The 68,770-nt window shown below is 52.5% G+C and overlaps 16 protein-coding genes across 16 annotated transcripts; 9 read left to right on the plus strand and 7 right to left on the minus strand.

Annotated features, from left to right (window-relative positions):
• Positions 1-1,229: 1,229 nt before the first annotated feature.
• On the plus strand, positions 1,230-2,074 carry INS49_011334 (uncharacterized protein; the record flags this gene model as incomplete). The annotated part of the gene is made up of 3 exons (XM_043172052.1): positions 1,230-1,267; positions 1,385-1,748; positions 1,862-2,074. The coding sequence occupies 3 exons, from the start codon at positions 1,230-1,232 to the stop codon at positions 2,072-2,074; spliced, it is 615 nt and encodes a 204-aa protein (XP_043023797.1).
• A 340-nt stretch (positions 2,075-2,414) lies between these two features.
• On the minus strand, positions 2,415-4,479 carry INS49_011335 (uncharacterized protein; the record flags this gene model as incomplete). The annotated part of the gene is made up of 3 exons (XM_043172053.1): positions 2,415-3,862; positions 3,975-4,203; positions 4,258-4,479. The coding sequence occupies 3 exons, from the start codon at positions 4,477-4,479 to the stop codon at positions 2,415-2,417; spliced, it is 1,899 nt and encodes a 632-aa protein (XP_043023798.1).
• A 1,319-nt stretch (positions 4,480-5,798) lies between these two features.
• Positions 5,799-7,891, plus strand: INS49_011336 (uncharacterized protein; the record flags this gene model as incomplete). The annotated part of the gene is made up of 6 exons (XM_043172054.1): positions 5,799-6,014; positions 6,070-6,189; positions 6,259-6,523; positions 6,753-7,143; positions 7,527-7,611; positions 7,841-7,891. 6 exons carry the CDS (start codon positions 5,799-5,801, stop codon positions 7,889-7,891), a joined length of 1,128 nt encoding a protein of 375 aa, XP_043023799.1.
• Positions 7,892-11,022: 3,131 nt separating this feature from the next.
• INS49_011337 (uncharacterized protein) lies at positions 11,023-13,177 on the plus strand (the record flags this gene model as incomplete). Its single annotated transcript, XM_043172055.1, has 3 exons — positions 11,023-11,057; positions 11,115-12,851; positions 12,913-13,177. 3 exons carry the CDS (start codon positions 11,023-11,025, stop codon positions 13,175-13,177), a joined length of 2,037 nt encoding a protein of 678 aa, XP_043023800.1.
• Positions 13,178-17,944: 4,767 nt separating this feature from the next.
• INS49_011338 (uncharacterized protein) lies at positions 17,945-19,225 on the plus strand (the record flags this gene model as incomplete). Its single annotated transcript, XM_043172056.1, has 1 exon — positions 17,945-19,225. The coding sequence occupies one exon, from the start codon at positions 17,945-17,947 to the stop codon at positions 19,223-19,225; it is 1,281 nt and encodes a 426-aa protein (XP_043023801.1).
• A 1,319-nt stretch (positions 19,226-20,544) lies between these two features.
• INS49_011339 (uncharacterized protein) lies at positions 20,545-23,227 on the minus strand (the record flags this gene model as incomplete). Its single annotated transcript, XM_043172057.1, has 3 exons — positions 20,545-21,072; positions 21,254-21,979; positions 22,145-23,227. 3 exons carry the CDS (start codon positions 23,225-23,227, stop codon positions 20,545-20,547), a joined length of 2,337 nt encoding a protein of 778 aa, XP_043023802.1.
• A 771-nt stretch (positions 23,228-23,998) lies between these two features.
• On the minus strand, positions 23,999-26,363 carry INS49_011340 (uncharacterized protein; the record flags this gene model as incomplete). Its single annotated transcript, XM_043172058.1, has 2 exons — positions 23,999-25,905; positions 25,970-26,363. The coding sequence occupies 2 exons, from the start codon at positions 26,361-26,363 to the stop codon at positions 23,999-24,001; spliced, it is 2,301 nt and encodes a 766-aa protein (XP_043023803.1).
• A 1,258-nt stretch (positions 26,364-27,621) lies between these two features.
• Positions 27,622-28,179, minus strand: INS49_011341 (uncharacterized protein; the record flags this gene model as incomplete). Its single annotated transcript, XM_043172059.1, has 3 exons — positions 27,622-27,752; positions 27,823-27,882; positions 27,960-28,179. The coding sequence occupies 3 exons, from the start codon at positions 28,177-28,179 to the stop codon at positions 27,622-27,624; spliced, it is 411 nt and encodes a 136-aa protein (XP_043023804.1).
• A 433-nt stretch (positions 28,180-28,612) lies between these two features.
• On the plus strand, positions 28,613-30,829 carry INS49_011342 (uncharacterized protein; the record flags this gene model as incomplete). Its single annotated transcript, XM_043172060.1, has 3 exons — positions 28,613-28,637; positions 28,709-29,165; positions 29,224-30,829. 3 exons carry the CDS (start codon positions 28,613-28,615, stop codon positions 30,827-30,829), a joined length of 2,088 nt encoding a protein of 695 aa, XP_043023805.1.
• Positions 30,830-31,203: 374 nt separating this feature from the next.
• On the minus strand, positions 31,204-32,053 carry INS49_011343 (uncharacterized protein; the record flags this gene model as incomplete). The annotated part of the gene is made up of 4 exons (XM_043172061.1): positions 31,204-31,326; positions 31,376-31,384; positions 31,442-31,861; positions 31,985-32,053. The coding sequence occupies 4 exons, from the start codon at positions 32,051-32,053 to the stop codon at positions 31,204-31,206; spliced, it is 621 nt and encodes a 206-aa protein (XP_043023806.1).
• A 1,045-nt stretch (positions 32,054-33,098) lies between these two features.
• INS49_011344 (uncharacterized protein) lies at positions 33,099-34,582 on the plus strand (the record flags this gene model as incomplete). Its single annotated transcript, XM_043172062.1, has 4 exons — positions 33,099-33,187; positions 33,310-33,390; positions 33,451-34,076; positions 34,137-34,582. 4 exons carry the CDS (start codon positions 33,099-33,101, stop codon positions 34,580-34,582), a joined length of 1,242 nt encoding a protein of 413 aa, XP_043023807.1.
• Positions 34,583-35,423: 841 nt separating this feature from the next.
• INS49_011345 (uncharacterized protein) lies at positions 35,424-39,005 on the plus strand (the record flags this gene model as incomplete). The annotated part of the gene is made up of 7 exons (XM_043172063.1): positions 35,424-35,489; positions 35,563-35,592; positions 35,654-35,726; positions 35,783-35,854; positions 35,911-37,389; positions 37,440-38,709; positions 38,762-39,005. 7 exons carry the CDS (start codon positions 35,424-35,426, stop codon positions 39,003-39,005), a joined length of 3,234 nt encoding a protein of 1,077 aa, XP_043023808.1.
• Positions 39,006-40,579: 1,574 nt separating this feature from the next.
• Positions 40,580-43,238, plus strand: INS49_011346 (uncharacterized protein; the record flags this gene model as incomplete). The annotated part of the gene is made up of 7 exons (XM_043172064.1): positions 40,580-40,814; positions 40,897-40,981; positions 41,429-41,448; positions 41,567-42,085; positions 42,167-42,243; positions 42,396-42,854; positions 43,038-43,238. 7 exons carry the CDS (start codon positions 40,580-40,582, stop codon positions 43,236-43,238), a joined length of 1,596 nt encoding a protein of 531 aa, XP_043023809.1.
• A 4,071-nt stretch (positions 43,239-47,309) lies between these two features.
• Positions 47,310-47,606, minus strand: INS49_011347 (uncharacterized protein; the record flags this gene model as incomplete). The annotated part of the gene is made up of 2 exons (XM_043172065.1): positions 47,310-47,430; positions 47,518-47,606. 2 exons carry the CDS (start codon positions 47,604-47,606, stop codon positions 47,310-47,312), a joined length of 210 nt encoding a protein of 69 aa, XP_043023810.1.
• Positions 47,607-53,947: 6,341 nt separating this feature from the next.
• Positions 53,948-54,391, plus strand: INS49_011348 (uncharacterized protein; the record flags this gene model as incomplete). The annotated part of the gene is made up of 1 exon (XM_043172066.1): positions 53,948-54,391. The coding sequence occupies one exon, from the start codon at positions 53,948-53,950 to the stop codon at positions 54,389-54,391; it is 444 nt and encodes a 147-aa protein (XP_043023811.1).
• Positions 54,392-61,439: 7,048 nt separating this feature from the next.
• INS49_011349 (uncharacterized protein) lies at positions 61,440-62,528 on the minus strand (the record flags this gene model as incomplete). Its single annotated transcript, XM_043172067.1, has 1 exon — positions 61,440-62,528. The coding sequence occupies one exon, from the start codon at positions 62,526-62,528 to the stop codon at positions 61,440-61,442; it is 1,089 nt and encodes a 362-aa protein (XP_043023812.1).
• Between the last annotated feature and the right edge of the window lie 6,242 nt (positions 62,529-68,770).

The raw sequence follows: 68,770 nt of genomic DNA on the forward strand, positions 1-68,770 counted from the left end.
ATCTTATAAAGTATATATATATTAAGAAAAGCTAATGCTAAGCGGGCTATGGAAGGTATGGTATATTAAAAGAGAGGGGAGTGCTTAGTCATCCCCCAACAAATCTTAGATGAGTCCAAATAGGTGGGATTGTTGTGAGATGAAGCATTTTCAAGGCCGTGTATCGGAATCTGTGAGGACCTCGTACCAGAAAAAGCAGAGAACACCACGGCTGGTTGAAGTGGCTTCTCTCCATATAAAGTTGGCTTAGGAGACGGAGCTGGCCAGAGCGTAATACGGTGGATCTTCCTGTTTCACGCAATTTGGAAATCGAGCTTTTCGCAGATTGGTTGTCCGTGTTCTCGTATCCGCTTCATTGCATCACAGACAAGATCAATAAGTCGTGGTTGATTCACCTCACGCGCAACTGTGTCTGTCCCATGCCGACATGGGCGGTGAAGCTGTTATAATTGGGCATTCCCTTGTGATGAAGCTTTCGTCTCCGTTCAGCTCTCGCAAAAGGCCGCGCGGACTAAGAGGGATTTACGTAAGCCGTTGCCGTTGTGAAGGATAACATGACTCTCGCCATTTGAAAAGGAAAGTGACACAGTTACGAGAGCGAGATGACGATGTGAGCCATGGGCCCATGTATAAGTAGGTCGCCGACGCTGTAACGGATTGCGCTGAATCAATTTGCGCCGGTGAGAAGCGCTCAGCTCCAGTCTAAGAAGGAATGGTGTAAAGAAGAACGTAGTGACAGTAGCCCACTTGGCCAGGTGGTATTAGCAGCAGAGAGCCGCACACTCGGCCCACGATCGCGGGGTTGGCAGCAAATAACTTCTTGTGCGTAAGCCTTCTATCCACCAAAGGACGTTGAATTCATTTTCTCTATCCTACTGCACGCAGGTGCATTGGTCTTGAGGCGGTTCCTTGCATGTGACGCTTTCAGAGGTACCCAGGTACTCTTGCTGCAGGTGGTGCTCAGTACGGTACTACCTGTCAGACCTGTTCCGGGTTGTTAAGCGACAGGCAGCCAGATCGCTTGGCTGCAACAACCCTGGGCACGCCTGTGACCTGCCATATGATATCAGCCTGGGAACGTCTGGAACGTTATCGGCCTTGAAACCCTGACGACCTTTTGGTCCGTCCCAAGTGCTCTTCACCATGACTTGACACGGCAGATCGATGAGAACATAGCGGAAAGCCATCAATACTGCTGGTTCACACCTCTACATGTTGCAAGCAAGATCATGGGCAACAACTCCAGTCGGGTCACGGCCCAGGACAAGTGAGGCAGCCAGAACAACCCAAACATCCATAGATCCCAAAAGACTCTCCCACCCCAGATGCATGCGCCCCAGTCGCACAAGTACATAGCTAATCGACATGCTCTCCTCTCCCAAAGGGCCGTCCTCGACCTCAAAACCCAGCGCGACAAGCTGCACCAGTACCAGCGGCGCATAACCGTCCTCACCGACCGCGAGACCGAGATCGCAAAGCAGATGCTGGCCAAGGGCGACAAGAAGCGCGCCCTGCTCGCCCTGCGCCGCAAGAAGTACCAGGAGTCGCTCCTCGCGCAGACCGACGGCCAGCTGGAGCAGCTCGAGAAGCTGACGGCCAACGTCGAGTTCGCCCAGATACAGAAGGATGTCGTCTTCGGCCTGCAGCAGGGCACAAAGGTCCTCAAGGAGATACACGCCGAGATGGGCGGCATAGAGCACGTCGAGAAGCTTATGGGGGAGACTGCCGACGCGATCGCGTATCAGAATGTGAGTGTGACTGCGGATGTCTGACTGAATTCCTTTCGGGGGCCCCCAACCCTCCCCCTTGCCCCCTCTAATGTGACTGTTCCGGGCGCTAATTTGTGGGTCCAAAACTATAGGAGGTCAGCGAGATGCTCGGGGGCAAGATATCGAACCAGGACGAGGACGAGGTCGAGGAAGAGCTGGCGGCCATGGAAGCCGAACTGGGAGAGAGGGCGCCGCTGCCCAACGTCCCAGATACCGCACTCCCCGCCCACGAGATGATACCAGAACCACAGCCTGCAAGGGTGAAACAGAAACAACCGGAACAACAAGCTATGCTTGCATCATGAGACCTGGGGTAGCGCGGTAACAGGTGTTGGCTGCGCTATCTGAGGCGCGCTTGCGAGGAAAGCACAGTGGTCCTTATGTGCACCGTCGCGAGATTTGGCATCGAGTGTATGAATGCCCTTGAGCTCGGGGAGCAGCTTGCATGACAGCTGGGTGGGTGTATTGTTGCTTCATCGAAAGTATCAGGTCTATGTTGAACCTGTTCACTACGGACCACGTTTGGTTTCCTTCTACATGCTTTGAAGTGCTCCAAACAAGTCTTTAGGATCCCTGCAGAATTACTGACTGGAGACCATTGCAATTGGCAGGCCGGACCGATTCATTCGTGGGTGATATGCTGGATTACTTCTTGAGCTGGTAGAAATTGGGTGCATACTCAAGCAGCCAGCCCTTCTCAATCCTGCAGATATCTCGGATGAACGTTTTGTTGGCGGTTTCCATGACTTCCGTGAAAATGACCCAATCAGCCTTCCTATTAAACATGATGCTGCTCGGATGGGCATGGAGGACCGTTCCACCGTCGATGGTGCGGAACGTGCCATCGGGTACCATTCTCGCCGCCTGTGAAAAATATCCTGTGGTAAGGCAGCGTCTTATTTGCTCAGCCTTTCTCGCTGGATCGTTGTCTGTGGTGTGCTTGACTGCGAGCGACTCTTCCATATTGATGCCGAATCGCTCAAGACGCCGTTTCAACTGTGCTCTTATACTGACTGCACGGGTCATAGCCTTGAAGTTGAGGTTGTTGTCATGGCAGAAACGGCCCTCCTTCCGCCCCGTGCTCACAAAAGCCTGATATGCATTGAGAAGAGTGAGGTGGTCGCCTTCCTCCGCTGCGAACTTCCGCCTCGAGCTTTCTAGCTCCTTCTGCCGGTCAGCATCATTCTGAACCCACACGCTGCCTCCAATGCTCGTCATGGCTGCTATGGTTATTATCTCGCTGACGCATCCAAACAGAGTGGCAGAGAGCAAGGTTTTGGCCATCATCGGCTCCACCGCCAGTTCTGCCATCCGCATTCCCAGCGGTCTCGTCAACTTGCAATAGTCGTCCAAGGCACCAAGCGAATAAAGTAGCTCGAGGGCCCTGGACATCAACTCAGCCGGAGGTGGTGTCAGAAAGTCGAACCGCAGGAAGTTGGTGATTCCAAGAGCCCCGAGCTGCAGTATAAACGGCGCTAGGTTTGATCTCTGGATTTCTGGTACGTTGGCATCGGGCAAACCCATGTATGTCTCCTCCTTGTAGAGTCTATAGCACTTTCCCGGTCTTGTCCTGCCTGCTCGGCCCGCTCTCTGAGAAGCTGCTGCTTTGGAGGTGGGAACCGCTGTCAGTGTTTCAATGCCGGATATTGGGTTGTAAGCACGCTCTTTGACAAAACCAGAATCCACCACGTAGGTAATACCGTCGATTGTGACCGAAGCTTCGGCGATGTTCGTCGAAAAGATGACCTTTCTCGTGTTGTCTGGTGCCTGCGCAAAGACATACATCTGTTGTTCTGTCGAGAGCCCAGCATACAGTGGTAACGGCAGGACTTGCGATGCCGGATCTGACTGCGTAGAGCGCTGCGCGACTGCATTGATTGCAAACTCGATCTCGTCTCTTCCTGTTAGGAAGACAAGGATATCGCCTTTTGGCTCTTTGGCGTGGATTTCGAGCACGGTACTGACGGCCTTTTCAACATAGTTTTCAGCAGGTGATTCCAGGTAGAGTATATCAAATGGGATATGTCCGGCCCTCAATACTGATGATGGCACCTGTGACCTGGGGCTGATCGTGCCCTTGCGTCTCACCACGCCTAGTGAAGAATTCGAGGAATTCTTCAGCTTGAAGAGTGGCGCTGCTTATAATTATTCTCAATTCTGGGCGCCGTTTGAGGATCTTGCTAAGTAACCCTAGAAGGAAGTCACTTGAAATTGACCGTTCATGCGCCTCGTCGACCATGATGACGGAGTAACGAGACAATAGCGGATCAACAAGGGCCTCGCGGATGAGCAATCCATCCGTCAGAAACTTGATGCGGGTCGCTGCCGATGAGACATCGTCGAAGCGGATGGAGTATCCCACCTCTTTGCCCAGCTCACTGCCCGTCTCCTCGGCTACCCTGACGGCTACAGTTGTTGCAGCTACGCGACGTGGCTAAAGAGTCTGGTCAGCGAGCGCTATCTGGCATGGAGAAAGGCATGGACTCACTTGTGTGACGGCGATGACTTTGCCATTAGCGCACCAGCCAGCCTTCTCGAGAAATTGAGGTATTTGCGTTGTCTTTCCACTTCCGGTCTGCCCAACAACGATAGTGACCTGGCGAGTCTCGACCAGGTAGAGCAGGCTCTGCCGATGCTTCGCTATGGGCAAGAGAGCAGACGGCTTGTGAAGGGCTGGGATAAAGGATGAACCAAGCTCGGACTCTGCCATGTTTGACTCGGCCACGTGCTGCGTGTTCTTATATTCGCAGTCATCAGCATGCCCATCTAAAGTGTAGAGAGGTTATGAGGCCGTCTGTGTAGTCAAGACATGCAGCAGAGCTTCTAGGGTTGAGCCCTGGGACGGCATGTGGTGTACGTTAGACGTGTGAGGGCGGGCTGCACATCCGCCAGGCCGGCAGAGGCAGGAGGGCCCTTACCGATCAAGCTTCAGCTGGCTCCACGCTACATATAGGAGAATAGGGGATTCACACCTGCAAAAACGGAAGGTACACCGGTACATCACTCGCGCCATAGCTACACCAGACCTAAATCACACTCACACTCAACACCTACACACCCAACACCCAACACCTATACACCCAACGCCCACACGCCCAGCACCCACACATCCAGCACCCAAACACCTACACACCCAAACCAAATGCCCAATTCACACACCCAATTTATATATCTAAGTAGCATACCTGGTTAGCCCTAGGCATTTAAATCAGCCCTAAACATAGAAATTAAGTATGTGAATTAGGTATAGGTGTTGAGTATGTAGATTAGGTGTGTTAATTGGGCGTGGGTGTTGGTTTAGTGCTGGTGATGTGCCGATGTATCTACTATCCGTTTTGCCAGGTGCAAATATCCATTCTCCTAGGGGTGAACCCTGGGATGGCCTCCGGGGAAGGGGGGGTTGGTGGCCCCTGGCCGTCGCGCCTTGTACTGAATACCTAGGTACCTAGGTGAAATGGAAGTCGCTTACTAAGCTGGGCGCAAGCAGAGATAGCGTTGAAGCCTGACCCGCCTGGACCGCCACCAAAAGCGGCGCATGGATTGTCACCGTCTGCCAGGCTTCTTTCTCCCACCTTAGAAAACGGCTCCTTTCTCTTCCCACGCTTCACCAGGCTCCGCCCACGACCGCCGTTATTGTTGTTGCCCGGCTTCAGTGACTCGTGCACTGCTGTGTTTCTGCGTGTACTTCTCTGCTTGCCTCGTCTTCCACTTCTCGCACCTCCTTCGAGTTGTGGTCCACGAGGCTTTCCCGCCCGCAGACTGGGCAGCCCATCTTCCTTGGCTTTCCTTTCTCTGACTTCCGTCCTGCTCTTGGGCTTCTCTGGTTCAGCAAGCCGCGCTTGTTGAACCTGTGCGCGCCGGGAGAGCAACGAAGTGACAAGTTGACGCTCCGAGTGTCGCCTAGAACACGGTTTACACTCGTCGTTCTCTTGGTCGCTCCGAGTTGATTTTCCTCCTTCTGTTTCCGTTATTGATACCCTCTGTCTACATTGTGTACCATCATGGTAAGCTCATGAGGATCCGTTCGCCATGGGGAGGGAGAAGAAAACAAGCCTGGCGGCTGCAACCGCCGGCAAGACCGCGAAAGAGAGACATCAGAGAACAGGGAGGGACAACAGCGCATGGACGGCACCCGTCCGAACAGACCTGATTGCCCTCCCGGAAAAGAACATCACATCGAAGCACAAGTCTTACTTCCAGGTTTTCGAGAACCATGACAAAAAGGAGAAAAAGCTCGAGTTCGAGGTACACGGCACCATCGCCATCTCCTCATCGTGTGTACGCAGCTGATTCGACGCAGGTGTCAACTGACAAAGTCCCTCCTCCCGGATTCGAATTCGTCCCTATTGGGAACCCCGAGCTTACCAAAGCATGCAAGGACCTTTCACGAGAGCGGGACGCGATGATCTTCATCGTTAGTGTACGTCAAACCCAGCACTTTTACTTACCAGTTGTAGGACATGTCTTTAACGACCGAACGCATTCTCAGACGGCAAAGGATGCCAACGCAAACAAGCTCGCACTTCAGATGAGCCGAAGCGGCCACCATATCAGACGTACCATTGTCGAAGAGGCGCGTGCTCAGATTGGCGAGGAAGATGCCTCGACTGCCTCGAACTCAGGGGAGCCAGAACCGATTCCTGACAGTCAGGAGGAATACAATGCGCAAGCCGACGCTGCGCTTAGAGATCTTTTCCCACGAATACCGAATACCGACAGGCAGATGATCATCGAGCATGCTTTCAAGAAGGTCAGTACATGATACACCGATAAGCAAGAGTTGATTGTAAACATGTCATGGTTTATAGGGCGGAACCTTCCAAGGACAGCCAGTTGTGGGCATGGTGGGGACACTGCCCCTTTCTCGGCGTGTGCAACTCGCCGTCCTAGCCCACATTCGTCACAATCATACCCGATACGACCAGCTTCTGAGGGAGGCTGGCTACCCGACCGCCAGAAAAGTTGTCGAACAGCATTGTCTAGATTTCCTCGTCAAGTGGCGAGGAGACGAAGAGACTGGGCGGGACCAGTTCGACGAGATCTTGCGCGAGGTCATTGTTCTGTCCGACGACTCAGACGAAGACTCGGATGACGAGGAGTCCAGCGATGAGGACTTTGTGCGCATCACCACAGCTCCGGACTCTCAGATCAATCTCACAAATTCTTCGAGAGCTGGTAACTCTCAACACAGGCTCAGATATGCGACGCTATCGAGGCCGAGCAAGGCGCTCTCACATAGACATCCGATGTCACCTGCTGCTGAAGGCCGCTCTTCCCAGCGAACCAAGCCACAAAGATCTAAGAAGACTAACCGTGGCTTCAAGCGTTACGAGGCTGTGGCCAAGCGCTGGGAAGAAGCCGTAAATCGCAACCGGTATGCCCAAAATACTGGTACAGTCGGCCAAGCTGCACCTATGGACAGGATACCCAGCCAGGGCTCCCGGCGGCTTCCCTCACTTGAGATCATCTCACCTGTGCCCAGAGCTGACTCTCCTCGGAACTCATATATGACTTTGACCCCTTCATATTTCTACCGTGGTGGACACAATCAGGGCCAATCACCCCGCGCCCAAATGACCGCTTCCCGGTTGCTAATCTTGAACCTCAACGGCACGTGCCTATGGCCAGCTATCCCGGTCGTCCGTCTGCTCCCCAGTCAGGTTCTCAGTCTGTCCCTCCGGAAGCAATGATCGTTGGCAGGCGTATCACTCGTGTTCCGGTTGGTTCTGATCTGCAATCTGGCCCAGCTCCACAAAGATCCTATCACGAAGAGCTGAAGGACTATCTCGTCCCGTCTATCGAGCCTGCATCTCCCCACTCAGGACCAGACGTGCCTCAATTTGTGCGTCAGGTAATTCGTGGGGAACCCAGAGGTCCAGAGCAAGTGCCTGCTGGACGGACCGTTCCTTTCCCACACCCGCCACCTTTGCAAAACCACACAGGAGACTTCCAGTATGAGCAGTCGGATCCTGGCAGCAATGGCCGACTGAGACCAGCAATGCCCTCGCGAATTGGTGAGCAGGTCGTGACGCAACGCGACTATTACCATGGATCACAAACCAACTTGGCAGTCTCAACACCTGAGCACGCAAGAAGGGTCTATCGAGTACGAGAACCCCTAGAGGACAATCGTCGCCCGCGCGAGGCTCCTATTGTAACCTCAAAACGGGTCATTCGCGTACACAGAGAGGCCTCTCCTCCGCCATCCTGGGAAACAGATCCGTCTCGGGTGCGGGACTTCAGCCCACCTAGGATGGATCAGCACACTGGGCGTACCTTGCCCTCGGTGACATATAGGAATACTGAACCTCGTCGCATTGCGTATGGAGAAGCCAGCGCTTCCCGGTTCAGAGACTACAACCAAGGCCTCGCCTCAAGCTCGGCGCAGCTACATCACCGCGAAACCCACCGTGCGCCATCTCCAGGCTTCCGGAAAGGAAGCACATTCATACGGCCAAATGCTTTTGTTCCCGTTCATCCAACAGCAGCAGCGGTACATCAGGATCCTGCGCCTCGTCCGTCTTTCCACGAAATGAACCCCACTCATCAAGACGTAACGGGGTATCATAACAGAGGGCGAGTCAATATTTCGTATTAACGGTATCGTCGTCACTAACAATGTTTTGCAGCCATGCTTATCGCGAGACACCACCACAGATTCAACATACTCGGACTGTCTCAGCTGATGTTAAGTACTTGTATGAGCAGCCAGTCCCGAATCGAGATGTTGGCGTTCTTCGCCAATGACATAGACTCGACAGCATTGGGGTGACGAACAATTACATTGTGACAAATTTTCAAACAGGGCAGGGAGAGTAACTCCTGCGGCTGTAGGTGGCAGCCGTCTCTGGGAAAGGGGTCAAAAGTGAAGTAAAGTGTCAATGGTGAGGTATGTGGCCAAGTCGAATGAATCGGCCATCTGTTTTATCTGCATAGCATGGCGTTCTGTTTCAGCATTGGCACCAGCCATCCAGGAGGCATACATGGTCCGGAAGGGGTTTCGTCGAATACCATGCATCAAGGAGTAGCAGCAAATAGAATTCGAAGTCAAGGTGACTTGAAAAGGCAAGTCGGCCACGGCTTTGCATAGTATGGTCAATTGTGCAAGACTTTGTTAGATCCTCATGTAACTATGCTGGACCACACCGAGATACCATCTCGGAGCTTCTCTTACAAGATAAGACTTCCAACTTTTAGGGCTTCGTCCAGAAGGTGATCGCACAGGAGACACTGCAATGGTCAGGCCACACGCGAACGCTTGGGATCCCTGAGAGCCTGGAAGCAGGCTCTCAGACAAACGGCGGACTCTTAATCTACCAAGGCGATAAGCAGGCTATATCCTTGCGCCATGAGAGTACACCCACGTAGTTCAAGTCCTCTGCTGGCGAAATCGTGTTGCGTCTGCAGCAACATATCTATATGAAGGAAGCATAGGTATAATAACACCGAGGACCCAATGACGCGCAGGCTTGTATTGGGAGCAAATATGAGGCTAATTCGTGTAGCCGGTACGGCACCTGGATCTTCCTTCTACGAGGTTACACGAGCCAGCTGGGAATACGGGTCTCAATCCGACGTGCTTTTGGTTCGACTAGCCTGTTCTCCACCGGCCCCCCCGTTGTGCAGAAATCACCGCAAGCTTGGTTCTCGAACGCTGCCCCTGACGATAGCCCTGCCGTGCCCTGCTTACACTGCCGGGGCGTGTAGTTGCACTGGGCCCGGGCCCAGGTCTGGTTCCATGGGTTCCTCATCACCAGCCCGCCGCGCCGTAAACAGCAGTGCGCCGAAGTGTAACCAGCTGCAGTGCTGGGCAAAACAGGCTGGCCAGGAACTTCTGACTCGGCCGATAAAGCTTTGCGCTCGAGAGATCGGCGGGACTGGCCCCTTAATCGAGAAGAAGCAAATGCTTCGCAGTGGCTTGATTACCTGTCGCCAAGCAGCAGGCCTATAGTGTCCCAATGGTCGGGCTCGACAAAGACAGTGGACGACAAAGGCCACCCTCTGGTTCCAACGGCTCAATCTGCTGGGATGGCCGAGCTGCAAGCTTCTCTCGCAGTTGCTTGCTGCTGTTGCTGGTGCTGCTTCAGCTGCTGCGATGATTAACAAAGAGCGTCGGTCACCTCCCAGGTCAACCCCCTGAGAGGTGCCGATCCACATAATCTCGGCAGCCCACTTGGATTTTATTTGGAAGTGGATGGGTTCGGTGATGTCCCCTGCGGCAAGGAAAGCACCGACGCTAATCTACAGGCGAGATTAGACGCTCGCAATTGTGCGTTTCATTGACTTGTGCAGCACTTGTGCAGTTGTTTGGCTCAGCTCCGCACGCCCCTGTCCCTGAGATGCAAGGTACATCAGCCCTCTGATTTGCCCGTCCCGCAAACGCTCAGGGGCCCCTGGCACAGATTGGATGAACATTTGACGATACCTCAGTGCCCCCGTCCCCCGGTCTCCTTCTCATTTCCCCGACCCGCTCTATCTTGGGTGTCGCCGGTGGGTGCTTGTATTGGTGCTGGGCCTGGGCCGCTCTTCTTTGAGCCGCTTCCTCTTCTGCCGCCCGGTCGATCACTGTTTTGTCTCTCCTTCCTGTTCCTCATCAGGATCCCACTCCTCTTCTCACCACCGACCCTGCCTTGGCGTGAAGCTTCACCGAGAGGACTTCGATGCTTGTAATACCCTCCTAGTCGTCGTCCTCGCCTTCGCAAGCCTGCCAGCAGGTCGCACATTCGTTACAACCGGTCCTCAATCCTCAAGTCACTCATTTTTATATAGTCGTTCTATCTTTTTGAACAGCCGCTCTTTCTCGAAGCTAAGGCATCTGGAGTTTGTCAATTGCCTCATTCCTTAGCCTGCAAGCCAGCCAGTCTCTCCTTCCACGCACCCCAGCCGCCCTACCCCATTCACGACCTCGACGACAAAGCCTTAATTCCTGTAGGACTGATTGTCTTGTGCTTGGACTGTGAACCTCTTCTCTTTGTGTGTGGACTCGGCAATCAACCCGACAGCAACGTGCCCGGCCTTTCGAAACCGCTTCATCATAGAGCTGGTTGCTTGAACCGCAGGTATGGATGGAATGAACTACGCACACCATCTAGGACCAAGGGTACCATTGCGGAGGAGTCTCGCCGCGCAGTCTGAGCAGGAGAGCGTGGAAAGAGCTTGGAACGTCGTCCCTAGTCGTGTGGTTGGCCGGTCGTCAGGTTCCTCGGACTGCAGTTCCAGCACATCGTCAAACACTTGCGAGAAGCCCACCAACATGAACGTGTCGACGCAAATCACCGTCGGTGTCTTGTGAGTCAATTTAATCCGCGGTGACTTGACAGGTATGGCATGCTGATAGTGACACAGGGTTCCGGTGGTGGTAGCGTTTGCGTGTGTTCTCTTCTACTTCCACCGCAGGAATGTTAGACGCCAAGCGTTGGAGGATGCCAATGAGGCTCACAAATCATTGGATTTCGGTGTGGGAGATGCGGGCAGTTCCAAGTCGAAGCGCAAGAGTGCTCTGGGTCTCGGTGGGGAGAAGTCAAAGAAGACCCGTGGTCTGTCACTCGACATGAACCTGTCGAGCCCTTACCTGCTGCCTGAGCACGTCCAAGGCTCTCGAGAGTCGATGAATTCCCTCGCCAAAACGCTGCATCAGCCCGACGACCCATACCGACCGATCGCCACCTACATGAGCGAGACAGGCTCCATCCGCTCCTTCGAAAAGTCCAGCCGATACACGCCCTCGATGACCACAACCTCAACGAAGCGCGTATCCCGCCAGTCCTACGCCTATCCCAAGTCCCCCGGCTACCCACAGCCTACCCCTCTGCGACAGAACTCATACCCCAAGTCACCCTCTCCTCTGACACCCAGTGCTTCGTCGTCAGTGACTGCTGTTGAGTCTCCGGCCTCCGAATTTGTACCATCGGCTCCCGGGAAGGAACCGACTGTCCCGGAGCATGAGCCTATGCCGCATCACGATACTTCTTCCCCCGTTCCTGTCATCCCCGAAATCCAACAGCCTGCTCCGGTGGCACAGAGGGGTGCTCCTGAGCCAGTGAAGGAATTGAACATGCCCGACTTCTCAGTAAGCCACACCAGCAAGGAATCGGTTGATGAGCTCGCGATACGGTCAACCACCAACAGCAGCCTCGGCCTCGGCGTGTTGGACGGTCCCCAAGCCCCCAAGCAAAACTCCCCGTTCGCCGAGGTTGCCGTCAATGCCGGTCCTGGTCACCAAAGTGTTTCTGCCGCAATCGAGTACACCGACGACTATGCCGACTACAGCTTCCCTCCGGCGATCCAGGAGCCTCAAGAAGAGGAGGAGCGTGGACGTGGACGTGTTCGCGAGAGCGCTCTCGGTGTTCCGGTGCAGAACAGCAACCGCCTGTCCATTGGATTCCGGCCTCTGCCGCCAGATGAGGTGATAGAGTCTGAGGACCCAGAGACACGGGCTAACCGCATCCGATCCTTCTACAAGGAATACTTCGAGGACAAGGACCCCAACAGACAGACACAGTACGCCCCGGGTGGTGCAAACCAACTGGGAGATGGTGCCTACTTCGACCCTGATTCGAACCAGTTCATCATGCCATACGCGCAGCCTGTTGGCCGTCGTGCGATGACGCCTCCTCCATCTGGATCCCGCTTCCCCGGCCCGCGTGGCCCTGGTCCTCGTGGTCCTGGGCCAAGGGGTCCGGGATCGCCTGGACCCAGAGGGCCATTCCGCGGCCGCCCCCATGGAGGTTCCATCAGCGGCATGAGCATGCCACGTGCTGTCTCGGCCATGTCTTTTGGACCACGACCTGACTCGTCTGCCTCCGCCCGTGCTCCTCGCTCCGGTTCCGCCATGTCCGGAAGGCCCCGGAAGCCCATGCCTCCTCCCGCTGCCTTGAACACCCTGCCCACCCCATCCAAGCTCACGGACGACCACTTCTCCCTTATCAACGCGGCCGACTTCGCTCCCCCAGAGAGCTTTAGCGAACGCGCGTCCGGAAGGTCCCAGAGTCCTCTCGGCGAGCGTCGCCCATACGCGCCAAAGCTCCCCGCTGCCTCACCACTAGTGAGCACGTTCGACGAGATGGCCGCTCTTCCCAGCCCGTAAGTATCCTGTCTCCCCCGGCACCCACTCACGTGCAATGCACTAACAGTTCGGAAACAGTCACATCCTGCGGAAGTCCAGCACATTTACCGGCCTTGACTTCGCTCCACCACGCAAGTTCAAGGACCCCGACACGATGAGTGACGCGGGCTCCATCCGGTCCAACCGCAGCGGTGTGTCGCAAGCAGCCAGCTACGCCATGCGCAGCGGTGCTGGCCGTGTCAGCCGTCTGCCCGGAGATGTCATCTTCACTCAAGATTCAGCAATGGATTCACTGAAGCCGACGTGGAACATTGGTGGTGTAGACACGAAGAAGCAGTCTTAAGAGGCGACCCCCCATGCGGACGGTTGATTGTACATATTGCACAACCTAGACTCTTGAGGGGCCCATATAAACTACTTGACAACAGAACTAGGTGTTTCATGGCGTGGCGAAATGGCAGCACTGGCGAATCAAAGCATGGGGCCAGACCATATAAACTGGCCCAGGTTCAACGGAGTTGATGATTTGGGTTGATATTTTGTTCGATATCTTCTTGCGAGGACTGCTTCCCCGCCACGACGCGACAATTACCCTACCAACAACATAGTGGTTAATGTCTGCTGCTGCCCGCGGGTAGAGGTGGGCGCAGCCTGTCATGGCCTGGCTGGCCTTACCTGGCACGAACTGCATCTATAGAGGAGTGTATCTAGGGAAATTCCTGTGTTTTATATAATTCTTAACAATGGTAGAAAAGACTTCTGAATAAATCTGAAGTGTATCTTCCACTAGTCCCTCTGGTCCCTTGATTTACTGAATGCCTCGGAGTGCTTGTGACGCTGGTCACGTCCAGGTCGTCAACAAGACGTTATTCAATTGTCAAAAGCCTGTGGCGTCTCGGTCTCGCTGAATATAGCTCTCAGCCGCGACTAGTTCTGACGGGACGGCAAATGCGCCACGGTTAATCTGTGCGCGCCATCTCCAACGCTGAATCACACGTTACCACAGGCTTACTGCTGCAGCATCCAGCGAAACTCTGTTTCGCCTAGTGAGGGAGCCCGCAGAATGCCAGCGAACCATTCAAAGGTTTCCAAGCAAGCACGCTAGCCATTTGCGCGCTTGAGCGAGTGCTGCTAGGTTCGGATTCACCGTCGACAGCCGTCCCCCTTTTGACTGGTGCTCACTATATTTCCTAGAGCCCGTCCACCGTCACAATATGATGTCGGATGAGAGACATGGAACAATCATGGGCAGGGCCGTTCTGGAATTTGACCGGTTTAGCATACAGGGTGGCCCTCACTTCCCCCCTGGCCTAGCTAATCGACGATCGACCTCGGCGCTGACCCTGGGGTTTATGACGTGAACGGGGGAGCCTGGGGGGGGGGGCTATAAGCACTCGGTGTTAATGGTTGTGACATCCTTGGAATTTAAAAAAAACCGACCCAGCTTTTCTGGCCTTATACCGCAATAGACGATGAGATAATGCGAAACGTCATTCCTCCCTGTTGATTTCCTCACCTGGAGGATTTCAGGTATGTGATTATGTTCGGCCAGTCAAAACACAGGGAGCGCGGAGAGGGGCCGAAGGCTCGGTGTGTGAGTGAAGCCCCCAAGACATAGTGCCGGCATGTCTCCGTTGGCATTTCGACCTCCTCCTCCTTCGGCATAGGATGGCCGACCTGCTTTGGGATAATCGACAGTGGGATAATCGGCCCTTGGATGAACGACCTCACGACTTTGGGATACTCGACTGTAGGACAGACGGGTGAGATAATCGGAGTGGGATGGCCGGTTTGAGGGGCTGGCTACCTAGTAGGTAGACTACAGTAGGACGAGCTGCGGTGATACTGTAAGCAGTGGGTGAGCAACACATGTTCTGTGCGTGATGGTCACCACGGGGTAGCTTTTCATCCCACCTTCGCCCCCGGGAATGCGTGATGGTGGTGTCCAGCAACGCCGTCTGAGAGGCTGGACCGTCGTGTGTGAGACCGGGAAGCGGTCTGTATTGTGCAGGCTGGTTGTTGCCTCTTTGTGGACTGAGTTGTGCGTGAAATATGCTCGTCGCTTACAGATGCCATACACTACCACGATGATTGACCTTCCCATTCCCGCCGCCTCCTTGGGATTGATGATGGTTCGGCGTAATGGAGACGCCGAAACACCATGTAGTCATCAAGTGGCATCGCTCATGCTTGGGTAGCCTGTCGCCTTCAGACTATGCATTGAACCTGCCCTGCTGTCGCACTGCATGATGGTTATCATGCAGTGCGTTCGGAACGGTCTCGGCCGAAGCTTAGGTGCTGTCTCTATAGGCGAATGTGGCATTGATATATGTATAGCCCTCGACGGCTCAAAGTGGTCATGACCAGTCTCAAGGTCGCTGAAATGTGTTAGGACCACCATTGTCGATCTCGCCGACTTGTAGTCTATCATTTATCCATCTATCTGCAAGCACAGGCGATAGAAACATTCTCGACCATTCGCACCGAAGCATCCGATCACGAAAGCAACGGCGATCCACCAAGAGATTGCCCAATCGCCCACGGGCCGTATCAATCCGGCCATCTGGAAGAGCACCGTACTTGTTACACGGTAGATGAGCACACCGGCTCATCTGACGTATTCCAAGAGGTGGAGACAAACAAACCAAAAGAGGGCCTCCTGGTTGATCGTCAAAAAGAGCTCCGACTAACCTGCCAACCACGAGATTGGTCTCAGGACGCAAATAGCAACAGAAGACCCAATTGGCGAGTCTAAAGAGAAAAGCGCTGGAGCTTCGCCTCCCACTTCTTTTTTGCAGCCGGCGTCTCTTGGTGTCAGCTAGACGGCCGAGCCGACAGCCTGGCTACCGTGTCGTGTCGAGGAGGACACCAGCACGGTCGGATTACGGCCACACCAGGACACGAGCAAACAAGACGAGATACAACACGACACCCAAGCCGACCTCGAGCAGACAGAGGACGCAAAAGAACAGACGGGAAGAGCAGGAAGGATCGTCAGTTTGCAAAGCCAAGGCAAGCAAAGTGTAAATGTCAGCTCCACCTCTGCGAGATTGAGGAACAGGGCCTCCGTCAACACATGAATCAGCAATCCGACCCTCAGCAATCTGGGCACATTTTGTCCCTCCCGGTCCTGGCTACGAAACAGCAGAGCTAGTTTTTTTTTTTTTTTTTTTTTTTTTTTTTTTTTTAAATTTTTTATTTCGCCAGCTCAGCCCTGACCGTGTCAGTGCGAGGAAACGGGAAGGTGGTGCATCATCGTCAAGGCGATAACGACAACAACGCAAAGATCTGCGTCGCAGACACGAGGAGGGGAAAAGGCCCCGTCCGTGGGTTTTTGGACGCCGTCACTGCCGATCCGAAGAAAGACGGAGAGGAGGACCGAGACAGCCTCGGGCCAGCTCGACTGGACTCTGGCTCAGTGACCTCACAGTGAGACGGAGCTACGGCAAGTACTGTAAGAAGGTGAGAGGAAAAGGGAAGCGAGGACCGGGGGCTGTGGGGATTCCGCCACTCAGAGCTGCTCGCTAGCACTCCCGATACGACACACGCTAGAGCACTCGTCTTGTTGAGTCCTTTCCCAGCTGGCCCCCTCGAGTCCCGTCCTGCCCGTCTTGAGCCTGTCTGCTTTGCTCGCCGCCAAGAGATCCAAAGCCAAAGGGGGACTGACGCTGCGCCCACCAAGCTACCTGCTAGCTGCATCGCCCTCCCCTGCCCTGCTGCCCTGCCCTGCCTTGCTCCTCTGGGCCTGACCTCATCTTGGCTCCGCCGGTCCAACTTCCCAGACGTTCCAAAACGTTGCAGAGGTTGCCAAAAGAGTCTCCAAGCCACTTTCCACTCTCGCCAAAACCGACTTGACTGACCGTCAACTCTCACCCGTCAATCACTTCGGACAAATTTGGGAGATTTGGCATCTGGCGTCTGCGCGTCTGCCAGTCGACTTGCCGCCCAGAAAAGGAAGAGGAAGAGACTCGGGGGGCGAACAAGCAACATCCTTCTCCGACCCCAAACAGTCAATCAGGATCCTGCCCTGCAGTCGAGCAGTCGAGACCAAAAGTCCTCACCCGCAATTGGAGAGGTGTGCGCCTTGGATTGATTGCCACGGCAGAAGGAGGAGAATAGTCCCGAGGACGGTGCACCACCCACTCAGCACACCACACCACACCACCAAGCCAGGCAAGCCCGCCGACCTGCTTAGCCGGCCACCAGACGCTTGCCTGTCTCGTCTACCCGGCACTACCACCGCGCCCTCTCTAATAACCCCATCCAATTCCTCGTGTTCCCCTGGCATTGGAGATTCCTTCCATTCCTCTCCGCTCGACTGCACCCCAGGATACACAGCACACTGCTTTCGACAAGAGAGTCGCGTCAACTTTGGGCCTTTCGATCAAAGCATTCCAGCCCGAGACCCGCGTCCCGCGACCCCCGAGTCAACAGGACAGGCACAAGCTCTGGACCGTCAATCTCCGCCCTGCAGGCTTTCTCCTTGGGGTTCCGGAGTTGGGGCGTCTATCTCGTCTCTTCAGCCGCCCAGCCCAGATCGACTGGCTCTCCGACCATCTTGCGTGGCCGGCCACTGTTTGACGCCCAACTCTCTCGTCCCGCCACATCCAGCAGTTTTCTTTCCTGCGGCGTCAATTTGCCCCCCTTTCTGCTGCAACATCCACCACGGCGAGACGCACTGCAAACCATCGCACGTCCACAACGAGTCCCCAGCTTCCTCCGGCTCCACGTCTCACCTGGGACCTGCATCAGTCCCGTCGACTCGCTGCAGTCGACTCTCTGACGAACCCATCAATTCAGGTATGCTCACTGATCAACCCTGCCAATGCGCTGTCACTCGCGCCTCTGCTTCACATGTGTACCCTTCGCGCGTCACCCAAACAATCTGTATCATCGCACACGCCTGTGAATTGTCTAGTCTGTTTTGTCTGTCGATCTGCGACGTCTCGTTACCTTATCTTCGCTTGCCTCATCTTGCCTTCTTCCCAATTTGCTCTCGAGCGCTGAGTCCCAAGATGTCTCGTGAATTCTTTGGTCTCGCAGCATCGCTAACATGGCTCCCACTTCTAGGCCTACGTCTAGCCAGTTGACGTTCAAGCCCTTATTAATCATGTCGGCGAGCAATGCCACCTCCCTAAGTACGGGTGATACTGCTGCGACAGTCTCCACGGCTACTGCGTCGGCGACGTCGGAGCCGTCCGCGACGCCGACCAGCACGCCGGCCGATACGCTGACAAGTACTCCTGCTGACACTACCTCCACCTCCTTAGCTCCGGAGACCACCGCCAGTACTGCGCAGACGGTGACAACACCGACTTCAGAACCGGTGCCTACTACTCTCACTTCAGCAACAACTACCTCGGATCCACCAACAACCCCCCCGACAACAACGGCAGAGCCTACAACTTTGACAACTGCTGAGACTACCCCAACCACGTCCTCGACGTCTGAGGAGACTACTTCTTCTTCGACATCAACAACGGCAACCCCGACCCCGACGACAGAAACTTCAGTCTCTTCCTCTGTCATTGTTTCTGATGGGACTACGAGTACTCAGGTCATTACGAGGACCGTCATCAACACACCAACTCCCACCAACGCGGGCTCGGCGTCTGAGACCAGTGCCGGATCGATACAGAGCAGCGAGTCCAACTCCAGCAATGGCATAGGGACCGGTGGGACTATCGCCGTCGCGGTGGTTGTCCCTATCGCCGCTGTGGCAATTCTGGTCGCTCTGGGCCTCTGGCTGTGGAGGAAACGCAAGGCACGCAAGGAGGCGGCTGAAGAGAGACGGAAGGAGGTCGAGGACTACACCTACAACCCGAACGCGGATCCTACAATTCCTGGCTCTGGTGGTGGCGCTGGCTACGAAATGAAGGAAGACTCCTCGTCAGGATACCGTGGATGGGGATCGACAACGTTAGGCGGCTCGACAGGCCGCAAGGCCTCGACGACCATGTCCGGCGGCATGGTCTCCGATACCCCATACTCAGACCAACCCTACTCCGACGGTGCTTCACCGACGCGGGCCACACACCCCGGCGAGCCCCTGATGCAAGAAGGGCACCACTCTCCTGAAGGCGAAATACTCGGTGCTATGGGCCCGTCCACGGCTAACAATCGGGGAGGCAACGTCCGGCGAGGGCCGTCCAACGCATCCTCATCCTACAGTGCCGGCGCACCCTCAGACGGGTCCGGAGAGATTGGCCAGGCCTATGGTGGAGACCAGTACTACGCACAATACGATCCTTACACCGAGAACGGTGCATACAACAGCCCGCCTGGTGGTCAGCCTGTTATTAGGGATAACCCGGCACGACGAAACACGCGCATCGAGAACCCCTCGCACTTCCCGCAAAACCAGAGCGCCGGCATCTCACAAAACTTCTAATGCGTTTGACGGCGCCATCTTCTGAACCGGTCACATTGCGCGTTGAGCCGTTTGCCGGAGACGGTTGTGTACAACCACCAGGCATGAGCTTTTACGATAGATACCCTTCTTCCACCCTACATCCGGACACGTCTACCCACAATACTGGCTTTAATCCCATCCTTCGGCGTTCGGACAAAATATCATCATCACTTTTTGGCGGCGTTTAGTGGTGTTCTATGGCAAAAATTCTCCTTTGTTGTTCCAATTTAACTTCTCTGGTTGTATGCAATCATAATGTTCGAGTTCGACACGACCTCGCAAAGCACAGTACACGCATCTAATCGGACAACGCACGCGCACATGTCCCGTTGTATGCTTGGAGAGGATAATTCCCACGACCTCGACCACGGGCTATCGAAACCAAAAGCGAAGTGGCTCCGGAGATGGAAGGATCTCTTGAGCCGGACGGCAATTTACCAACGGCTGATTGGTAAGGCTGGAGCTGATTTTTGATGCTCAAGAGATCTGGGGGACTTGCTCGCACAGTGTGGCTGCAGGTCTCGAAAAGGAGGAGGAACAACTAAGATGCTGTACAATATGGAGCCATGAGTCGTGTTTTGAAGGAAATGGTTGTACATATCTACGTGCCTAGTTGTTGATGCTTTACTAGAACATATGAATGGTTGGGGGATGTGGCTCGATTGCCTTGGAGTTCCGTCACAGAGTGTGGTCGGAGCTCAGCTAGCCGAGAGGCTAATAACATATATATGGATTTCATCGACTTGCTCTTCTGTGAATTCGTGTTGTTCCTCCATTGCCATGTGCCAGAGTGCCCATATTCAAGATTCTGTAATGGCGGGTCCTGACACGTGGTGAGTCTTCCCGAGCAGAACACTAGCATCTGTTCCTTGTATCAGCGCATTCATGGCACCGAACCTTGGAAGGACGTGATGGAGGGATGTTACTACTGATTGGTTTATTGGCTACGAAGACACCACCTGTGCACTGTACTACTAGACGTAATCTGAACAGTAGGAGGTCACGAGGCCGCTATATGCTTCAAGTATGGTCATGGCTATTGCTACTGGTGTTGCAAATATCCAAGTAGTCTAAGTATAACAACAATGTGCACCGTCCCTGTATCGTAGATATCCTAGCTCTGGAGCCCGGATTTTGCTCCCTGCTTTCTCCTCTCCATCAGTCGACGACATCCGTCGACGGGCTAGTCCAGTTGTCCTGGAGGCTAGCACATGATCTACCCCATGAGAGACTATCACTACTCGGAGGGAGAGGAGGGGGGGGGGGGGGGAAAGAGGGCACAGACATACATACACACATCACAGATTAGACCTCGCGGCGCCCCTCCCCAGCCTGCGGCCCGTCCCCTCGCTCAGCTCAACCCGCTCCCACCAGAACCGGCACTTCTCGACCTCACCGTCTGTCATCCTGACCACAGTCGCGGGAACACCGGGCGTCGACCTCCCGGCACCGCCCATGCGCTCGTCGTTGCCCAGCCCGAACATCATGACGCGGCCGCACTCCTCCCCCTCCGACCGGCCCTTGCGCCGCAGCTGTCCCGGCGCCAGGGCCGTGTCGCCCACCAGGGGGCTGCTGAAGCGCGGCCAGAAGGGCGTCGAGGCTGACGACGACAAGGCGGAGTAGTGACCCGCCTCCCCGTCGATGTGCGCCGGGTTCGGGTCTCCGGTGGCGATGAAGCGCGTCCATGCCCCGTGCATGGCGTCGGAAGTCCTCACCAGGCCCGGGAAGCCGCCGATGGCGGCCATGTCGTGGGCGACCAGGGCGGCCTCGTCGACGTGGTTGGCCTTGCCGCCGAAGTCGGGTCGGGAGAGGGCCGCGAAGTGGTACTGTATCACCGGGGTTAGTCTTTTCTGTTCCTTCGCTCTTCCGTGTCAAGAGAAAGTAAGATGAGCAAATGGGAGGCACCGCTTGGCTCATGTGCAGAGCTTGCTGGACCGGCAATGGCAGTTGGCCCCAGGGCCTACACAGGAGAGCCAAGTGTAAATAGAGGAAACTTCTTCTACTCACGATCCAAACAGGATAATCATCCCCGCCGCCGCCGCTCTCGTCGTGGTCGCTGTGGAAGTGACCAGTCTGGAGGACGGGACATATATAGGCATAATGCGAGTACGCGGCCTCGTAGCGCGCCCACTGGCGGCCGAAGCCGGGCGGCACGCTCGCGTACGGGCCCGAGGGGTCGGTGACGGGGTCCGGGTACAGCCTCGCCAGCGCGGCGAGGTCGGCCCCGCCGAGACCAGGAATCATAGCGGCGAACTTGCCGAGGAACTCGTCGCCGGTGTCGACGCGCGGCGAGGCGAAGACGGTGCCCTCGTTGGTATTGAAGCCCGCCAGCACGGGGATCCTCAGGTGGCTGCCGCGGCGGAAGTGGTTGATGGGGAGGTCAGGGATGACGCCGCCGTTGCTGCTGCGTCCCTCGTTGCCGCCACCGGACGACGGGAGGGACTCGACGACGGGCTGGAAGGGCCACCGGATCGGGTCCTGGTACCGCGAGAAGACGGTGCTGGAGGCGTAGAGGATTGTTTCCAGCGGCAGCGAGCGTAGTATGGGGAAGACCTGATCCGCAGGCGTGTGGGTGGGCTCGATCCCTGCCGCGGCAAGGAATTCCCTGAACTGCCCCTCTGTGCGCGGGTGAGATGATGACAGGGTTGCGCGCGCGGTGGCGCCCCCGGACTCCATTATTGCGCGGTGGAAGGGGGCATCTTCTGATGTGTATGATTGTAGATGGTATCCGATCTGGACCCGAGTTAGCATGTGTGACTGTGGTACTGGCAAGAAGAAAATGACGCAACAAGTATTGCGCACTGAGCCAACTTCCAATAAAGACGACGGCGGTGATATGCAAAGGGAACATGGCCATAACGGAGCGCTCTGGACTCAGTAAAAGGCAAAAGAACGCACCGAATGCGCTCCCGCGCTCATCCCCATGAGCGTGACGCGGGCCTCATCGCCCCCAAACTGGCCAATGTTCTGCCTCACCCACTCGAACAGCAGCCTCTGGTCCCTCAGCCCGAGGTTCAGCGCCCCCTCGCGCTCCGCCGTGGTCGAGCTCGGGAACCCCAGCGCCCCGACGCGGTAGTTGAAGTTGACGCCGACGATGGGCGTGCTGGACCAGCCCACGAAGCTGCTCATGTCGCGCTCGGTGCCCAGCCCGCCGTTGAACGCCCCGCCGTGCACGTAGACCACCACGGGCATCTTGGAGGCGGCGCCGCCGCCCGGCCCATACGGCGACGACACGGCCGGGCGGTACACGTTGAGGTTGAGGCAGTCCTCGCCGTCGACCATCCCCGGGATCCGCGAAGCCGTGCCCGGGCACACGGGCCCGAAGGCGCTGGCGTCCAAGGGGGTCGCCGCCGACGACGCCGACACGGCCAACGGGACGGGAGGCCGGAAGCGGTTCTGGCCGCCCGTCGTCTGCGCGAAGGGGATGCCGCGCCAGGCCTCGACGGCGCGCGGCACGGCGAAGCTGGCCGGCAGGAGCACCCCCGTGTAGCGGCCCTGGGCGAGGTGGACGGTCGCAGACGGCCCCGTGTGCGGCGTGGGCGTGCGGGGCCTGGGCCGGAGAGGGTTCCGGTTCTCCGACCCTGGCTGTTGCTGCTCCTTCTTCTCCTGCCTGGCCATGTCCAGTGCCTGGTCGCTCGAAGTATCACAGGCTGAGGCGGTGAGGCAGGCCGCGCCGGCCGCGCCCCCTTTTCTACTGGGAGAGCGGTTCCGCGAGGGCCAGTATTGTCGACGCCGACGGCTCCGTAGGATCCAGATCGAGGTGCAAGAGATGCGTTGCTGCCGAAAATATGCGACGAGGCCGAGAGCAATTAGGCCAAAGGCGAGGGCAAGTGTCGGTTTGTGGACGTGGTGCGCTGCTACAAGTAGCTGCCGAAGCTTGGCGTGGATTCCTCCCTCCCCGCCGTCGCCTCGCACGCTCTCCCCGTGCCCAACCCCAATCTGCCCACGGAGCGAGGCCTTGGTGAGCGAACCGGGCGCCATTGACGGTTCGGGCAATACTAATTATTGCTGCTGCTAAAGTATTGTGAGGCAGAGAGGAGGGAAAGATACACGCCTTGGCCCTTTGTTGTCTCCATCCTCGGTAATTCGACAGCCAGACAGACCCTGGCCGGTGGGCAGGTAATACGGGCACATGGTTCGTCCTTTCTCACGGTATCACCACATCTCACGCATCCAAGGAAGGGGTGCTCAAGGCTGCGTCCACTGCCCTGATATGATACCCTCCTTGGGGACTCTCCTTGGGGAGCCCTAGGACCATATCAGGTACTCATCATGGTTATCTATCCTACAGCACGCCATCATTTGCGCCTACACACAGCCATGCTCGCCCGTTGTTCTCATGCCGACCTAGTCCTCCCCGAATTTTGCCAAAAAGGGCGTATAAATATACACGATGCTCGAATCCCTCGTGGCGGTCCATCCACGACAGCCAAATGATGGGACTGGCCCGAGTCTCATAACCCCGTGCGGGTGATTGAGAGCATCTGTTGCTCCACCCTGCCAGAGACTGCACCAAACCCAATCAACGCCCGGTACAAAACGTGCAAATAACCACAAACAAGTCCTCCGCGACACGTGGTACAACACCGGCAGGGACAATACAGACAACCAAACGCCAACTCGTCAAATCATCAGCTCGTTAATCACTCACTCCACGCGGCTCTTTATCGCAAAGCCATGAAACTCCCTGTGCGCCGGCACCTGAGGGGGCTCGTCATCTGGGGGTGTGGCAGGCATTGCAGGCACGCTCTCCTAGTCGAGGCCTGCCCCGGGAGCAGTCGATGGCTGCTGCTGCTTCAGGCCCTTGCCCGCAACCCGCATGCGGTTCTGCTCGGCATACTTCTGTCGCGCCAACTGGACTGCCTGTTGGCGCTCAAGCTTCTCTCGCTCCTTGTCCTGGCCGTACGAGTTGTCCCGCGTATAGATCTCCCTGCCGCGGGACTTCTGCTCCTGCATCTCCTCATTAGATACCTGGCTCCGCTTGCTGGCCGACACGACACTAGCGTTGGACGAGGAGGTTGCGCGAGCACTGAAGTGGGATGATCCGACGCTGGAGGTGCGCCCGCGATTTGTTTGCGCGGTGGACGCGGACGCGTTGCTAACGGTACGAGCCACCGAAGGTGTCATCGTGACCGATTGGCGTTTGCCCGCCCCAGACCTGGGTGAGGCGCCCAACGGGGAGACTGTGCTCTGTTGGTCCGATGTTCCACCCTGGGACTCACGCTGACGGCTAGTAAAGGTCGAGCGTACAGTCGCAGAACCGCCCACGCTGCTAGGTGGCGGCCGAGCCTTGAACTGGCGCCGCTGGCGAATCTCTTCCTCTTCGGCCTTGAGCCTCGCCGCGAGCCGCTCCTTCTTCATCCGCGAGTGCGACTCACCCGGCAGCTCGAAATTAGGGACCGTCGGGGGCTTGCTGGACCTCACAGAGCGGACCCGTTGGGGCGGAGGGCTGGACTCAGCAAGCTTTTGAGGGTCGACCTGCATGGACAACCGGGCTGCCTTCTTCTCCTTCAGCTCCCTGGCGACCCTTTCACCAGGAAGCTCAAAGTCAGGGATCGTGGGTGGCTTGCTAGACCGGAAAGAAGGCGGCCGCTGAGACGCAGCCTTGTCATCGGCAAGCTTCAGCGAGTCGAGCTGCATGGAAAGTCTGGCTGCTTTCTTCTCCTTGAGCTCCCTCGCGACCCTTTCGCCCGGCAGCTCAAAGGTAGGAATAGTCGGTGTCTTGCTGGCCCGCTGTAAGGGCTTTGGTGGGGCCAGACTGGCTGGTCGAGCCACCTTCCTGGTGGTAGTTGTAAGGTTTGGTTTCTCAGCTTCCGAGTCTGCCTTCGGAGGCGAGGGTTTGCGCGTCGAGCTACGGGGCAACGACTCGCTTGGCTTGCCTCGCACAGAGCTGGCCATCTTGAAAGTTGCCTTGCCGTTGGGCGTGGTCGTCTTCGATGCCGGCTTGGGGGAAGGTGAGTACTGAGCGACTTGATCCCTGGGTTTCTTTTCTCCGGCGTTCGACATTTGGGCCAAGCGCGTGGCTGCTGCTACAGCTTCAAATTCATCCTCAAGCTGGTCGAGCTCTTCGAAAGAATCCTCGATCGTGCTCATAGGTGCCGTCATAAGACGCCGGGGTGGTTCGATAGTGAGAGTGTTATCGCTGTCCTCTGATGCATCTGCAGCAGTGGACCAATTCGCACTCTGAGGCGTGGTGTTAAAGTGACCGCGTCCGCTGGTTGCGGCGCTGGCAGGGCTGCTCATCATTCGAGAGGTAGCCATTACAAGGTCGTGATCTTTTTGCCGAAGGACACGGAATCGGTGCGAAGTAATTTCGGGATCGGTTGTTGTAGTCTGGTCCGGTGTCAAATCAATGGGCGTTGCCAGAAGCAAGTACTCGTCCTCAGGGTCGCCAGGAAGTTGGTCCTCTCTTCCAACTGCCTCGGTCCAAGTGAGCAAGTTACAACCGAAGTACCGCCTGTCGCTTTGACTGGGAATGCAGGAGGCAGTGATGTTCAGTTGGCTATCCAACGACGGGCGGGGCTGGTCAGGACTTGAGCAGACTGAAGCTGGCAGGGACAGAACCCATTGAAATTGCTTCTTTCTGTGCTTCTCGAAAGTGTTCTCCAGGGGATCCAGACGTCTGGCTGCCTTGACTAAGTCGTGATCACCAAATGAATCTAGAAGAAAACATGGATTAGCCAGTTATTTGGGATTTATCAACAACCAGTCTGTGTGACGAACCGTTGTGAGCCGAGAGGCTGTCAATAGACTCGGCGAGCACCTCCGGGGCAGTGAACGTCTCTGCCACGAGCTGAGGACGGTGTCGCTGACCGCGAAACTTTTTGTCACTGAGATCAGAAAGAATATCCTGGGAGCGGAGGGTCCAGTGGAAGCCCTTGGTGGAGGTGTTGGTTGGTGCTTTGTTTTGCTGCGCTTCTGGGCCAGTGTTCTCCTTGACGGAGGGATCGAGGATGTCTTGATCCCAATGAACAGTGTTCCGCGCTGATCTGCTTGATTTGCTCGACTTGGTCGCGCTGAGAGTGTCGTGGGCGGGGCTTGAGGCACAATTGCAGTTGGCTGTAATTGAGGATGGGGAGAGATTGAGGTCTGTGCCACCTGCGGGCGAGACAGCCATGAGGGCCATCTAATAAATCCCCGTCTGGGGAGGGTCGGATGGATCTTTCGGCGAGACAGGCGAGACAGGGGTTGGCCCTTTTCGGAAAGCCCCAGGAACGAGAAAGAGTCGTGCCGCAAGCACAGACAAGGGTCGAGCTAATGCAGCGCAATCTCGGTGCATGAACAAAACACGGCGGCCAGAGATGGGATGGAAACGTGGCCGCGCCGGCGACGAGGGCAGTTCGCGAGTGATGATTGGGCTAACAGAGGCAGGACGAGCTGGTCTAGAAGTGCATTCTTGATGATGGATGCTGATCCCAAAAAGGCTGAAATGCAAGTGTACACGGTAAATGTGGATGAAGCTTCATCCAGAAACGAGGTCGGGCTTGGCACCAAGTCTTACTGAAGAGCGGCTGGTGAACGCGTGGGTAAAAGTAAACAAAGCTACTAGATGGTGCAGGAGCGATGGCAACGCGTGAGGTCGGCCGCTCTTGCATGTGCAATTGGTGTGTGTGTGTGTGTGTGTGTGTGTGTGTGTGTGTGTGTGTGTGTGTGAGAGACCATCGATTACCAGAAACTGACTGCAAGTGTGCCCGCACTTGGCCCACAATTGCGAATCCTTGGAATGACAGGAACATGACAGCAAATCCTACATAGCAGCAGGATCGTCTTATTGCGATCGTATCTATGGGACGTGTGTATTTGAACGCATACAACTGCCGGTCGAGTCCAAGAAACTGAACATGTCCCTCTCTAGTCGGGTCTCAGCCGAGTCGGCAGTGCATACCATGACTGGATTTCAGAGCGGGGTGACATGCAGCCTGCAGGTACGCGTTGCAGGGTCAGATAATGACTGCCTGTTGTCCTGACAATCCACCAATGCGTGGAATGTGCGTCGGAGGGCAGGGGAGTCGCATCGACACTGGCGTCTCGGCCCCGCAGCAACACCGCTGAAATACTTCCACCACCCATCCACGGACGCGTCCAGTGACAGCAAGTGCTAACTTCGGCTTGGACGGCATTGTCCGTCACCACCAAAGCATAGACTTGCGTAGAGGGCGGTTCGTCCAGGGCTGTCAGGTCTTGAGCTAGGCTCTCCGGCATGAACCTGACTTGCTGCGTAGTGGGGTCGCAAGGGCTGAAACGGATCCAGTCTGGGGGGGGGGACCTGAGAAGGTCGGTCCGTTGAGCCCAGGGAGCTGAACACCAAGGCAAACTTTTCCACGAGGACGCTGGAGCCAAAGTGAGGGACTAGTTGCGCAAATCGAGCGTCGGCCTCACTCGTTTGCTTCCTCGGCGGCCTCGGCCTGGGCCTGCAGTGCGGGCGCGTGCTCTGTTGGAATGCGAACTAGAGTTTGTGGCAGAGCTGCCGCTGCTTCTGCATCAGTCTGCGGCTTCGGCAGTTTGGCTGTGAAAAGTTGACTATTAGATGACTTTCCCCGATATGTTACTACTGCAGGTTGGGGAGGAGAACTAACAAGAGGCCATGTTGATCGCACGGAGGACGTTGTGCCAGTTGCTCATGACAAGAGCGATCGCTGTTGATTTCAGTCAGACCTCGGGCCATTTACTCGTTGGAGACAACATCACGCAGACTGTTGGCTGCAGACCATACCTTCGGTGCCGTCAGACAATGTGCCCAGCTTCTGCTCCAACGCCTCCATCTGCGACGCGACTGCAGCACTCAGGTCGCGTAATTCTCGGAGATTCTCGAGCTCGGCCTTCTTCTCGTTGACCCGTGCCACCAACGCAGGAGACTGCCCTGCAGACGACGCCGAGCCCGCCATCGAGGGTTGCCGGATGTGCGGCTGGATAGACCTAGCTGGGAAAGACATGATGGTTGTATTCCTCGTAGTGAACACCTTGGGTCTGGCGGTAGGTGGAGGACGGACACCAGATGTCAACACATTCAATTGACCCAAGGTAGAGGCACACCTTGAGTGACCCTGACCCTAGCTTGCGACGCGATGATGGCATGTGTGGTTGGATAGTGGGGGAGGGAGGATCCCTTCCGCTCCTGTTGCTCGGCCAACGCACGGGTGCCATCTTGGTGCAGAAAAGCCAGCCCCCCAATAGTACCAAAGGATGAGCACTTTACTTCCTTGACCCAGTCCAACCACCTTCTTAGACCACCTTGACAGCAGGACAGAACATTCCTATCCACTCGCTCTAGCTTCTCAATTGCTACCTCTTACCACATTTATTTCGCCCTCCAACCGCTCGCCCTAGGTGCAATTATGAGAGATGGCAAGACTGAACGAAGTACCAATGTCAACAGATAGCATTGAAACGCGTAGGTGCCCGCTGGCTTCCAAGCTTACGTGGGCATTCCGACATACTGACCCGTGGTTTGTGCGCAAACAGTGAGGAGGAAATTCCTGCGGCAGAATCGAGATATCGCGAGGGTCAATTCGGCACAGTCCTTGCGCATCCGGTCGCTCGAGAGCGAATGCGGCCGACTCCTCTCGGACAACCTTACCCTGAATGGGCGCATACTGGAGCTCGAACGAGAACTCGACGAGTGCAGAGAAGCACAGAGAATCGCCGACCATGCTCTTGACATCAAGGCCAAGATGGAGGCTCAGCTCGTGGAATGGAGCGCAATGCTCGGGGGGCTGGGGGTGGAGCGCGCCGCCAAGAGGCACGCCCCTTCTTCTCCAGGTGGGACGACGGTCGCCAGACGGCGTGCAAGCATAAACCGTAGCCCAGCAGCGAGGCAGAGGCCACGGGATTCGAGGAGCAGCGCCGACATGGCTGCTTTACAGGAGGGGAGGCTACCACCTATCCAAGAAAACACAACGTATCCACGACGGACGATGAAGTATGCCAAGTCAACACCGTAAAGTATTGGCGCAGACAGTATGCTGACATTCTCTTAGCCACAATGAAATACTGGCAATCTGCTCCGAGGCCGAGGATTCACACGAGTCCCCAGATCTCGGGCCACCGCCTACTTCACGCTTTGTTGAAGAACCAGTCAAAGTCGACAGCCCCAGCAGATCAACTGGCGTCTCACACCCTAGCCCCAAGCTCAAAATCGAAGCACTCCTACCATCCAGCTCCCCTTCAAAGCCTGATGTAGAACCGACGAAGCAGGCCAGCGTGGCCTCGGAGGCGAGCTCGCAGGATGGTCCGAGACCTGTTAAGCCAGTCCGCACACAAGTTCATCCTCCCGTCAAAGCCGGCTCTAAGAGAAAATTCGGCGACGAGAACGACGAATTCCAAGTGTCTAGGGCATTCTCGACCGCGGAGAAGGCTGGCAGCAAGATCGTACCCGATAGACCACTCATTGTGAGAGATTTGAAGGATCGCCGCAGTGCAAAGGACTCGTCAACCAAGCCTGACGAGAAGAGGGCCGAGACCACAGATCCCACCAAGACACGGCCCAGGCAGCCGCTAGCAGACAAGAGCAAGAACGACGGCGTAATCTCACCGAAGAAGCTTCCCAAATCAGCGACAACAGGAGATCTTATGAAGGTCATGGCGGATCCACCCAAGGAGATCTCGCTGAAGGCTGCGCCGTTGAAGAAGAAGAGGGTTGTTCCAATCAAGCTCCCCTCACTGCAGCCAGCAGGGCCATCGGCGGCAAGACCACCAGTGGAACCAGAGACACCATCAGCGGACCCCGGAGTTGTCTTTCCTGACACCCCAGAAACCAAATCCACAAGCGAGAAGCCTAGAGACACGCCCCCGCCAGCAGACATCAGCTCTCATGGAGAAACTTCCCGACCCAGCAGGAGGGTAAGAGCATCTGTCAGCTATACCGAGCCCAACCTCAGGGATAAGATGCGCCGGCCAACCAAAGAGATGTTGGATGCAGTGTCTGGAGAAGGCAAATACAAGCGCACCAGCTCAGCTCACCATATCACCTCGGCGTCCGCATCAAAGCCCACGGCCGAAGGCGAGCTCACGCGTTCAGCGACGACAACTCAGCTTCCGGCAGCCGAAGCCGCCATGGAGAACGAGGCAGCCCGCCGGCCTCCCGTCACGAGCCCATTATTACAGAGAGACTCAATGAAAGAAGTACTGCCAGCTGGTCAGGTAGGCCAAACTGTGACCGAGCGGCGAAGGCGGCCATCATCTAGGCAAAGCCAACTGTTTGAAAAGCTAGAGAAGGCGGAAGATGAGCAAGATGAAGAAGGTGGCGCCGAGGAGAGTCACGGGATCGACCCATACGAATTCCGAGACGAGTCCACTGTGATGGAGCAGCCCAGAGAGTCCCAACCAAAAGGGAGAGGCAGCAAGGGAGCGAGACGGTCCACAGTGGCCAAAAACGTGGGCACCGACGACCAATCGGCATCAGGGGTGGATGCGAAGAAGGCCTCCCGGAAACGGGCGTCGATGGCTGCGCCTAAGAAGACATCCATGCTTGATGATGTACAGGACGAGGATTCTTCACACGAGGCCAGCCTGGAGACGGCGAGCGACATTTCATCGTCGCTACTCCAGGACAAGGCGTCGAGGCGTCGAAGCATGATGTTGTAATGTAATGAATTCTGGGACGATCTTTGCGGAGAAATTGCAAGCATGGCGTACCTGGTCTGTTTCGAGCGGCTTTGAGCGGTCTTGTGAGATGGATGGATAGAACCAGGATACCAGCGTGGTTTCTTTTGCAACAAAAGGAAGCGCATGTAAGGCCGAGTTTTGGAACGAGGCATTATGAGTATCTAATGTGGCACTTGAAGAAATGAGACTCCCGCTTGTCCGTCTGCGCCTCTGTCTCTCCATGAAGACCCAACAAGCCCACACAGCCATTGAATCCTTGTCATGATGTTCTCAACGGTGTGCCACCGTTGCAATAGTTGCGGCCTGTCCGTCACAACAGCTTGATGTTCTCTCGTGCAGACGCGTGAACCCCCCTATGATGCTCCTGTCGGTTCTACCGGCTTTGTATACGTGACCTTCTCGACCGCAACGTTCTCGGCGCCATTCTCATCCTTCCTCAGTTGGTACACATACAGCGTCAGTGATATGCCTTGGACCTAGGTCGGGATGGCGTCAGCTCAATTGTAACCGCAAACATGGGCTTACCGCCCGCCACTGAGGCCACGTGCCGCCTATGGCCAGCAACAACGTTCAAAAAGGGGCGCAACCTACATCCATCAAGCAGAAGCTCGGCACGACCTCCTCCTCCTCGCCCTCGCCGGTGCCCCAGCCGGTGGAGAAGGCGCCGGTGGCGGAGCCCGGGTTCACGAAGAACTTGTCCATGTACTCAAAGCACTCGAACTTGTGGGTGCCGCCCCAGCAGAGGACGTCGACATCGAGCTTGTTGGCCTCGGCCAGCAGCAGGTCGGGCTCGCTGGAGACGAGGGTGAAGCCCTCGAGGAAGCCGATGCGCAGTCCGCCGTGGGCGACGACCTGCGTCAGGGGCAGGGAGGTGGCCTCGACGTCGAAGCGGCCCTTGACGATCTTGAGGTCCGGCGAGATGGAGCGGAGGTACTCGTACGTCGGCTTGTCGGTCAGGTTGCCGAGGCAGAGGGACTGGGAGATCTTGCCCGGGGCGAGGAGCTTTTTGAACTGCGAGATGACTGTTAGCGTGCTGTCCTGTTCGCTTCGGAGAGGTGAGGATTAAGGTGGTGTCTTGTATGAGGGGTGTGTGTGTGTGTGTGTGTGTGCGCGGGCGCGCCGTTGGCGAGGTACCTTTGGGGGGATGTCGAGAGCTCGATCGGGGATGTGGAGGTCCCCTATCACTAGGATGAGGAAAGCCATTGTGCCGCTCGGTATTGTGATGGAACTAGGAAGGAGTCGAGGCGAAGATTCGTGCCTCAATGGCTCGTACCGCGTCCAGAGCGACTCGGCCAAGAGGGTCGAGCTTCAGCAGGAGGCAGGCCAGGGCGCCGGGGCGCCGGTGATGTCGTAGACACGCGGGTTTCCAAGGTTAGTTGCGGGGAACCTGCTGCATGCTTGGGAGTCGTCTGTGGGTCTTCTCCTGACGCTGGGGGGCAGGGCACGGCTCGTAACGTCGGTTGTGGTTGTTCTTTGGAGCTAAAGTTGTTGTAGACCTCGTCTCATGGCTGACGACCGTACATCATCTACACCACCAAGATACACTGCCTGGTACCTGGACGTAGGACCCCTGTCTGTCCCGCTCCGCTGCTGGGGTAGCTCCGACCGGAACTGCCTGCCGGTAGCAGCAGATGCGCAGGTACGTTGGTACCTCGCAGGCTGGACAACCGCAGCCTCCCGAGGCCCGGAGCAAACCCGGACTTGGCAGCCGAGTTGTCAAAGTAAGGCCATTTGTCGGTGTCTGTTGCAGTTCGGGCAAAGACAATGCTGGGCAGTTCGGTACACAACCCGAGTGCCCAAGTTATTAGTCAAATGTCGTTGAAATCGGTTCATGCCCCCGCCTGCCAGCACGCTTCCCTTGCTTGAAACAGATATAGACAGTGGAGGACAGGGCAACACAGGACAGCAGAGAACAGGACGAGGCCTGTGCTCCACCACTTCCATCTGTGGTTTCTGTTCAATCACTTGCTGTTTGTTCCGTGCTGTGTGGGCGGCACCGATCACCGATTGGGGTACCGGGCAGCAGACTCTCCAAGACATCCCAATGTACCGGTCTCGGCCCCTGTCACTCATAGCCATGATACCCCGCGGCAGCTCCGCAAGCCGTCGCCTCTCCCTCACGGCGAATCACTTGCTTTCAACAGCACCATCCTCATCCTCTTCATCTTCATCATCAACTGCTCAAGCACGAGTGCAAGGACCACGACACCTCTCGACTACTACAACAACAGCACAGGATCCCGCCACCATGTCTTCCCAGCCAGAACACTCCACCCTGCTCATCCCGGGGCCCATTGAGTTTGACGATGCTGTGCTGCAGTCTATGAGTCACTACAGGTGAGACAAGATATATCCTACTGTACTTCTTCACGGCACGGTGTCAAGGCATGCCACACCAATGGCTCTGCAGCGGCACCCAGGCGCTGCGCAGGAGTGGCTTCTGAAGCCGAACATGACAGCGGGGTCGCGCTGCCGGAGCTGTTGGCCTATGTGCCCATCCTACCCGTTCGGGGCTTTGGTGTGGCCCGTCTTCCGACAGTGTACCCCAGCCGTGCAAGTTGTACAGAAGAAGCAGAGTATTAACCACTTTCATCCCGTAGCGAGAGCCATGTCGGTCCTGGCTTTGTCTCCACGTTTGGTGATACCTTGTCCATGTTGCGGAAGCTCTTCCAGACAACGGATCCTTCCTCGCAGCCCTTTGTCATCTCGGGTTCCGGAACCCTGGGCTGGGACCTGGTCGCGGCCAACCTTGTTGAGCCCGGTGAGAACGTGCTGGTCTTGACCACCGGCTACTTTGGTGACAGCTTTGCGGACTGCTTCAAGGTCTACGGCGCCAACGTCGACCAGTTGAAGCCCGCCGTCGGCTCAAGGCCGCAGTTGCCCGAGATAGAGGCAGCCCTCAAGTCCAAGAAGTACAAGGTCATCTCTGTCACCCATGTAGACACCTCGACCGGCGTGTTGAGCACGCTGCCGGAGCTTTCGGAGCTTGTTCAGAGGGTATCCCCCGAGACTTTGTTGATCGTCGACGGCGTCTGCTCCGTCGCCGGCGAGGAGATCGACTTTGACAAGTGGAAGCTTGACGGAGTCGTTACCGCCAGCCAAAAGGCCATCGGCTGCCCTGCCGGATTGTCCATTTCCATGTTCAGCGGCCGGGCTATCAAGGTGTTTGAGGAGCGCAAGGCGCCGATTGGCGCTTATTTCGCGTCTATGAAGAACTGGACCCCCAGTACGTTTTCCCTTATTTCGGAGTCGCGAGATGGTGGAGCAAGGACTGACTCTCTTGCAGTTATGAGGAACTACGAGGCTAAGAAGCCCTCTTATTTCGCCACTCCCTCCCCACAGTTGATCCACGCCCTTAACACAGCACTCAAACAGATCCTGTCTGCTGGGCCTGTGTCAGCGCGCTTTGCAAAGCACGCCGAGGTCTCCGACAGGATCAAGAAGGCCGTCGAGGCCCTTGGCCTGAAGCAGGTGGCGTCCAAGCCCGAGGATCGATCTCACTGCATGACGGCCATTTACCTGCCAGACAATGTCAAGGCTGCAGAGATCCTGCCTGCACTGGCCAAGAGGAATGTCGTGTTTGCTGGCGGCATCCACAAGGAGATTGCACCCAAGTACATCCGTTTCGGGCACATGGGCGTCTCTGTGACGGATGAAAAGCGAGGCGATATCGACCGCGCCCTCAAGGCGTTGGAAGATGGCCTGACCGAGTGTGGATATCAGAAGGCATAAAACCCGAGCTCGGCATGACAGCTCAGACGCTACGGGAGGCAGGATTCTGGCAACTGGTAGACAAAATTCGAATTTCCACGAGACGATTAAAAAAGAGAAAGCGGCTCGTGTGTATAGAGACAGTAGTCTAGATGTCAACGTTTTGTCGCGGAACTGTTGGCGCTTCTGGGAGAGTCCCGGGAGAGTCTTCTGTGTTCTTCCATTCATTAGTAAACACCTGCTGACGAGGACTCACTCCCGCTCTGCACCGCCCTGCAAGTGTGAAGAAAAGAGCTCCGTTCGGTTTGAGGGAGCGCAGTATTCTCACCACCAGACTGCCCCGAAACCAGCCCCTGCTCAGTGTGTGACCAGCCCCACAGCCAGTCATCTGCGAGAATCACCCGTTGAAGTTGAGGATTTGAAGCGACGCGCTTTTTTAGAGTGCTGATGCGCAGAGAGACGCGAGCTGTCAGGCTGCCAGTGACGTGTGGTTAGTACCTAGGTAGTTAGCTGTACCTGGCCCCTGCAAAATTCCGGGCGGGGTAGCGCGAGCGAGCGCAAGTGGGTTGGGTCGGCCTGGCTGCAGCCTCTTGTCTCCCGTCCAAAAGCTCAAGGCTTACCACCTCTCTTGACTTGACCTGCCTCTCCTCAGCCGACATTCTTTTGCGGTCTCGCAACGTCCCTCCCACCACACCAGAGAACAGCCATACCCCAGGGCAAAGACCTCCTTTTTCCTTTTCCGCGAGCATCTTTGGTGCTTGTGCCTCTTCCCCTCTTGTCCCACCTCTCCGCCAAATACCACCACCTCGACCCGACTGCACACAACCCCAACCTCCCACTGCCTTGCCGCCAAGCCGTCGCCATGGCGATATCTATCGAGGAGCTCGACGTGCTCGTCCGTAGCTTTTACGAGGGACGAGGCGAACAGGTAGGCTTCTCTTTATTTAATCTTTGCCACGGCTGCTGTGGACAAAGTCGCTGACCATACTCTCCTCCAACAGCAAAAAGCCGCCCAGGCCGCTCTGAACCAGGTAAGCCACCCGGTCGCGCCGCATGCCGGAACCGACAATCGCTGACTGGTCATGACTACAGTTCAAGGAGGATCCCGATGCTTGGCTTATGGTGGACGATATCCTCTCCAAGGCGAGCTACCCACAGACGAAGTGTATGTACACGAGAGCAAAACCAAACATGCCGAGTTGGGGCTAACCAGTCGCAAAGACCTGGCGCTGCAGGTTCTCGACAACGTCATCTCAACGAGATGGAGGGTTCTCCCGAGGGAGCAATGCCAAGGTACGCAACGCTGAGCTGGTAGACTTTGGCTGTATCGCCCGCTGACCCGGGTACAGGCATCCGCAACTTCATTGTCTCCTTCATCCTGCAGTGCTCCAGCACCGAGGAGTCCTTGCGATCCCAGCGAACCTTGCTCAACAAGCTTAACCTCGTCCTCATCTCCGTCCTGAAGCAGGAGTGGCCTCACAACTGGCCGACCTTCATCAACGAGATCATACAAGCCTGTCATTCGAGCCTCTCGGTCTGCGAGAACAATATGATCATCCTTCGACTTCTGTCCGAGGAGGTCTTCGACTACTCCGCCGAGCAGATGACCTCCACCAAGACCCGAAGTCTGAAGACGACCATGTGCAACGAGTTCTCTCAGATCTTCCAGCTTTGCCAGGAGATCCTTAACACGGCAACCCAGCCAAGCTTGGTACTGGCGACACTAGAGACACTGCTTCGGTTCTGCAACTGGATTCCTCTCGGCTATATCTTTGAGACGCCATTGATCTCACTTCTGCGGACACGTTTCCTGGAGGTGCCCGAGTTCCGCAACGTCACGCTCCAATGCTTGACGGAGATTGGCGGCCTCCAGACTGGGGGCCCGGCGGGCAACAACTACGACGAGCAGCTTGTAAAGATGTTTACTGAGGTCCTAACCACTATTTCGACCATTATACCCATCCAAATGGACCTCAAGACGACATACCCACAAAGTAACTCCCGAGACCAGCAGTTCGTGCAGAATTTGGCTCTTTTTCTGACGAATTTCTTCTCCATGCACTTGAACCTGATTGAGAACCTGCCCAATCGCGACTACCTCTCCCATGCTCACTACTACCTGATTCGTATCTCTCAGATCGATGACCGAGAAATTTTCAAGATTTGCCTGGATTACTGGCTGAAGCTGGTCCAGGAGCTCTACGAGGAAATGCAGTCCCTTCCCATCGGCGACAACCCACTGATGGCCATGGGAGCCATGTCAGGTGGCGCACCAAATCCCGCGCTTCTAAACAACTACCCCTTGCGGAAGCACAAATACCAGGAGGTCTTGTCCAACCTTCGAGTCGTTATGATCGAGAAGATGGTTCGCCCTGAGGAGGTTCTGATTGTCGAGAACGAGGAAGGCGAGATCGTGCGGGAATTCGTGAAGGAAAGCGACACAGTGCAGCTATACAAGACCATCCGCGAGTGTCTCGTCTACCTGACCCACCTGGACGTCGTCGATACAGAACAGATCATGACAGACAAGCTCGCCAAGCAGGTCGACGGTTCGGAATGGTCCTGGCACAACTGCAACGTCCTGTGCTGGGCCATCGGATCGATTTCCCTGGCCATGAACGAGGAGACAGAAAAGCGCTTCCTGGTCACCGTGATTAAAGATCTGCTTGGTCTCACCGAGATGAAGCGTGGCAAGGACAACAAGGCCGTGGTCGCATCCAATATTATGTACATTGTCGGCCAGTACCCTCGCTTCTTGAAGGCTCATTGGAAATTCCTAAAGACGGTCGTGAACAAGTTGTTTGAGTTCATGCACGAGTCCCATGAAGGTATGTTGCTTCTTGTCGCTATCCTACGTCACAGCTGACAATCGTTACAGGTGTTCAGGATATGGCATGCGATACGTTCATCAAGATAGCCAAGTCTTGCAAGCGTCATTTCGTTGCCCTGCAGCCTAGTGAGCACGAACCCTTCATCGAGGAAATCGTTAGGAACCTTCCCAAGATCACGGGCGATCTCACCCCTCAGCAAGTGCATACCTTCTACGAGGCCTGCGGCTATATGGTGGCGGCCCAGGGCAACCGCAACCAGCAGGAGCGACTTTTGGCGGAGCTTATGCAGCACCCCAACGCTGCCTGGGATGAGATCATCAAGCAAGCAACGGTGAACCCGGCCATCCTCCAAGACGCCGACACGATCAAGATCATTGGGAACATCATGAAGACCAATGTTTCAGCTTGTTCGTCGGTCGGGTCGTACTTCTTCCCGCAGATTGGCCGTATCTACCACGACATGCTGCAGATGTACAGGGCAACGAGCCAGCTGATCTCTGAATCCGTCGCAAAGGAAGGAGAGATCGCCACCAAGATGCCGAAGGTTCGAGGCTTGCGGACGATCAAGAAGGAGATTTTGAAGTTGATCGAGACGTACGTGGACAAGGCCGAGGATCACACAGCCGTGCGAACCCAGATGGTCCCGCCTCTGCTCGACTGCGTCCTTGTCGACTACAACCGTAACGTGCCTGGTGCCCGTGATGCGGAGGTTCTGAGGGCCATGACTGCTGTCATCTCCAAGTTGTCCTCTCTCATGGAGGACCAAGTACCGGCCATCATGGAGAATGTGTTTGAATGCACGCTGGACATGATCAACAAGGATTTCTCGGAGTTCCCAGAGCATCGGGTCGAGTTCTTCAACCTACTGAGGGCGATCAACCTGAACTGCTTCCCTGCGCTGTTGAAGTTGGACAACCGACAGTTCAAGTTTGTCATTGACTCGTGCATGTGGGCTAGCAAACACGATAATCGCGATGTTGAAGCAGCAGGCCTTAACATGTGTCTTGAGCTGATCAACAACATCGCCGAAAAAACCGATGTTTCGACGTCCAACGCATTCTTCAACCAGTTCTTCACGCCGATCCTGCAGGACGTCTTCTTCGTGGTCACGGACCAGGATCACAAGGCCGGGTTCAAGACTCAGTCGATGTTGCTCATGCGCATGTTCTACTTTGTGCAACCAGCTGATGGAACCGCTTCAAAGATCCAGGGCCCTATCTATCAGCCGGAGATGGCCCAGGCAGGCACCTCGAACCGCGAATTCCTCGGAAACTTTGTGGCGACATTATTGGCAAACGCGTTCAACAACCTCCAAGCGTGAGTGCTACCACTATGTTTCTGCTAATGACATCCACTAACATCGTTTCAGGCCACAAATCGCTGCCTTTGTTGAGGGGCTATTCGCGCTTAACACGCAGTATGACAAGTTCCGGCTTCACCTGCGTGACTTCCTCATTTCGATGAAGGAGTACGCTGGAGACAACGCCGAGTTGTACCAAGTTGAGAAGGAGAAAGAAGATGCTGCCAAGCAACAGGCAGACCTGGACCGGAGATCGAAGGTTGGCGGCCTCATGAAGCCGTCGGAGCTGGAGAACGATGACGACGAGCTGTGACTCAGACAAGAGTTTCGCAACGAATTCGCACCGCCAAACGTCGCGGGCACTGAGGAGTCTAGCGGCCCAGAGGGTCCGTCGGGCGTTCTTGACGGCTGGGACGTCTACGGTCTTTGACTGCCGGAGGACGATGAGAGGGCACGGCCAAGGGATGGCGCGGGACGAAACCGGGGGGGGGGGGAAAGGGGCGGGGAGTGATCTGCAGCCGCGGACACACCCGAAAATACACATTCCCTATTCCATTTTGTATGATACCACATAGAGGAAGAACCGGCACGAGGCTGGTAGGGACAGGGGCAGCTAAGAGATCATTCGAGGAGAAGACACAGCCTTCTCCGCTGACTCGTCTAGAAGCAACAGATGGTATTCGCGCGAGAGGGCGGCAACCTCGAGGGAGAAAAGTATCGAGACGGGGCTCTTCTTGTGTAGGAAATTGACGGAGGAACTCTGGTCTGCCGGAAGGAGTCGGCTTAGCTGGTCGGTCGACGACCGCCATGCCGGATGCTGAGGGGCGCATGTCGATGACTCATGGGGTTTGTTCGACTTAGCTAAATAATCCAGAGTAGACAGATGCCAAAAGTCCGTCAGAAGTGCTCATCGCCAGAGGCGATCTTCTCCATCTTCGTCCTATATTGCAGACCTGCTTGTATGAAGGCAGCTTTTGAGCCCGTCGTGGGCAGGAAGGGTCATGCCTGCGACCCAAGCAGAAAAACAGCAACTGTCCACGTGCTCGACGTCGTCGTTGGTCAACGATGTTGATATTTGGCCCCAAGATGACGAGCGAATAGGACGTGCCAGACGTCCAACGTGATAGCGTCGCAATGAGGATCTGCAGCATGAGAACTCCCCCGGGTACACGCCCAACGATGCTCCTCAGGTATGGGTTGGACTAATAAAGCGACTAACGCAGGTGGTTTGACCGAGCAGAACATGTTCAAATCTGGGTTCATCTCGAGCATTCCGGGGGTACGTCCAATGACGACCCCGAGAGTGCGTGTGCCGAGTGTGCCGCTACGGACTTCCCGCCCGCCAGGGGTACGATGTCCAGCACGGTCAGTTGCCCTACTCCTCCCCAGCGAACGCATCCCACCCTGTGCTGGACGACATCGCCCCTGGGCGTCATTTTCCTCCAGTTCTAGCAATGAGCCAACCGCACTTGGCATCTGGGCCCGCTCCTGCGCTTCTCCTTTCGGCAGACCGCTGTATTAGCACACACGGACCCGTTCTGCCGCATGTACAGTAGTAGGTGGGATAGCCCTTCGAGAGGGCCGCCCAGGAAGGGTGTGGCAACCTACAAGTAGCGACGCGCAGGTGCATTGGATGCTGGCAACGAGGTCATTTCACTTTCGGCTGCTCCCGCGATAGCGCCCCGGGTGTGAAACCATGTTCTTCGCCTCCTTATTCGCCTGCCATCGTGAGCGTATCCTGGCGACGACAAGTACGGGCTGTCCATCGAGGAGGTAAAGGGCCTTGATCCTGTTCTGCCGTCTAGGCACGATAGAGGACTTGGTCACCGTGCTGCTCTTTTTTGTTTCCCTATTGTCTGGTCAGGATACTGCTCATCAACATTAACCATGATACTCCCGACTCAACTCACCGTCCTGGCTGTTGCTGCCGCAGCGGTATCCCCCGTCCTGGGCCGCGCCGCCGGAGGTGGCCTGAGGCACAGCAGTATCGACGGGACACCCGTGAACAGCACGAATTGCAACGGGAAGTCGTACTCTTACAACGAGCTAGCAGGCTACGGCATCATCCCCAGTAACGCGACGGATAAGTTCGGGGACACCATCGGCGGCATCGGCAGCGCAAGTGAGTGCCGGATCCTGCAACGAAGGCAACCTGGGCTCGGGTCCGAAGACATGCGGAGCGAAGTTATACTGACCTACCTTAGTCGCCTTGGACCAGAGCTCGTGGAAGAAGACCGATGATGGCCTGGGTTACGAAGGGCTGTTGTGGACGTCGCCGGATAGAGGCTGGTGAGCGAGTTCCTAGCCACAGGCTAGTCTTTTGCACACTGATAGAATCATCACGTGGAAAGAGAGACCTCAGTGTTGAGAACGGGCTGGCGAGTGCTGGCCTCAAACTTTTCAACACCCTGGCGGAAGGCTGAGGTATGAGCGAGTATCTCTTGTCTTGGACATCATGGGCAACACTCCTCTGGGCTGAAATGATGTTGCCAGCATGTGGCCCCTGGATGAGGGCTTTCCAGATTGTTGCTCCTCGTGACTAGAGCTACGGTATTTCGAGGTGAGGTGACGGCCTATGTCTGTTTCTACTTGGGTATGGCACAGTTGCAATTACCAGATCAGAGAAGATCAGACATCAGATACCTAGCCTACGGCTTCTCGACACTCACCTCGACGTATCTAACGTCAATCGTTTGAATTTCAAGACATGTACTAAGAGGCTGACTCCATATACAGGAACACGCAAGGAACTCTCAGTATGTCGAACAGCTGCCTCCACTTCACAGGAATGATCTATCGAGGCAATGGAGAACCCCGGCCGAAATTCCATACTACGCCATGACTGTTCAGATTACTGACAAGCACGTGTTGAAGACTTCATCAACCGCGTTCACAAGTTCCATATCACTTTAGTCCCTCAACCCAATGCCACCATCGACAGCCCAGCATCGCCCAACCTCAATTTCGACTACGTCGACACGATCCTCTTGAGCGGACCCGATGGGCAACCAACAACCGGCCTAGACGCAGACGGCTCGGGCGGTCTGGAATACGATGGGTTCCCACAACTACCTGCTGCAACATACACCGGGGATGGATTCGGAGCCGACATCACCAACGGGACCACTACTGAGCGTATCTCCGTGGACAGCGAGGGCTTGGTCATTAACGATGATGGGACTTTCTGGGTCAGTGACGAGTATGGTCCGTACGTCTGGCTCTTCGACTCGAACGGGACCATCATCTCGGCCATCAGGCCCCCAGAGGCCATCATACCGAAGAGGAACGGCTCTGATTCTTTCTCGGCTGATTCGCCGCCCGCATATGAGGATGATGGCTCCGGAGACGACGTGATACCCGCTGACAACCCCACGGGGAGGAACAACAACCATGGTCAGTGTTACTCAGCCCAAGCGGATTCCCAAGATGGAGGGAAAGAGGCAATGGGGGCACCGTTACTGAAATCGCACATAGGCTTCGAAGGTCTGTCCGCCTCTGCTGACGGCAGGACGCTCTACCTCTTACTGCAGGCCGCAGCCAACCAGGAAGGTGTAAGTTCAATAATTCCCAAGAGACCTTCACTCACAGGACATCATGGGCCAAAGGGCAGGAAACGAAGTTCAACTTCATGGGCTTTGAAGTCCGATGATCTGGCTAGGCTACGACCTAGATCTTGAGTCCAGGAGCTGACCGTTGCCCATAGGGTCTCTCATCCCAAACCGAGCGATATACCCGCTTCCTAACCTACGACGTCTCGGACAGGCTGGCCCCAGCCTACACATCTGAGCACGTTGTGCCTCTTCCCCTGTACAACGACTACACGGCCAAGGCCTCAAAGAACCCCAAGGTAGCTTCCCAGTCCGAGGTGCACGCGCTTCCCAACGGCCAGTTCCTAGTCCTGGCGAGGGACAGCGGCTTCGGCCACGGCCAGGACGAGTCCCTGTCCGTGTACCGCCACATCGATGTCTTCGACGTCGCCAACGCCACGGACATCAAGGGCAGCGAGTACGACTGCGAGGAGTGCGCGGTCGCGAGCGCCAAGGGCAAACTAGACAAGGCGATCAGCCCAGCGGCGTACTGCTCCTTCCTGGACTTCAACGTGAACAGCGAGCTGGGCAAATTTGGCGTCCACAACGGGGGACACCAGGACAGTGGTCTGCTTGTAAGTGGAAAATCCCTCAAAAGATCATACGTGCCACAAGGGCACACTCACATTCATGCGTACTACGCTTCGAGGCGCTTGTCTTTCTCGCCACCTGCAACATGGCCCCCCGTTGTATGCGGGAAAATTTTCTACAGCGGCAAGTTCCAGGTGGTCGATGCTAACATCGACATACGGCATCAGAACGAAAAGTGGGAGTCGATAGCACTTGCGCCGGTCGACCCTGAGAGCCACGGGGAGGACTACTTCATAATCAGCCTCAGCGACAACGACTTCATTACCCAGGACGGGCGTCTCAACTTTGGGCAATATCAGTACGCTGACAATAGCGGCTTCAACCTGGACACCCAAGCACTAGTCTTTAGGGTGACCCTGCCGTCCTAGAAATGCCATGGGTTCACCACTTTTTCGCGCACAGGGAGGCGTGAACAGTCGCCCGATCTTGTCCACGTGGGAGTGAGTCGATAATATGATGGTGGTCCAACCGAAGCCGGGCGTGCGGCTTCTCCTCGCGGGTCTTTTTCGTTACCCTGAGGCTTCCGAGGGGCCTAGACTTACTGTCTTGCTGTTGCTGCTATTGCTATTGTCGTCGTTGTTGCTGTGAGAGGGAGGTGCTGTGCAAAGAGGGGGAGGGAACGGACCTAATGTTGTGGAACATGACAAGCCCTGTGCATTTCTGTACCTCATCCGGGGGGGGGGGGGGGGGGAGGCGTTGCGCATTTCTGTTTCGCAGGTCGCTGCCGGGGATTCGGGGGTGTAGCACATTGCGTGGCCACATGATCGCGCCCGCTACGGCAGGGAGGACCAGTTGTTCAATGACAAAAGTGACACTCCCGAGATTCCCCTGAGCAACGAGTGAATGGGCCGCGGTCATCTGATCGGAGTGCGGCTGCGTGCACCCTCGAACACGCCTGTACGCCGGCGCAGGGCCCGCCCCAGCTGCCCAGCCAGCATTTTGTGATAGTTGATCAGTCACCTTCTGGGGCGAGGGGGAATTGCACGTTCACCGAGCAATGTTACACGGAGGATAGTGTACCCAGTGACTCGAAGATGCAGGTCTCGCTGGAAAGGGAAAGCCGTCGGGGTGCCCTTGATTCGCCCGCGGTGAGGCGAGTAGATTGCAGGTGGGCAGCGTTTCTTCTCTCCATCTCGCCTAACATCATTTTCATTGCACAAAACCAGGGAGAGCAGTCCAGGTGGCGAGCCTGTCGGCATATTAGACCATCAATATGCCCTCCGTCCTGGAGGGATCTGCCCCAGTGGGCGTTTCGCATCCCGCCACCATACACGAATATGTGTTGCACAACATGATGTTTGAAGATGCTGCCGTCAGACGGCAGCAGCTGTCAACATCTCAATGTCTCTCGTTGGCTTCCCCAGTTTTTCACGGGCGAACCAGCTTGGGTGAAACCTTGTCTGGCTGACCATGCATAATAATAAAAGCGTGGAGTCTCCACCTTGACCTGTCAGGTTGTAAACGACAGGATGCACTCAAGACAACACGTCTGAAGAGTAAGAGCCACATCATCGTGCAGCCTGCTGTAAGGAATATACCGTCTGCGAGTTGGCAACGGCTCGCAAGGCGGGGCGATCGGCCGGCGGATTAAAGCGTGTCTATGCACATACATACATACATACATGTCTATGCATTAGCTACTGTGCCGCGAGGCCAACAGGGTAATTTCACCCTCGCCCCTGGCCTCAGAAGGCCACGAACGACCTCCAGTGCGACCGACGGCAGCCGAGAGCGTAGGCACAGCAAGAATAGCCGACGCTGCGGCTCATTGGATAGCTGCAGGCCCGCAGAAGCAAAGGGTCTAGACTCAGGCTGAGGATTAGTCTGACAAGGTCGTTGATTCTTGCTCGCATCGCCAAAGGGTGGGAGGGGACCAGAGAGCTCGCCCGGGCCTGGCTGGCTACTGACCATGCGGACCGAGTTCGCGGGCAGGCAGAGCTCGTGGCAAACAATCATGAGGACACCCTCGGGCGGCCATCGTCAAAGAGCTAGCCCCCACTAGCTTGCGCCGGCTTCACCTGTGGCGGCGGCGAGGCAGGGAGGAGAACCCCGTTGTGATATATCATACACCACTAGCCCACGGCTCCAGGCAGGCAAGTCGATGCACGGCGTCGGTGGTCACGGGCAGCTCCAGACTGCTGGGACAGATACCAAGCCTTCCTCAGCATGGCGAGGCTGGAGTGGCGTGCGCAGAGCACTAAGGGTTGGTGACGAGAACGCCGTGGCCCGCATGACGGGTGCTGCAATCGTACGCTGGGGCCAGTTAGGCAGCCTGAAGGTGGGCACCTTGTGCCAATGAGTGTACGGCCTCAGCACCAGACCCCATTAGGATGGATGGAATTTGCCGGCATACCTTGCCTACTAGCGGCTTTCGCTCCGGTGTATTAATGTCTCCAGCTGAAGAGGCCTGTTGTTTTGTGATGTTGGCCGATGGTGTCGAGTCGGATTCGCATAAACGTCCCTGGATGCACGAGGCCCAATTGAGTCGAACGGAACCTAGGCATTCGTTTCGTTGGCCAGGCCACCCGTTGTCTCTGACAGCGGCAACAATACCGAGCCAGGGAAAGAACTCGGCCTCAGCTCAGCTCCAACGACGATGATGGTTGGCGCCGCAAGGAGAGGAGGGAGTGTTCGCCAGATGGGACCATTGAAGGCAAGCGGCAGGCGACCAGGCAGGCAAGGCGACCCGGCAGCGGATTTTTGACCCAAAGAGGAAAGTGATATACCATCCAGTGCTTTTTCAAGGGAGTTTGCAGTAGTGATCCATTGCCGTAGGCAGTTCGGTAGAGGTATAATAAAAAGAAGTATGATTATTGAAAGACGAGACCTGCTCCGTACAAGCTAGGGGCGTGTGCTTTCTGTGCCGTCCGGCGAGCGAGGCATCAGCCTTGTGTGGTTCGCAGGATGCCTAACAGTATCCGCCGGCTGAACACTGCAGTCACGACGTATCACATACCAACCCCCCACAAAACTGAGCCGCGTCCCGGCATTGTTGGACTGCTTCTGATGCCTTGTCGTTGCTAATTCAACGTGCTCGACCTATTCGTGTATGTCGCAGCCCTTCGGTGGTGGAGACCGGGTGGAGCCATACGGCTGGAACATATGCAGTCGTTGGTCCCGCAACACGAATCCTGTGTCCTATTTAGTCGCCGGGGACTCTTCATTGACGGCTAGCCTGGAGCTCAGCCCATGCAGATGAGCGTAGGTAGGTCATGTCCTTTTGCCCCCTGCCAGTGGTCCCAAGAGCATGGTACTGGAATGTTGTCTCGTAACAGGGGCCGCTCCGTTGCCCGGCAGGCATTAATAGAACACCCTGCGGTGGATGACCGGTTGGCTGCCGCCACCGAATCAGGCGATTCAACATTCCAACAGCTTGCTGACGAATGTGTGTGGTGTGATGTGGTTGAGCCAAAGAGGTCACTGCCGCACCGTACACGCCATGAGCAGTAGTAAGTCGCCTGTGGGTGCGCCTCTTCCCCTTCATTGCTTCTTCCCCCTTGCGGAAATGCGGGGGGGAAACGACATGTCGATATCGGCAGCCGTGACGGGCCAGTTAAATGTTGGTGGTGGTGGTTGCACTTGCAGCGCCCTCTGGAATTGGAGGGACAAGGAGTCTCATCCTCCTGGCGTGGGTAGAAAAACAACGAGGTCTCTGCATCATTGACACCGGGGGGTGTGTGTTCTGGCATTGGTGTTGTCGACCGATCCCAGACCCCGAGGCAGAGAGGAATTGAAGAGTTTTCTCGCACTGGCATGTTCAGCCTCAATCGCTGACTCCTTCAGCCATTTTCATCCGCCGAGCCCTGAAACCGATCCCTCGAGGGCCGTAAGTACCCGGCCTGGTGGCCTGTACATAGTAAAGTAAGGGAGACGGTCGAGCCCCGGCCACCGGTACTCGAGAGTCTCCGGTTCCAATGCTGAGGCTGTGGCACGGCATCAGAATTTTTTGGTGCCCCAACCTCGACACCACCACCCACGCACGGTAAGCACTAGCATGACCATGTTTCGAAAGCATCTTCCGCGAAGAAGCGCAAGATGAGGCCTCTTCACGGACGATGAAGATCCGCGTGGGGGTTGCACAAAGAAAGCTGCTCTGTCTCTGAGCATCCACAGTACTGAACGAACACGATGACGAAATCTGCGAGAGCCCGAGTCACGTCGTCGACGATAGTGGCCATAGCTGGGTGAATGAGAATTGTAAAGCCATGTCGCTTCTATCCTGGTGGCCGGCCAGTAATGATGAGTCAGGCAGGTCCTCGCGGATTTCGCAGATTTCGCAGGGCCAGCATACCGCGCCGGCGCCGTCGTCGAGCTCGGAAAGGACCTAATATCCGTCCTCTGGAGCAGTGGGCGATCAATAATCTGTCCGAAATGGCGTTGATCATCCGCCCGCCCGCGCTTAGGAGTTTTGACAGGACGGAACCTAGCGCAAGAACCAATCAGTCCCTCTTATACCCCGGCCGGATCCCTGCTGGCGACATGGCTTCCGCTATTTTCTTCAAGGACTCCCCCTCGATGAAGAGTTTGACTCCGTTGGTGTACTCAAATGTCGCCGGCGGCCTGGAACGACGCTTTTGTGAGCCTGTTTTTATTTCTCTGCAGAAGACGCTTCATCGTCGACCCGAAAGTCGGAGCCCGAAGTCGTACTCATCAACTAAGTTAATGATGTCGGTCGCTGTGGATGAGGCGTGGGTGCGTCCGTAGGAGACTGGGGAGCTGGATATGAATATTGCCATTGGGAGGCCACTGTGGCTGCCTTCACTGTTGACAGCAGCTGCACGTGGTATGCAGCGCTGGAAGCACTCGCAGGAGAGCGCATCGATCGAAATCCATCCATCTGATCACTTCCTGTTTTCTTCTAGGCCATCTTCCCACCAAATCTCGGTTGACAGGGCCCTGCCGAGATGGATCGCCTGGATCAACGTCATCTAGCCTTGCCAAAAATAAAGCTGATTTACGCGGGTAGTGCTCCGCTCCCTTTGCCCTTGTCCGCTGACTCACTTCCCACCACAAATTGATAAAATGCAGCTTCGTGAAAAGTCTTCTGCTCGGCTTTTGTCGCAGTCAGCCAAGGGGCCGGCGTCTTGTCATCATCAGGATGGGCTGGCGGCCGACAAGCAGGTTAGGCGGGGCCGAGCTCCAGAATGTAGGGCCAGTCGAGGCTTGCATGCAAGTCAGGTCAGAAACACACCGAGCGCCATGTACGAGGCGGGCCTTTCCGTGTTTTGTAGCACCACATATGAGTGAGAATTCCCCGGTAAGGCATGCTCAAACGGAAACAACGCGCCCATCAGAACCAAGCAGCTGGTGAATCTGGTCCGGGGAATAGGAATGCCTGCAGACGACTGCAAGGGGCAGGAGGCAGGCCAGAACGTCCATCATCTCAGGCTTCCCGGTCAGAGGTGGCAAATTGATTCTTTTCGGTGGTTAGCCGTGAAGATTTCGACGTCTCTCCCTGGCAAGCCCAGCCAGCCCGATAGAGATGACTCTCATTATCCGTGATTGGGACTCATGGGCTGGGCAAAATGGGCTTGCACAAGGACACCGGGGGTCTATGTGCGCATAGGCAGGGCCATTTCCTGCTGCTCCACCGACGTGAATAACAAATTGGCATGCTGTGAGTCGATACTGCTGTGTATGTCATCCCATTTCACGCGGTCACGAGATGTGACGGGCAGGGTGACAGGCGGGAATAATAACAACAGTCCTGAGTCCGGTGCGCGCCCCGTTCTGAGCTTTGAATCTCGGGTCGCCTGTCAGCCTGCCGAATATACACGATGGAAATTCTCCGAGTCGGATGGTCCGCTTCGGCCGGCGAACTACCGCTCATCGGACCCGGGTTCAGCGAGAGGATTGTGATAGGCACCTTGTGGCAGTGTGGGTTGCTGCAGCAGCAGTTGCAGTTAACTCTGCCCTGCCCTGTGTGCCGTCGGCATCCCAAGAGGAGAAAAGCGTGGGCTGTCACCTTGTGCCGGGAGGCAAAGGTTCGTGCGGAGCAGACTTCTGGATGGCGAATCACGATCACGTCGTACTCGCAACCTCGTCGGATGCTAGAAGCGGGGAATGCCTTACCTGAGAAGGCAAATCTGCAGCCCTTGGCCTCACACGTGCTTGCTTTATTAGTTCGGCGTACAAAATCCGTCCGGCGTGGATGTCCGGTAGTAGTACATAGTAGAGCAATGTGAGGCATAGCGTACTGCGTTGCCTCTTTTCCCCGCAAGGCTGCCAAACCGCACTGAGCTGAATGCAAGTCACGATACTCGAATGCGATTGTGACGATGTGATACATGCTCACGACGCCTGCCATGGCGGGGTTGAAACGGGGGCTTGGCCAGATGATGCCATGAAGCAGTCGAGAGACCCATTTCTTGTGTGCGAAACATCCGACCCACCCACTCCCGTGGGGGTGTGAGGCCAAGCGTTCATTCCTCGGTACCTGAGGGTGGATATGGGTGTGCAGAGGCCGTGGATGTTCGCGGCACTCTTGCAGCAATGTGTTATGATTACCTCTGCTGTCCAGTACCGTGCCTGACATTTCAGCATCGTGCATGATATGACGCAGTAGTAGTGCCCCCCCGTCGTCAGTGTAGTACGTATGTGGGCAGTCCGGCTTACCCCCTCCTGGCAGCCTGACAGTATCTAGGTGTGGGCGGCTGTATGTCCCACAGACACAGCTACAGTGCCATTGTTAGATAGACTACTGCAGATTATTGGGGAGAGGAGCGCGAGAGAAGAGGTACAGCCATTGATAGAGCACTAGATTGCGGCAGTATCGCCGACCTTGGCAACTGACCAGGCTGCCAATCGTGGGGCACGGGAAGGCACCCTCTAACCCGTCATGTGCCGGAGTTCAAATCACGATGTGGTATGCCAGTGGGAGGGGGATAGGAATGGCAATGAAAGGATGGTGGCCCCAAAGCGACGCGAGTTCCAGCTTGAAACCTCAAGTCTGCAGCACATTGTAAACCCTGGTTCCTGGAGCCGAGATAGCCAACCCGAGCTGCAGAGAGCGAAAGAGGCCGGCCGACCAATTGGAGGTGGTCGAGGTCACACCCCACCCGTCGTGCACGAATCGCTTGGCTAGTCCGGTGATGATGTCGTCGTTCAATAGGCCCGCTGAGGTGGTTTCGTGATGGAGCACTCGGCGGGAGATCCACTAATCTCCGCACCTCATCCCGAGAAAAATGTGGAGGTGGAACCCTTGACGTCTTCGTGTGGGCGGATGGTGTGTGCAGTCCACACCCTTCTGACCAGGTCGTTCTCGCAGTGCATCATGCGTGAAAGAGTCGTCGAGGTTGTAGGGACGAACGATTGGCCACGTCTAGCGCGGGCGTCGATTCAGTTGCTGCTTAACTTGGCCCTGAACTGAGTAGTCTAGTTGGTAGTTCTGTAGAAGTGATGGATGATATTGCAGCCTCGTGGCGTATGATCTCGTCATTGTGGTAACGATAGGCGCGAGAGGCACAAACGCCATTCAGCCTCGCCGAGCAATTGGCCGGGCCTTCAATAACAACAATCACTTACAATATTGCGACTGCTCTCCTTAGCCATGCGGACAACCTGCCAGGGTAGAGACCTTATCACTGGGCGCAACCCCATGCTGAGTTTGAAGCAGCTTGCGTGCCGAGCATCGCAAGGCCGTGGTCGAGTTGTGGGTGAGATGCTTGAACTACCTACAGCATAACATTTGTGAGGCCGGCGGCTCTAGTTGGACCAATCATTGACGCTCATACGGTCAAGTAATTTTCCTAGATAAAGTATGAGAACACACCCAGGCTTGCGTGCACCTTGGAGGCCAACGTCAAGCCACGGACAGGCGATAGTGGCCCCGGCCCAGGAGCTGGACGAAACGGGTCGGCGATGGTCCAAGATGATTAGTTGGCCAGGCTGGTTTGATAACCAAGGTCTTTTTTGGGGAAGACGCTCTGGAGCATTTGTTGCCGTCATGCAGGATCCCAAACCCCAAGCCACTTTGTAACCAAGGTCGCTGCAGGCTCGCAAGGGCTCATGCATACGTGACCAGTCAAGGCATAGCGCCTAGGGAAATGCCCACGTTGATGGCGATGGTTTCGTGTGCTTGGCAGCGAAAAGAGGGGATGGGCGTGGGCGGCAGGCAGTGTTTAGTGCTCGTCTCCGGACTGGTCATCGGTCAGCTGCGCAAGATCTCCACGATCCATGCCGCCTGCAGCTCCGTGGCTTGTCCTGCATGTGCCTTGATGGCTGGTCTGGTCTGGTGGTGTGATGGAGGGGGGGTGGGCATCGCGAGAGCGCAGCCACCATGGTTATGCAGCACACAGTAGCTCCGCTCTTAGATGCACCAGGTTGCACCGGGCGTTGAGGGAGGGAGGGAGACACACCAGACACAAGAGCAAGAGAGGCATGGGCTCGCCGGCGCCGATCCCAGAGCGTGAACGACGGAAATGGACGCCAGGTTGCACTGCTCTGAGACGAGGGCCATCGTGGAGGCGAAATGCAAAACGATTAGGTTTGATAGCCAGCGGCGGCGATGTGTCAACATGGCCACTGTGCAGCGTGGCTGCCGCCGACGGCGCGGGGATAAATGTGAGGTCGTGGCCATGATGAAAGAGCACATGCAGCCAAGAGGGAGAGGTCGCGTCACTGGAATGCTACACGGCAGGACTGCGAAAATTGCATGATGCTTGGACTGGCTGACTGGACGGCGGCTTGCTGGAGCGCCTGTCGCCGTGCAGGCATTCCCAGTGCCGTGTTTACAATGCTATGCACTTGCTTGCCGGCCCTGGGGACTGCAGTCAATCAATCAATCACCAGCGCCTACCAAGTACGGCCCTCAGCAAATGCAGGTGCAGCTCCAGGCCCGTTCCTGCCCTCTCGCGCTTGACCTTTGAGCTCTTCCTGCTGGCCTGGACCTGGCGCTGTCGACGGCGCTTACGGCTTGGCCTCGCCATCCTTCCCTTGTGGTGCACAATTTCACTATCTCGTCCTGATTCGAGCGACGGATTGCACGAGCGCTATTACCGAACCCGCGGGTCGAGCTCGTGCTGTGAAGCTTCTCGAGATCATCTCAACCTTGCAAAGATAGGGGGGACGGGATTTGCGTTGAGGGCGACGGAGCCCACTCCCAAAGTAACGCTGGCCCGGGGGCTTCCTACTGAAGACGGAAGTGCATCGCGACCCCCACGTCCCCGTTCAGCGAGCCGTGAAGATTAGGCCTTTGCCCATCCGTCTCAACCCTCCACAAGCAGGCGACGGTGCTTGCAGATCGCAACATCTTATCTATTAGCGGACCCTGGAAAGATAACTACATCCACGACTACCGCGTGGTAGACAAGATGGCCAGAGGTCCAGGTGAGCGAGGGATGATCGTGTCTTGCACTGTGAATCCAATGTGCTCATGCGAGACGGTTCGCCAGACACCCAGACACCCACCCATCCATCACATCTGCAAATCCAAGACCCTGAGTCTGCGAGAATGCTGGAGCACCGAGGTTGATGAGTCGAGAGAGGGAGAGAGGGCGACAGAGCCGGCAGACAATTGGCGAGAGCTTATTCCCCAACCCGTACTATCTTTTACTTTTGCATCGAAAACTCAACGCCCAGGCCGCAGCATGCTGCTGCAAGCCAGAGTGCCTGATTCCGTGCTCCTGTGCAACTGTGCAACTGTGCAACTGTGCAACCAGGACATCAAGGGCCAAGAGAGGCCAGGCCAGGCCCCGACCGGAGCAACGAGAGTTACTCCCTCACACATCGGTTGCGTGAGCGGCAAAGTTTAGTTGATCAGACCAGCCAGCCGGCAAAATCCACCCGCCCATCGCTGGACTGGACTGGACCGGACGGTCCTGACGGCACCATCCAGCCTGTCCAGCCTGTCCAGGTCGGTCGACCTTCACCTTGGTCCTCACGGCTGTCTGTTCGTCCACGGGGTGCTGTGTCCCAATGTTACTGCCCAGTTGCGTGCGGATGGGTCCACCTCCCGCAATGCAGCAGACCAGGACCAGGACCGGGGCCAGCAACCGGCAACATCAACAGCAACAGATGAGCAAGCTGCACCCACGGCCAACTCCACTTTGCTGTGGCCACGCCCCGCGCCTCACTGCCTCGTTCTCGTTGCACGGCACCTTGATGATGAGCACGACAACGGCAGGTGTGTATCTACGGTACGGCATGCACTGCGTATGCTTGCTGCTTGCTGCATTTTGATGCACCAGGGGGCCGTGGGCTTGCGTGGTGGTGGGCACCTCTGCTCCTAGCCCCACGCCCTCCCCAGCACCACAGCCAACCTGTCCTCCTGCACTCCCCCAGTGCTGCCCAGCGGGTGGTGTCTAGGCTGCCTTGAAAACTTTTTCAGAGACACCCGGGCACCCTGTCTGTTTTGGTCTATGCTCTACGCATCACACGCCCTCTGCCCACCCGCAACACACCACGCCACACCACTCCACGGCCATCACCACCACAGTGCAGCACGCCTTGCATGTACACACGTACCCTGCCACCCTTGCACCCTGGCCAGGATGCCAGGCTGCGCTAGCGCTAGGTCCGATGTGGGATGGTCGCTCATGCGTGACAAGGCCTCCCCGGCTGTGATGCCTTGGGGAAGTCCCAAGGCCGCGCAGGGCTCCTGTCGTTTTGCCTGTGTCTTGGTCGAGAGTAGAAAAGCTGCTCCTCCCCTCCCAAGCTTCATCTATCAAGTACACAATCCACTCAACCACAACTTCACTTCAACTTGGTTTTCGTTTCTTCTTGACATACCCGACTCTGGTCCCGACTCCTTCTACAACACCTTGGCTTCTACCAGATCACCATCAACTCAACCAGTCTACACGCAGCTCGCTGTATCTCGCACTCGCTCGCCGGACTCGTCACCGTCGCCTTCCAACACCAACGCTTGAAGACCGTCGCCGTGAGAACTTGCGTGTGAAGAACCAGGTCAACTTGGAAAAGGAAGCACAGCAAATCAAACTCGCTCGAGCAGCCTCAACTATCCCACGAAGCACACCAACCGCACGAGATCCCCGTGGTCTCTTCATCAGTTGAATAATCCTCGCCTGCTCTTTGCGTGAAGCACTTCTACACCAACCAACAACAACCACCCTTCACAATGTCTTCCGACTGGACACACTCTTACTGCCTCACCTGCGACAAGCAGACAGACAGCACCACATACTGCTCCGAGTCCTGCCGACTGGCAGAGTACGAACAGTCATCGACCCCCAGCACCGGCCCAAGCTCCCCTGCCTTCAGCGGTCCTAGCTACCCATGGGGATATTCGAAACCCGCAACGGGGTTGAACAAGCTCTACCTGTCACCAGCCTGTGACTTCAGCCATTCAGCCGCGCAATCGTCACAGCGTCGTTCCTCGCTCGCCTTGCCGCAGCGGGTCCTCTCACCATCGAGCTCCCACGCCAGCCTGTGTTCGATGAAGAGCACCTCCTCTGCCAGCACGGAAGCCGCGATGCAACTATCTGACGCGGCCAGGAAAGAGCTGCTCGCCTACGCGAGCTCGTTCGAGAACGCCCGATCTTCACGGAGGCAGTCTCACTGAACATTCGATGAGTCTTCGGTGGATTGCACTGTGGATGATGCCATTCCTTGGCACCACTTCGTTTCCTAGATACCCCACTTAAACATTTTCGGACCTTGGAATTTCTCGGGAATACCCATCACCACTTCATCAATGACATCTGGCGGTCGAGCGTGATCTCGTCATTTTTGTCGCCCTCCGATCATCGGCGAGCCCCCTGGCCTTTCTGTCATTTATGTACCACAAAAGCATCAACCGGAGCACAGCATTACTACAAAAGTTATGGGTTTACACGGGAATTGGGATGGTTCTTTACTACTTTTATTTGTCTGGTCCGGCAGGACATTGGCGTCTTCACAGGGATGCGAGCGATATGACTCTGTTGTTGTACCAAGGCAAACCCTTGGATTTCTCTTGAGCAACCGATGGGAGAGGAACATCCCGAGGTTGTTGCAATGGATCATTTGCACCGGCGGCTGAGGGACTGGCGCTGGAACATGGAAGGGTCCCCCACGAGAGAGGAACTTCGCGGGGGCATATGGGGGATACCAATAGTTGGTCCGCAGGGCTGACTGGGGATGAAATGACTGGACACTCGAGAGTGAAAGAACGGTCAGCAACATAGCTACTGTCTTACAATAAGATCAGTTTCAGCTACCCACCGCTTAGTACATGCCAATGCGTCCCAATTGTGACTCCAGTTCCGTTCACGCACCCTGATCCCCTCTTGCAGTCTCGTTCATCCCGCCGTCTACACCGTACAGCATGCACCGTCCATGTTACGGATAGGACCACTGCCGGCTGTCCCCACGTGCGATGAAGTGGTTCATCGACCCAGGTGTTTTCCTTTTGCTCTGTCTCTGCTTTTCCCCGGGTACAGATCCCGTCTGGACAAGCTTATTACACATCATTTTTTTCACTCGGTAACTGGCTCAGGCTCACTTTCTTTTTCTTGTTTCCCCCTGCCCTTGCATTCTCGCAGCCTCGTCACACAAACAGGCTGTGAGCCCTGTCTATGTGGGACCAGCACAGGCTTGAATTTGACTTCCGTCTTGATTCAACAGCTCAATGCTCGCACAAAGGCTCGCTTGCTCACCGGATGCGAACATGCAGCCCAGCATCGGCTTGCTGTCTCAACACAGGTGCTGAGCTAGTTCGGCTAGCAAGGACAGCAGCCGAAGGTTCTCGACAGTGGACAGCACGCATGTACACAAAGGGAAGTACATCCTTGCAGCGGGACAAGCCATAAAGGTACTTGTTACGTGAGCGCAGGATGCTCAGCCTCCGAGCTCAACCTTGGAACAAACAGGACATGGCCAATGTGCAGCACTTTGCAGCAGCTTCCCCTCCGAACTTCCAGCTTTTTTCTCCCACCGTGCATCATTACGTACTGGCTGCGAGCCTCACTGGCCCGGTGATGCATTGCGCCATTTGGGGTCTGAGACACAAGCTGGACCAGGAACAGCACCGTACTGTGTGCGCTGGCCCAGCCCGAGCAAGGTTTGGTTCCATCGCATGGCCCTCGGACAGCTCGTTGGAAGTTGCAAGAAAGGACCAAGGCCCAGTCATTGTTGCCCCTCGCCCGCCAGCATCTTGCTATATCTCTACCTATAGCCAGTCACATGATTGCCGCCGGCCGATCGCGCTCTGTCGCGATCCTCCTTGTCGGGTTGGAGTCTGATCTGCTTCTGGCTGAGTCCCTGGCCGTGCGCCGGTCTCCCAGTTCTTGCTCCTCTCAGCCCTCCTGGGCGTCACACAGGGTGAGCAGAAAGCGAAAATACTGTAGCCATCCCTCCCCCAGAGGCAAGCTCCCAGCTCTGCCGAGAGCTTATTCACCGGACAGACAGTCTGGACTGTCGAGCTACCCTCAACAGACTCTCCCGTTTCACACCTGCAAGCTGCGCAGTGGTGCCCACTCCCGTCGACATGGTCGATCCCGTCCCAATAAAATCCGTGGCTTGGGTCAGGTCGGGGCCGCCTGCAAGGCTCATCCCCTCACCCGGGCCCTGCGTTGGCCTCTGGGACGAGTCACTCCCTAGCGGAAACATCGACGCCGTCATGGCACGACGTGTTAGTCACAGACCTGTAGTCCGAGAGCGAGGGGTGGAGGAGGGGATCTGTTGCGTCTGGTAACAACGGGGTGGGATCGGCCCTCGACACCATCTTCTCGCTGGCGTTGGGTCCAGACCTCGGGCTCTCGGCTGGCCGGTCGCCGTCTGCAGGGCCAGCCAGTCATCACGGACACCACCTAACAATAGTCCCGCGTTAGACCGGACGACAAACCAGGGGCAGACGACTCCAGGGCCTGCACGAGAGAGGCAAAGCGAGCTTGCTGGCTACAAAGGAGGTTCGCGACTCCTGACGGCTGGACCCAAAGCTATGTTTGACGTGTGAATTGGAGTGGAGGGCGAGCGACAACCCGACAGCCCGAGCATCGTTCTCGCACCTGCAGAACCATGTGTCGAACCCACACGAGCTCCGGGAGTAGAGTGTGGGTATCCACAGGACCTGGAGTCTCGGTCTGGACGCCGGTGGATGAAGTTCTTCAGCGAAAGGCAAAGAAGAGCCTGACAGGGCTGGGATCGCACCGGTCCACGGCCCTTGTGTTGAGCCAAAGTCTCCATCAGCATTGTCGGTGTATCAGAAACCCAAGCCTGGGGTGTACGTACCATCCGTCCTGTTAGGGGCCCTCCATCATCTGGGTTCGGCAAGAATCCTTCCAAGATATTAATATCTGCTATCGTGCAAGGGGATCTGGCCGTGCCTGCAAGCAGAGTGAGGAAAAAATCCAATTACATAACGTGGAAAGCTCTTTGACGTTCTGATGACACCGAATGCTCGCTTGTCTGGGCCTCTGAGCCTGACACTTCACTGCTCTACGAACGAACACACAAGATCCATGTTCCTGATGCGTGAGGCCAGGGTCTGTAAAATCGAGATCGGGGATGCATCACGGCTGCTAAACCGACGCCCACAGTAATAAACAACCCACGGCAATAAGACGTGTTTCAACCACCCAATTTTTAAATTTTTTTTTTTTTTTTTTTTTTCCACTTCCACCGTGGGCGGCAAACACTGTACTGTATTGCACCATGCACTGCCCATAGTTTAACGAACCCGACAGACCCAGACCCAGACCCACAATGAAGCTTTGACAGGCACGATTCATCAGGCGTCCGGCCCCGTTTCCGGTGCACGCAAATGCGCAGGAACCAGATCCACCCGGGCTGAAATCTTGCTTCCCACATCCCTTGGAAGAGGAGAAAAAGAGGTCTCGCTTGACGACTCTGGCTCTTCTGGGTCGTCAGTCCTCCTGCGACGGGGTGGGTCAGCGCCCGTCTCGCACCAAAAACCCACCCGCACCCCTCCCCCCCTGGCTCGCAATCGGGGGGCACATCGCCGGGCTCCAGCGTCGCCCCCGTACCGTGGGGACCGCTCCCGGTATGTCAGCCCAGTTTCCCACTATTTTTGTTTTCTCCCCGACCGGGAGGTCCTTGGGAGCCAAGGGAACGCTCTCCCTCTCTCGCCGCGCGCTGGGCCGTGGGTCCTCTTTCCTCTCGTCCCGCTCCACCGCGGGTGTGCGCGCCGAAGGCCACCTTCCCCATGTTTCCCCCCTGGGCGTTGTGGGTACCTGTCAAGTCGGCAGATTTTTTGCCAGTTGACGTGGCTGGGTCTCAAATTCAGGAGACAAAGAGACACAGAGACACACAGACACAGGATGGCGGCCGCCCTGTCTCCCCCCATGTGTCTCGCTGACGGAGCACGAAACCCAAGACCGGGGGCTTGAGATTGATTGAGTGAGGTCAGCGCCCACGGTTCGGTTCCTGCTTGAAGGGGGGGAGGGGGGGAAGCCCACTTGTCATCCTCCACCCTTGCGTGCGGAAACGTGCTGTCAGCCACCATGTGTTCAGAGCGAGTTCAGACATGTCCTCTGCTGTCCGCCGGCCCGCGATGGGCAAGGGCAGATGCGGTGTGGTGGTCCGCCGCGGGAACAGGCGAGCGCTCGCCTATCCTCCTCGATGGGGGCGCTGATGAACGCCGCCTCTTCGGTGCTCCCGATGGTTCGTTCACCCCTTGCAGCTTCAAAGCCTCTCCTTTCCGCTTGCCGGGTTTCTTGCTTTCTTGCTCACGGGGGGCCATGGGGGCCATTTTCCATTCCCCACCCGTAACAACAAAGCCTCTCCGTGTGCGTATGTGTGTGTGTTGTCTGTGCATCGCTGGCGCCGCTGTGCAGTCTCGCCCGCCTTCTCACTTCCAATAGATGCACGCCGTTGCGCGCAGCAGGGCTGTTGCTCACAGATCCATCCCCCGGCCCCTAGGGCGCCGCCCCGGTCTCGTTTACGTACCGTGCCTAGGAGTCTCAGTCCAGCCTCGCACGGCAGGCAAGACAATGATCGGCCCTAGCAGATTTTTGGGTGCGGCGCCTGCGAGGGCAGACGGGCTTTCGTTGGATGTCGGCCGTCGTTGGGCACGGGTGCGACGCGATCTAGAACCTCTGGCAACAAAGGCGCAACCCTATCTCGATCTGTGCGACGGCGGCGCACACAGTGTCTGAGAGCAATTAAAAATGGGCGAGCTCAGGGGGCGCGCACATTGGCGGCGCCAGGTCAGCCAGGCACAGGAACCGACCGGGCCTTTCTAGAACAGCGAGTCAAAATTCCCCCATCCCCGCCGTCCACTTTGGGCAGCGGCACAGGTCTCGGGAAGCCGTCGAGAGACTGGCGAGCCTCGCCGGGGGAGAAAGGGCGGGCTGCACGGGAGTGGATATCGGCTGGGCACGGCTGCATCGGCCGGTGCCCATCGTCTTTGCTGGCGGGTTCCGTTTGGCTGGCGGCAGGGAGCAGGCTCGGAGGAGCCCCCGTCTTGGCTTGACCGCGGGCAAGTCAAGACAGTATCTTGTGACTTTGGAGCGGGTCGGGTCGTGGACATGCCCATGGACGGACCGGTCAGGTCAGGCCCAAAGAGTTACTTGGGGCATTTGCGTGCTCTGCAGTGGCCCCTTGAGGTGTTGCTCCCTGGTGCATGCAAGTGGCAGGCGGGCATGTCCTCGCGCTTGGGAACCTTGGAACGGCATGCTTGCCTTGTACGCTACGCCAGGTCATGCCCGCGGCACCTTGTCTTGGATCTTTGCAGGCACATGACGAGAGGCATTAAGCACACGCCCCGTCACCATTGTGACGGGAGTCTGAGCCATAGTCTGGCCCATGTCTAAGAAGTTGCCTGATTAAATCGGGTTGTCTTCCCGTTAAAGGAGACTGGTGGTTGCATGCTTGTTGTAGAAAGTAGAACCAGAGCTACACGCCCTTCTGGTTTGGCTTCCTGGTGTGCCTATAGGACGCTACTGATCATCCTTCTGTCATTGGCTGAGATGCTAAATTGACACCTTGTGCTTAATGTGCAATATGTAAACACAAGACTGCTGGAAGTTGGGGAATTCTTGCAGGCTTGAACCCTGGTCAAATCGAGGCTTTCAGACTTGGTTGGTGAACATTATATGACTTGGCGGGTGTGAAGTTATTGAACGTGGTGTAGGCCTTCTCGGGCCCTTGGGTTCACTTCGGGCTTTGTCATCGCCCAGTAAACTCCCAACGATGTAGACAGGTCATGACCTGCCCTGTACAAAAATGATGTTATCGGTGTGACAATGCCACTATCAAGGGCTTCTTTCGTGCTTCTTGTAGGACGCCTCAAGAATCCCCTCTTGACGATTCTGAAAATTCGGCGGGAAGGGACCGATGTTGCCTAAAAACGGATTTCTCGTGGGAACCTTGGAACACCAAGGTAGGTACTGTACTGCTCCGCATGCTTGACGAGATGATCCGTTTCAGCTTGCTGGCGGTGCCAGTGTCCCAATGGTTGCAAGAGAATACTGCAAGCAATACCTAGTCGACTACTATCATTACCCTCAAAGTATAATTTCCCTTGCGCAAGAGCTCAACAGCTTGGTCGCCATTGGCAATGCAGTAAGAGACATCTATCCTACGACGACAATAATCCAGCAATCACTGTAGAGCTTATCCGAGCCTTTATCCCTGGCGGTGTTGTGACGACACTTGCCACTCTCAGTGCCACCCAAAACGTCATTGGATCAAGCGACTAGTCGAGTCTTTTCATCATATTGAACTCTAAAAGCCCACAACGCCACACGCTTACATTTTTCTGGCGTGGCCCAAGACGTGTTCTAAGAAGTCTTCGAATCCAATTGATTGTATCTGGAAAATTTTCCTCAGAGCTGTAAGAGTCAGTCTGACTGACAAGATTGTATATCCTGCCAAACAAACAGAACTGCCTTCAAACGGAATCGGGGATTAGCTGACTCAACCACGCGAACGATACCTCACTCTAAGGCTCACCTCCTAGAGAAATACCTCAATAGTGGCGATGGTGCAAAGCTCGCATTGAGCTGATTGCAGAGAAATGTGAACAGTTCAAAGGCCAAGAAAAGACAACCTATAACACGGATCCGATCGTCCGCCGAGATTCATTGAAACATTGACGACACACAGATTGCTACGATATGTTTGAACACATACAATCTGAATTTCATAATTCAATTACGTTATGCACTAATATGGCTTATACTCGAAAAGATCGGATATTGTCATCCGATTGTCATCCAGGAGTCATATGAGCTTTGCTGTGTTGGATTTCTCAAGGAGAGCAGCAAAGTCTGCTTCATATGAAAACATCGACTCGGAGACTTTTCCCATCCTCATGGCTTCGGGCCAGCCATAGCATATACACATATTCGCGGCGTTAACAACTCCAGTTGGCCATCGCATCCGTACGCTACTCTCCTCATTATAAATACCCACCTAGCTCAGGTGTTCTTTTCATGCCGAATTCTTGTGTTACAATGGATCTGGACCAACATTTGAAGTATCCCAGCTTCATGTCTGCAGCTCTGACCCCGTGGAGAAATATCAGGACATAATGGGTAGCGACGATGAAACGAATTAAATAACCATAGCCCCATGGCAGTACGCTGAATAGTATTGCAATTTGTGGTCAAGAAGTCCCACATTGCAAATGACTAGTTGAAGGAACGTATCAAGTTCATTGGGCCTCTTTAAGCATTCACCTTGCGATATCCCAAGTCCGCATACCCAGGCCAGATCCCCTTGGCTTCCTCTACAAGGAACCTCGCCACCACGGCGTTGACCTCCTCGGGCTTCTCAAAGTGCACGTTATGTCCCGCCTCGATCGTGACCTCGGTCAGGTTCTCACAGGCCTCACGCATCGGGTCCGCCAGCCGGGTTGTGAGCGTGGCGCACACGAAGTCGAACTTGGCGTGGACGAACAGCACTGGCTTGTCCTTGCCCAGCCGTCCCCCGTCCGGCGCCTGGCCGTTGTACGCCGCGTTTACCTTGTGGTTTGAGTAGTACGCACATCCTCCCCATAGTCCTGTCTCCTCCGTCGCCTTCACAAAGGCGTCAAACACCTCGCCCTCCATCAGCGGTGCTCGGAGCCCGTCAGCCGGTGGTGCAGGTTTTCCGCCGAATCGCCCACGGTTCTTGCGGATGCTGGCTGAGAAGGCCGGCTTGAACGCGTCGGCGGCGTCGTACCCGTCGGGCTCCGGCGGGCGCGGCCAGACGGACTTGCAGAAGGCGGGTACGTTGGCCTCGAGCTGCTTTACGCACTCTTCGAATGCCTCTTCATAGTAGGCCATGTAGTCCCACTGGCCATAGGGGTACTCATCCGCCGGGTAGATGGTGCGGTCGACGAACGAGACCAGGTGGTCCAGGCCCAGCTCGAGTGACTTGTACGGCACGCAGAGGAGTACGAGCGCCTGGACGGCGGCGGGATGGTGCGCCGACAGCGAGGATGCCACTCCAGCGCCCCAGTCATGTGCTACCCAGACGGCTTCGGAACGTCCGGTGGCGGAGAGCAGGGCCAGCATGCCCTCCACGAGGGCCTCCTGGGTGTAGTCGGTTGTGACGCGGCGGGCGCTGGATTTGCCCCAACCGGGCATGTCTGGCGCGATCGCACGGAAGCCCAACGAGGCAAAGGCCAGCAGCTGGTGTTTCCATGTCAGGGCGATGGCCGGCCAGCCGTGGAGAAAGATGATCAAAGGGCCGCACGATGGGCCGGCGGCGAGGTAGTGGATCTTCTTTGCCCCGTCTGCATAGGAGACATCGTGCTCGGTGATGCTGGCCATTATTGGTGGATATACCTATGCCTGTGCCCCGTGTGCGTTGTTTGCATGTACTAGCACTGGTCCTGTGTAAGATGAATGCCTGGAATGAACAGTCAAGTTCTTGAAACTCAGGAACAGGGCGAAATGTAGTAAAAGCTTCCCGTGTGGAGCAAATGGTTCGGAAGGCTTTCAATCTGGGGTTTCAGAGCAAAACGTCAATAAATAAGCCGCCTGTGCCTGTCTGTACGCCCTTTGGATGATCGACATGCAACACTTGGCTGCAGGCCGCGCCTTGTCTGCAGTGAGCATTGGGTCATCAGCTCTGACTCAGCAGTGGTGTTTCTGAAGCGTGAATGGGGTTACCAGACGGCAATTCAGGTAGGAGCGTAGCTAGGATACGAGTCTTGAGGTCTCGAGCGGTGCAATACGAGGGTTGGTAAACTGGGGCCTTATGAGGGGGAACGCCATGGGAAGCAGGTGTTTTTTTTTGCGCAGGATGGAAGCTACGCGGCTTGGAGTGAGCAGCCAAGATTTTACATCTAGACTGGTGTAGTACCCAAGTTAATACTTCTGTTTGATATGGCATATTTGTGTGCCTTTGTTGCAAGTCCTACCTCTCATCGGAATCCTCGGCGTCAGAATCCAGAAGAGGCTGGGCACCGGCGACTTGTCACATGCCAAAGCGGGCAGTATGAGACACTATGACGAGCGCATGAAAAGGTGACAGGTCAATGCCGCCCGTATTTGGTCAACTATTGTACAAAGTCCAGCTGAGTCGGGGACAAGTCGATCTTTTCTAATCGAGCAATCATCGAACACCTTTAGTCTGGTTCGACTACGGTGCAATTCTGGCCGTGCCCGACACTCACGAACGCCACAGTCTCATCACCAAAGGTGAGAATAGCAATGCCTACGCACAGAGATTTACCGGACACGGCGGTAGCTGCTTGGGAAGACGCGGCCAGTCACAATGTTCGCAACTGATCCGGGCCACTATTATCCGTAGAATGTACGAAGTAACAACTCGGCCTGTGTTGGCCTCGTAATCCACTTGATTCTTTTGCCAAGGTAGCTTCAGGAATTGTAGTGCCCACTTTTTATAATTATATTTTTAAATCTTTATAATATTTATAACCTTTATAATTATAAACTTAATTTATATAAAATCTTTTTTTATAAATTATAAATAAATAATATAAAACATATTTTAATAATATTTATTTTATATTATTTATTTCTTATTAATTTTTAAATATATATTTATATAATAATTATAAATATTTTTTTAAACCTTATTAATTAAGTAATTTATTTAAATATTTTTTATTTAATTTATTATATTATAATTTTATTATTAAATTAAAAAATATTAAAAATTTATAAACATTAATATATAAAATATAAATTTTATTAAATAATTAAATAAAATTTTAAAATTAAATTTTTAATTTATATAATATTAAAAAAAATATTTAAATAAAATAAAGCTTTTAAAAAATAAAATAATACTTACTTTAATTTTTCTTTTATTTCTTAATAAATAAAAAAAAGAAATATAATTAATATTTTTAATAATAAATTATCTTAACTTTTAATAAAATAATTAAATTTAATAAAAAATAAAATATTTAAAGATAAATATAAAAATAATATTTAATTTAATTCTTTCTTTATATTTAATTAAAATAATAAATATAAAATAATTTTTTATTTAATAAATAAAATAAAATATTAAAAATAATTTTATACTTTTTAAATTAAATTTAATAAATATTTTAAAAAAATTAAGAAATTAAATATTAAATTATAATAATAATATTAAAACTTTATAAATTTATATTTATAAGCTTATATTTATATTTTATTTAAAATTAAAGAATTTATTAAATAAAATATATTAAAAAAATTAATTTATTTTTTAAAAAACCTTATTTAAAAATTTAATAATATTTTTAATATTATAATAAATTTATATTAATATTTAAAGATATTATAATATTTATTATATTAAAATTAAAAATAATTAAGAAATTAAATATATAATTATAAATAATTAAAAATATATTATTTTAATTTTTAATAATAAAAATATATATAATATTTAAACTTTATTTATAAAAAAAATATTTAAAATATATTAAAAAATTTAATTATTAAAATTAAATTATTTATTAATAAATTTATAAACAAAAATTAAAATATATTAATTAAAAATAATTATATATTAATTTAAATTATTTAATAAATAAAAATATATAAGTATTTTTATTAAACTTTAATTAATAAAAAAAATATATTTTTAAATTTATTAATTATTATTATTATTATTATTATTTTATATATTTTAAGAAAATAATATATAAAGTTAAAAATATTTTTAAGAAAACTTAAATAATAAAATTAAAATATAATTATAAAAGAATTATTATAAAAACTTAATTTAAAGTTTATTTAAAAAAACTTTTTATTTAAAAATTAAAGATATTTTTAAAAGTATTTTTAAAAGCTATTAATAAATAAATCTTAATTTCCTTTTTTTAATTTTTTTTATTTATAAATTAATTTTATATTTTTTAAAACTATATTTTAAAATTAATTAAATAATAATATTTTTATTATATTTTTATTATATTTTTATTAATTTATTATAATTATTAATTATAATTAATTCTTTAAAAATATATATAATTATAAAATTTATATTATATTTTTTATTTATAAATATAATTTTAAATAATTATAATATTATTAATTTTATTAATTTTATTAATTTTATTAATTTTATTAATTTTATTAATTTTATTAATTTTATTAATTTTATTAATTTTATTAATTTTATTAATTTTATTAATTTTATTAATTTTATTAATTTTATTAATTTTATTAATTTTATTAATTTTATTAATTTTATTATTTTATTAATTTTATTAATTTTATTAATTTTATTAATTTTATTAATTTATTAATTTTATTAATTTTATTAATTTTATTAATTTTATTAATTTTATTAATTTTATTAATTTTATTAATTTTATTAATTTTATTAATTTTATTAATTTTATTAATTTTATTAATTTTATTAATTTTATAATTTATTAATTTATTAATTTTATTAATTTTATTAATTTTATTAATTTTATTAATTTTATTAATTTTATTAATTTTATTAATTTTATTAATTTTATTAATTTTATTAATTTTATTATTTTATTAATTTTATTAATTTTATTAATTTTATTAATTTTATTAATTTTATTATTTTATTAATTTTATTAATTTTATTAATTTTATTAATTTTATTAATTTTATTAATTTTATTAATTTTATTAATTTTATTAATTTTATTAATTTTATTATATTTATTTTATAATTTTATTAATTATTATTTTATTAATTTTATTAATTTTATTAATTTTATTAATTTTTTTAAATATTTTTTTAATTTTTTTTATTTTATTATTTTAATTTATAAATAAATTTTTATATAAATATAATATTAAAAGCGCTTTTATAAAAATTAAGTATTTAATATTATAAAATTAATGTAGTTATAGACGTGCTATAGGGGAACAGCAGCACTAGGCACAATAAGCACTATGGGCAATTGGCACTAAAGCACTAGCAGGCAAGGGTTATGTGCAACAGCACATAACCACCCCTAGATAGTTTATAGCTAAAGGGAGGTTTTACAACCTATAGCCGCAACCTTCCTTTCTTTTATATAGCTAATTTAAATATAACTAATTTATTATTAATTAATATATATTAACTTAGCTAATATTAATTAATAATTACCTATAAATAATTATATTATAATTAAAATTAATAAAAAGAAATTAATAATACCTTAACCTTCTTATTATAAAAATTTAATTTATTAATTAATAAATCCTTAATAATACCTTAAATTTATTAATTATATAATATATTTTATTATGCAATTAATATTAAAAGTATTTATAATTACTTTATTTTAATATAAATAATAATTTATATTTATTTAAGTTAATAAATATTTTTTAATAAATATTTTTTTATTGCATAATTAATACTTTCTTTTTATACTGTAAAACAACCTTATTATATTTTCTTAATTACCTTTTTTCTTTTCTTTTATATATAAATTACTTAAATATTTTAATAGCTTAATAAAATAATTAAATTTAATAATAATGCTAAGAAAATACCTTTAAATATTAATAATGCTTTTATATAAAAACATTACTTATTTTTTAATCTTAATAAAAAGTTTTAAAATTAATAAATTAATTTTAATTCTTAAAATAAATTAATAATAAAAATAAATAATATAATTAATTAAGTAAATATTATTATTCTTAAGTTTATAAAAGAAATAATAAAATATTAAAATATAAATAATAATTTACTTTAATGCTTTATAAAAAACTTTACTTTTTAAAATATAATAATATTTAAGAAATTAATTATTATTTAAAACTTTAAGAAATTCCTTTAAGAAAAAGGAATTAATATTAAAAAAAGCATTAATAAGCAATATATTAACTTAAAAGTATTGCTTATATATAATAAATATTCTTTATAGCGGGAGAAGAAATTATATAAAGCGGCTAATATATATAAACTTTTTAAGTTTTATACTTAATAGCTTTAATTTTAAAAGCTAAAAATAATAACTATTTAAAAAATACTTATTATTTAAGAAATTTAAAAAACTTTAGCTTTTAATATAATTTTATTATTTATAACTTTTATTTCTTTTTATTAAAACTTAAAGTATTTAATTTTCTTTATTAAAAATAATAAAGGAGTTTAAAGATTATAACTTTTTTATTTTTAATTATTTATAAAATTAAAATAAAATTTTATTTAATTAACTTCTTTATAATAAATATTATAATTATTATTTTATAAAAAGAAAACCCTTAATTAATTAAATATAAGGGCTTTCTTAAAATATTAAAAAAATTATTTTAATAAAAATTAAGTTTATTAAAATACTTAAAAACTTTATAACTTAAAGAATAATTTATAAGCATTTTCCTTAAGGAATTAATAAAAACTTTATAATATATAATTTATATTAAAACCTACCCCTTTAAAAAATAATAAATAATTTTCTTAATGCTAATAATAATATATAATTTAATAAAATATAAAATAAAAATAAAAATTAAGGCAATAAATTATATAATTTATTAAATAATAAAATAAAGATTTTCCTTAATATTTATTAAATAATAAATATTAAACTTAAATAGTTTTATATAATATTTCCTTTAATTTTTAAAGATTATGCTAAGATTTATTATATTTATTATATTAATATAAGGTTTTTTATTTATAATATATATTTAAAGCTTAAAGCTTATTTTAATATAAAAGTTAATTATTAATAATACTTTTATAATTAAATCTTAATTATATTTAATAAAATATATATTAATTTAAAAAATATTAATAAGCATTTTTAAAAGGTTTTTATTATAATGTTTAATAAATTATAATTATATTAATAAATACTTAATATATTTTATTAAGAAAATAACTTTTTATAAATAATAATTATTTATATTTATATAAGCATATTAAAATTATAATATATACTTTTTAATTTTAAGTATTTATACAAATTATTATTCTTAAAATTAAGATTTTATTTTAAATTTAATTTTTAATGCAATATTAATTAATATTATAATAAAGATAATTAAAGTATTAATAATAAGAAAAATAAAGTATATTATATTAATTATTAATATTAAAATAATAAGCTATTAAGTTATAATAAATATAATTAAAAAAGCTTTAATTATAATAACTTTAATTAAGGTAATTTTAATTAAGGTAATTTTAATTAAAGTAACTTTAATAATAATAACTTTTATTCTTAATATAACTTTTATTATAATAATTAATAAAATACTTTAAAAGATAAAAAGTATTATATTTATAATAAAATTAATTATTAATTTTTAAATTACTTATTAATAAAGCATTAATAATGCCGTAATTAATACTTTATATAAGTAAAGTATGCTAATTATAAGGCTATTAATATTAATTATATTATATTTTTTATAAAGTATAAGAAACTTAATATAAGAATTATCTTTATTAAAAAAGAAAATAATTATAAGGATAATATAATATATTATTAAATTATTATAAATAATATCTTTCTTTATAATTTCTTTTTAAAAAATATAATTATTAAAGAAAATAATATTAATAAAGATAAAAAGAATATAATATTTACTTTTACTTTTTAATTTACTTTAATT

The sequence above is a fragment of the Diaporthe citri genome (assembly GCF_014595645.1).
Source record: "Diaporthe citri strain NFHF-8-4 chromosome Unknown scaffold_5, whole genome shotgun sequence".
NCBI lineage: Eukaryota > Fungi > Ascomycota > Sordariomycetes > Diaporthales > Diaporthaceae > Diaporthe > Diaporthe citri.